This window comes from Lathyrus oleraceus, chromosome 3 (genome assembly GCF_024323335.1).
Source record: "Lathyrus oleraceus cultivar Zhongwan6 chromosome 3, CAAS_Psat_ZW6_1.0, whole genome shotgun sequence".
NCBI lineage: Eukaryota > Viridiplantae > Streptophyta > Magnoliopsida > Fabales > Fabaceae > Lathyrus > Lathyrus oleraceus.
The window spans coordinates 47,632,706-47,704,794 of NC_066581.1; the positions used below are offsets into that span (position 1 = coordinate 47,632,706).

A 72,089-nucleotide genomic window follows, 5' to 3' on the forward strand; every position below is an offset into this window, starting at 1 on the left:
ATATTTTGCATTGGAACCCGCAATCAGTTAACAATATACAATTTATCTAGTTGGTTTGAAACAATATATTCATAACAGCATAATATATGTGTACAATTTCAAACTAATTGCTAATAATTATGTTATTATATCATTAGAAAAGGTTATTTGGTTAGATAAAGCATTATTTAAATATGAAATGCCCCTAATTCGATGCAGTGGCATTTTTGTAGGTAAGGGCGTAAATATTGAGTAATAAAATATATATTGTTATTTTATCCAGTTTTTTTAAACGATAGTTTTAAGTGGTCATCACTCAGCAGTTCTCCTCCTTTCTACCAAGCCAGAGGATAATTATACTCATAATGTTTCAAGATAAGAATTATAGTAATCCATACATAAACAACATAAATCATAAAACCTACACCTCCAATCATTATTATAAATAAATTTATTTTTAAAAAAATATATTTAATAATTAATGTATCTAGTCCTTATAACGATTAGATACATTAATGGTTAAATATACTAAAAAAGACAAATTTATATATAATAATGATCAAAAGGTGTATGTCACTAACATAAACAATCAGATGGCTGAGACGTACCACAACAACCAAGGCTCTATCATACTCTTAAAAGCTTTTGCCCTCATAAAGCTCATGTCGAGACTGAGGATAAGTTCAGTGATACTCTTTTGAACAAAATGTGAAATTATGTTTCCTCAAGGGACAGATGTTGAACATGATGCTCCGACAACAGGTCCGACAAGATACACCAGAATCACTACAATAACAATTTCTAAATGATGGAGCAGAAAAGAAATAATCAACATAGTCAATTATTTACCTAGTTTGGTAAAACTACACATACGTCTGAGAGGCTGAGTCCACAATCCAAGATAGAAAATTCACTATTAGTAGCTTAGTACAATTAGGCTTACAAGCAACAACAAACCCTATGTTGCTCAATGGATCTTCCTAACACTATATGTCATACCCCAAAATTTACACTCTCTTTTCCTACCTTTTTTCTTAGTTTCCTTTGCATACATGGAATCATATCATGCATCATCATAACTTTAACATGACCATTGCATTTGATCATTGACTCACAAGCATGGCCACATTCTTTGGTTTGATCTTAACATTAGGGTTTTTTACTTTGATTTACTTATCAACTAACAAAAGCATCAATAAGAGATGGTACTTGTTTGTTTCCTTGCTCATATAGGTGATCATGCCTCAATTCAAGACAAAACCAAGGTCATTTTGGTCAAGAAGGATGCAAGTGTGGTTCATTGGTTCAAAGGTGGTTCATGTTTTTACTTTCACGCCACATCACTCAATATTCAAGCCATCCTTAAGATCATTCAAGCTTTAATCAAGTTTTCTTCAAGGGGTGCTCATTCCATCATCAATTTGGCTTGGGATGCAAGATAATTTCAAATTTGCACATGTTGGCACAAGTTTGGTTGACCTAATTTGCAAGTGTTGCTTACTTTTGGTCCAACCCCCATAACTTCTTCAATTTTCAACCGATTGACAAGCTTCTTTAAGCCAAATGTTTCTAATGATTTTCTACAACTTTTCTTCAAGACTCAAGCATCAATTCAATCCCTAAGGACCTCAACTTTGGAAAGGGTTAAGTTGCCAAAATAGGCCAAAACCTTGTCGTGACCCCCATTTGGCATCCATGCCATTTCTAGCTCAAGCATCCATTTGGCAAACTTCTTTGTGCATTTTTTAAAGCTCATAACAAAGATCATTTGGCCCAAGTTTGGCTCAAAATTCACGAGGGAATCAAAAGTTATGGTATCATGAACTTGGAGCCTCAAGATGCCTAAGAAACACACCAAGATTGTCTGACCAAATGCTTGTCCTAGAAGACATGTCATGACCTTAACTTTCAACACTTTCCATTTTCACCCCATGCCTCCTTTTGAGTTGGTTCTTTTTGCATTGGATTCATGGCATTAAAGTGAATAAAAGGCACAAAGAAAGTCACAAAATGCACGAGTGGATTCCATTTGGCCTAGCTTCAAACATGGCACTTTGAACTCTATTTTGCACGAAGCCCAGATCCTGCAATTATATGTCTTTTCATTTTGGGACCACTTTCACATGTGCAACTTACTCGTGACACCAAAATGCATGCAAACAAGCTAAAAACGACCACATTTCATCATTAATTCATGCTTTTCTCGCCTATTTTCACACGAGCACCATTTGAAAAAATTTCAACCCTAGCTCACACGATTTGAGATTTATTTGGCATGTGTGAGCTTCCCATTTCATTTCCTATAAATAGGGGAGTGATTTTCCTTCATTTACAAGCTTGAATAGGCAGAAAATTCATGCCTCATTCAAACTCGATATCACTCAAAAACAAGTTTGTGGCTTCTTCGATTCAAGCTCTTTTAACCTCAAATCTTCGCCCATAAAGCTTCATCGGCATCATCTGAAGCTAACTGCATCATCACTTTGCCTTGAAACCTCTTGCACCGTACTTCCCATTTCTGCCATTGTTGACCTTCGAAGCTTCAACTGAAAAGATAGTTATGAGTTAAATCCTTGAGCAAACAAGTTACCAGTCTTTTTGCATTGTTCCACTGATCAAAATCCATATACTACCATTCATTTATCTTTTGTATTAGTCGTTTAATTTTACTTTGAACTCTTAGGTTTCTTCGTGTTCTTGAGCAAAATTCTCCCTACTTAGAGCCAATCAATGGCTCTGATGCAAGGAGACATGAACGATGATGTGTTGCGAAGCTAACTCCATGTTTGGGTGTTGCTAAAAACACAAGTTCATGATTTGCATATATCGAGCTAAAGGTTGAAGACGAAGTTGAACTACGCGTGCTTTGGTGCCAAGATTCAAAATCAACCAATCACATTGTACTAGCGCATTTTTTTTAATTTCTTGATCGTTGGCGCCTTAATTCATTTATTTTATTTTTATTTTATTTCCTTTCTTTTCCAATTAATTTTTACTCAATTCTAATTCAATTTGATCCAAATTATTTACACAAGGTCTCTAAAAATATTTTGCATCACATATATTTTTCTCACACTTTTTTAATCATTTTTGCATTTTTGGTTATTTTTATTTCTTTTTTCTTTTTAATTTCCTTTTGCAAATTTTTAATCATTTTCAAACCTTTTTGCATCCAAATTTTGTAATCCATTCATGGGTAATATTTGGGACCTTGTGTATTTTCTTGGCCATTTATTCATTGTTTTGCTTATGGTTTAGAATTTTCTCTTTAATCTCCCATTTTTAATCCTTTTTATTTCATTTTTAGTTCAAATTTTGTCATTCTTTTGACTTTGCTTGAGTGTTTACTTGGTTGATGAGATCTTTAACATTTCAAACCATTGATAAATGGTCCCTTGGTTGATTCAATCTTCTACAATTCAATATGTTGATAGATGATCATTTGATCATATTTCTTACACTTTGAGTTAGTGATAGTTTATCCCTTGGTGTAGCATATGTTTGAGTCCTTTGACTTGTTGATAGATGATCCCAAGGTGATGACTTGAATTTGCCTTCTAACATCTAAAATCTAACTTCAAACCTCTAACACTTTACATTCTTGTACCTTAGATTCTTGCAGATTACTTTTATGTCTCATTATTCATCACCTCACTTCATACACTATTCATCTTGTCTTGTTCATCTTATGCTTCTTATCTTGTGCTTGGTTTGCTTGATAATCTCAATGAATCAAAACATGATAAAATGGATAGACTTGATCCTTAAGACCCATGCTTGACTTGGAGTGATGTTGAAGACTTCAGACTTTAGACTTAAGACTTAGACCTATGCTTGATCTGGAGTGACTTTGGACTCATGGACCTCTTGATCACTTACACCTTGTTCACCTGTTGAACTTTTGAATTTATGATCTTGTCATCTTGTTTATTGTCCATTGCCTTATGCCTTTGTTTATCACATTTATTTGTTTAGGTTAGCACACATTAACGCACGCATGACCTACTCTTAGGCTACCTAACAACGAGACCTAGACTTAGTACACTTTTTCACACACATGGCTTACTCTTGGGTTACCTAAAAATGAGACCATTTTCTAGTTTTTTTATGATCATGCATTGTGTGTTTTATCCATCTCATTCCCTTTGATTTAGCTTAATCAAATCCCATTTGATCAACTATATCCTTTGACTTTGCACACATTCCATTTGTCTTTGTCAAGTGACCATAAGTCTCTTGGTCACTTGATGAGACTGGTCTCTATTACCTTGGATCTCAATATTCCCAACAAGTATAAGACCTCAAGTTCAAGTCAAGGCATCAACCATCTGCCTCATCCCCACAGAGAATCCATGAGAACCTATTTCAATAACTTGTCAGACATTGACAAAGATTACATGTCACGAGCCTTAAGCAATAGAGAAGGGGTGAGAGGGAGAATTCATATCCTCGTTCTGAATATTTTAGGTGTGGGACAAATGACCAAGTTGCTCGGAGTACTCATCTCTATTAATAGACTTTAGTGCAATTCAAGTCAATTTACTATCAAGTCTGCAACTAGACCTATGGCTCTCCTTTCAACTACCTCTTGGTTTAAACACCATCTCAAACTCCTTTTGGTTTAAACACCATCTCAATTTCCTCTTGGTTTAAACACCATAATTTGTTTTCCACATTTTGGGTTGACACATTCATGGTTATACACCCCTTTCTTGGTTTTGACACCACTTTCACCTTTCCGTTCTTGGTTATGACACCACAATTTGGGTTAATCACCTTCATGGTTAACACCCATTTTCTTGGTTTTGACACCACTTTTATCTTTTTGTTCTTGGTTATGACACCACAATTTGGGTTAATCACCTCCATGGTTAACACCTTTTTTCTTGGTTTTGACACCACTTTTATCTTTCTGTTGTTGGTTATGACACCACAATTTTGGGTTGATCGCCTTCATGCTTAACACCCATTTTCTTGGTTTTGACACCACTTTTATCTTTCTGTTCTTGGTTATGACACCACAATTTGGGTTAATCACCTTCATGGTTAACACCCATTTTCTTGGTTTTAACACCACTTTTATCTTTCTGTTCTTGGTTATGACACCACAATTTAGGTTAATCACCTTCATGGTTAACACCTTTTTCTTGGTTTTAACACCATTTTTATCTTTTTGTTCTTGGTTATAACACCACAATTTGGGTTAATCATCTTCATGGTTAACACCCTTTTTCTTGGTTTTGACACCACTTTTATCTTATTTTCTTGGTTATGACACCATAATTTGGGTTAATCACCTTCATGGTTAACACCCTTTTCTTGGTTTTAATACCACTTTTATCTTTCTATTCTTGGTTATGACACCATAATTTAGGTTAATCACCTTCATGGTTAACACCCTTTTCTTGGTTTTAACACCACTTTTATCTTTCTGTTCTTGGTTATGACACCACAATTTGGGTTAATCACCTTCATGGTTAACACCCTTTTCTTGGTTTTGACACCACTTTTATCTTTCTGCTCTTGGTTATGACACTACAATTTGGGGTTAATCACCTTCATGTTTAACACCCATTTCCTTAATTTTGACACCACTTTTACCTTTCCTTTCTTGGTTATGACACCACAATTTTGGGTTAATCACCTTCATGGTTAACACCCTTTCTTGGTTTTGACACCACCTTTTATATTTCCTTTCTTAGTTAATTCTTCTTTTTCCTTGGTTTAAATACCGCTTCAGTCAGTTTCTAGTCTTTTCCGGTTTAAACACCACCCCAATCTATCTTTCTTTCAGTCTTAGTTCTCCAAAATATGGAGCTCTGACTTTCTTATTGCACAATGAGGATACGTAGGGACGAGGATGTGAATCCTTGGCGAGCACTTTTCTTTCTTTCCCCCCTTTCTTTCTCTGGTTCCACGAACTACGACGCTCTGACTTTCTCATTACAATATGAGAATACATAGGCATGAGGGCCCCAATCCTCCTCGAGCACTCTCTCTAACCCATTTTCTATTTTGCAGCTACACGAAGATAGCAACACCCATCCAAGCAAGAGCAATGAAAATAGTTCCCATGGATTACTATGGATGTGAGGGGTGTTAATACCTTCCCCTTGCATAACCGACTTCCTTACCCATTTCTCTTTCCCCTTGGGTTTTATCTATATTTCCCCTTCCCTCTTTTAGGGATAAATAAAGTTTGGTGGCGACTCTGTTGTATGTTCGATTGTGTGACGTGTTCGGGTATATTTCTGTCTAGCTTCAGCTGCCGACTCTACTAGGGACTGCAACCTAGTTCGAAGAAGGAGTCGACCCTAGTTTTGTTTGTTTTCTTGTTTTCTTGGATGTTTATTTTCATGGTTTTCCTGCTTTTATCATCATTTTTGTTTATTGCATTTATTTTATTGCTTTAGATATTCATTTGCTAACCCATTCTGGATATCTGTATTTTGTTGTTGTTGGGTTGGGCTGATGTTACTTGAGATAAGCTCTACACCCAAGCTTGAGTATACACACGGGATAGACTCATGGATAGTCGTGTTGACCTGGGTTTCACGCATTGGGTTGGCACGAGACCCACACCTAGACTAGATTCACTCGGGAGTACTTTTGTCATGTGAGAATTCACTATGACAGAGTATTTTCATTTGAATCCATGACTTTGGGAAGCCTTTTAGGGATTACCTTGAAGACTAGTATGAACCTGTGAGTGGGATATTGGTTTTTTGCTGGAAACTAAGCTCCTACATACTCTAGTTCTCATGTAACTTCGAACCTTTGAACCAACATCAAGTAGAATGTTCAGATTATCCAAAATGTGCCATGTTGTTGCATAACCTTTGCATATGATAAATCATCATTGCATCATATAAATATTTTTGCATATGCATTTCTAGGGAATCCGAGAGCCTAGTTTGTTGTCAAGTACTCAGAGATAGCATGAATCCTGTATAATGGGTGTTTTCAGTTACAAGTTTATGGAACCTCGATTGAAGACTTTGAAGGGATTGGGAACTCATCTGGTTTTGGATCACATAGAAGATTTCAAGAAGGCCCGTGGGAATCTCGCAGGTATTCTCAACACTGAAATGAACATTACATCAGTTCATACCCTGATGCAGTTCTATGACCCTCCCATGAGGTGTTTCACTTTTCAAGATTATCAATTGGCTCTTACGTTGGAGGACAAAGCTAACCATAAATCTCGAATGCGTATATGGTGTACAAAGCTAACCTTCCACTAATATCTAGACACTCCAGTGTAAGAGAGTTGACATCATTCAATTCGACCTCAAACCAAGAATTTACTTAGGGGAAGGGAAGGAAAGTCCAAAGGCCAATAAAATGTTTTTTAAAAAGGACAGATCAACATGGTTGCCTCATATAAATCAAAGACATAAAAAATAATCTACTAAGTTGAATCATCATTAGAGGAAAAAATATTTCCATCTATTACTTTTTGATTGGAATGGAAACCATTCCCTCAAAATCTTCACACTAGGGTTGCGAATATCTACCTTCAAATCCTTCAAGGTAGCTTCCATGTCCTTTAAGATCTAGTGAGTGGAGGTAATATACCCATTGACACTGGCAAAAGAAGCCTTAATATCAGTCCAATATGTTTGCACTTTTCCCGGATCCTTCTCATTCTCATAGATCAGCTTCTCAAGTTCCTTTACCCTCATATATAGGGTAGAGGGAAAGTCATACTTCTTTTTCTATTCATCAACATTCTTAAAAAGCTTTTGCATTTCTACAAGATTGGTGTGAAGATTATCTATATACAGAAGGGTAGATTTCAAATGCTAGCAACAAAAGCCATAACAACACTTTGGAAGAACATATTTCTCCCTCCTCAGATTGTGTGGGGCCAGGACATCACTTTTGCCAACAACACCAAAAGACATTATAGGGGTTACCTTATGCAAGTAGTAGAATATCTCTACCATTGACTATCTCCGAGTTAGTTTAGCCAAACGTGCAAAATAGATGTAGTTGTTGTCCATAAAGGCATTCTGAACATCGTTACCCGACCTCAGCCTAGGGGTGAAGAGAAAGGATTGCGAAGAATAAGAGGGTAAATCATTTTGAGTTCCCTAAAGGAGCAAGTTCCCAGTGTCAAGACCATATGTCCTGGATTTTTTATGAAGCATGAGCATCCACTGCATGACCCTTATCTAGCATCCTTATATAAGAGTCTTTTCTCACCGTCCTCAAAGAATATCTCTTAGAAGCTTGGTTTATTGGCCGATCATAAACTATCTTCATGGCTCTAGGGTTTCATTGAATTTTCCATGTTTTGTTTCTCTCGTCCTTCCATACCTAGGTTGATCCTAAGAGTTTGTTGCCAATGGTTCCAACACTCAATTTGCATATCCAAAGCCAGTCACTATTTTTCCTCTACCATAACCTCTACGAGTTGAACTTGAGGGGTACAGAAGGAGAATGTGTGTTCTTTAACCCCTTATTCATTTTAATAATTGCTTGAAGGAAGCTTATGGTGTATGCAAAATAGAAAACATTAGATAAGCATTCAAAGGAAATTGAATGAAAAAACACCAAGTATTCAAAAACAAGAAAAATTTCCCTCCTCACCAAATATTCTCGGGCTCTCCTTTTTGTTGGCCCATTCTATGTTTAGGATAATTGTTACCATAAGGGTATACATCGTCCACATGACCTAGATCATCCTAAAACTTGACCAAGTTGTTTTTTAAGTATTCCTCTTCTTGTGAGACAAGTATTATGAGTAAGGGAAGTTAAGTGCCCCGAGGTGAGGCCCGTACCATCCACATAACCCATCTGGATCTCTCTGAAGCTTTCATGAGCATCGCAAATAAGATAGGAAACCAGGTAGTACATGTCTTAAATTTTTCTAAAGATATCCATGTAAACTTCAAAATTGTATTCCCTTGTCTAAAAGCAAGCAATCCTTGAGGCAGATTCTTATTGGTCGAAGTAAGTTGTATATGGAAGATGTGGAAGAAAAATGTCAAAGTAGGGACATGATTTTTTTACTTGCACCAACATTGAAAGACCTTAATGTAAGTCCATCTCACATGGTGCAACCGCGAAAGAGGAATCCCTAGATGATTCATAACCATGATTTCAAAATCGTTGAAGGGGAGTCAAAACCTCATTCTGGAGAATAAAAACTCACCCACTAACATTTCACATCCATTGAATCGACTACATACTATCTTATTATCATCGACGTGTAATACCGTCTAGTTAGAGGACAAGCTTACGTCATATTAGGCATTCTCTAATATGAGTTTATTACTGAAGACAAATCTAATCCCTAAGATATCTTGCTCCAACCATGAATATTGATCAATATCAACATGAGGTTTAAGATCTTGTTGTCCCTATCGTACCATGTTTGCCTCAGTGTCAAAAAGTTAAAAGTTATGAGTGTGAGTAAGAGGACGCGATTGAAACTATATGCACCACTTAACTTTATTGTTGATGGGATCATGATCATTAAGGCGTTTAAAAGCTCTAATGTAGATCTAGGCCTTATTTTCATGTATAGGATCACTTACACACTCTAGGTATGGCGTGGGGAGGCTAGGAAAATTGAATCCAATGGTTACTACTCTAAGGTAAATCCTAAATGAAGTAAGTTATATCTCTTGAGAATAATTGGATTCAACGTTTATCAGCTCCGGGGGACCTATCACTTCCACAACGTCCATGTTTGGATCCCCCATACTTACATTCTCCCTAGCCTCTACGAAAATCACCACAAGGCGCATCTCTCTAACGACAATGAATATAAAAAATTTAGGCTTATCACTTTGGCCTGAGATGAAGCATCGTTAACCTCTCCATCACTACTCAAATCTATGATTAGATGTTTGAGTTTCCTATATTGGCCATGACAAGAAATCAAATACAAACAATTGAAAAAGAGAGGTGAAAGATAAGTACCTTGAATATTTAGTAGGTCTTGAAGAGTGGAGAGAGAAAAATAATCATAAACACAAGAATCAATTTTCAACTAGGACGAAGAGCATATAACACAAAAAGATTACAAAAAGTATTCGTAAAATCGCAAAGGAAATGAAGAAAACTATATCATTTTGAAACAATAAAGGTGAAAAAAGTAAATGACTTTGCTCACAAAATTTATAGGCCACCAAGGGCAACAAGGTCAATAAAGCATAATCAAATGAGCATCGAAGGTCACGATCAATAACGCAAATGAGACTTCACATCTATAATTGCACTCGAGTCCACACAAATACCCTAAGGGATACATCTTTGTACTCTAAGTGCATGGTTCCACATGCAAGGCCTCCCTTAAAATAACATTTCAATGATGTGATGGGCATTTAATGCCCATGTTCCCAAGGTCACCAACCTTACTCGACTTCTCATACAAACTCCTCATCTTCCTAAAGCTTCCTTTGACAAGTTCCCACTTACACGACGTAACTCACTAAAGACCAACTTCTAAGTTTTTGCATCAATAATCCTAACTTATATCTAAAAGAAAGGACTTAGTGGGGAAATTGTTTTGTACTGGCCAAGCGGTCCACTAAGACCGGCCTAACACAAATGCCTAATCCAATAAGAGTTGTCAGGTGTCTATTCAACTAATGCACCACACTAAAGCATAACATCAGCTTTATCTCAATTATTAGTGTACACTCCGGGACATCCTGCATCTTATGTTGTATCTACCGATGATTGTTCTAACCACCATTCGTATACAAAGGTGACCCTTTGTCTCCCCATAGTACGATTCCTTACCTACTTGTTAAGTTTCACATCTTTTATTTATCGACTTGAGCGTTAGAGTGTTAACCTTCCACGTACCCTCTCTTCGATCACTAGAAAGACATACCATCGCGTTAGAAAACCTTTGTACAATGGTCATCATCCATACACTACTATTTCATGTTCCACACCTAAATAATGTCTTTAATTGTGTGTATCTTTAGGATTATAGAGGTAACTAGTGAGAGGATGTGTGAGATAACAATTACTTTTGTTATCATCTAGGTTTTCATTGACAAAGTTAATTGTCTAATAAAACAACAATTAAATAGTTAAAAATCGAGGATATCTCTCATTAGACCTAACAGCAAGATGGATCAACTTATAATAATCTACTTCAAACATAACCTAATCAAACAATTAATTAATAATTAGCATTCGATAACAATACTTCAAAATATTTTAGTAATATCTTATAATAACTGATTATATTAATCATAAGTGATTAGTTAAATACTTAACCTATTATTCTCTAACTTGAATGACACTAATCGAGTTTATATAGAAAATTATGAACTAATCAAAATAGAAGTAAAGTTGGATATTAAAAAAAATTATAAAACTAAATTATTCAATTGAAATCTCTTTTAACATGTTTTTCTTTTATCTTAAACATCACTTCTATAAAATAATTTTTATATATAGTAAAACTATTGTGCAAATATTTAATGTCTACGTTATATAAGTTAAATTAAAAGATGTTACATATAAGTGTAAATAACAAAAGTACTTATGTAAAAAAATTACCTTTAATTTATTTAAAAAACAATATTCAAATTCATGTTTTTTTAACTTAAATAAATTTTGTATTTTAAATATTCAATCTCAATATATTTTTACCATTTTCCATGATTTAAAGCATATATTACAAAAAAAAAATGAATAAAATATTTAATTATCATACCGAAGACAAAACACATAAACAAGCAACACCCTCGTAACCGCAAGGTAACGTCCTCAGAGGGGTATTATAGTAATTTAGACCCTACCCTACACACAGGTCTCATCGCAAAATTGCGAACTCCATTTGAACTTTCTCTCTGGAATGAAAAATCTGAATCTCTCTCTCTCTCTCTAAAATTTTGAAAGAAAAAGAAAATGCATAATTAAATATTAATTTATTATTAAACCCAAACCGTTAAAGAAACTGCCCCAAAGAAACTTTTTCTTGAATTTCGATCCTTTGTGCTTCGCTTTGTTCTTCCTCTCTCTCTCTCAGGTATAAGATTCTCATCTTAACTATGTGAAATCTCATCTTTATCTTTTTCCTTTTTTTGATCTGTGACAATTTATGACCATACTAATTACTGAATCTTTGTTTTTATTTTGTTGATTTTGTTGATTGTGGTTATGATATGCAAATTGATGAATCGGATCTTTGTTACCTCATTAGAGATGAATATAAGATAGAAGGAATTAGGATAATGAAGTGAGATGAATTTGATTTGATTCTTTGTTATTTTGATAAATTGGTGATTTAGGTTTTGTTTTGTGTGTTGGAACAGATGGTAAAGGGAGGGAAGGTTAGTAGCAAAGGTAGTTTCAGGAAAAGGGCTAGGTCAAAGGGGGGTGGTTCTGATGATTCCGATGAGGATTATGTGGTTTCGGATGATGCGGGGAATGTGTCTGATTGTCCTGAGGATGATTGTTTTTCTTTAGATGGATGTGCGCCCGAGGATAGTTTTGATGGTTTTATAGAAGACGAGGATGCGGAAGTGGAGATTCGACCGGTGACGAAATTCAATAGATCGAGGGCTAAAACGGGTGTACGGCGTCAGGGGAAGAATGTGAGTAAAACTGCGCGGAAGAGACAGAGGATTACATATGCAGAAGAAATAGATGAGGAAGAAGAGGAAGAAGAAGATGAAGAAGTAGAAGAAGAAGATGATGATTATAATGGAGAAGAAGAGGAGGAAGAAGAAGAAGAAGAAAAAGAAGTGGACGAGGTAGAAGAAGAAGAAGAAAAAGAAGAAGAAGTGGAAGAGGTAGAAGAAGAGGTGGAAGAGGTAGAGGTAGATGGAAATGACGAGGATGAGGATTTCAATTATGATGATGACGAATTTATACCTGAGGAAGAAGATTACACGGACGAAGAGGAAGAAGAAAGAAGTGGGCGGAAGAAGAAAAAGGAGGATTTTAGTTATGAAGATGAAGAATTTATACCGATGGAAGAAGAAAGAAGGGGCAGGAAGAAGAAAAAGGAGGATTTCAATTATGAAGACGAGGAATTTATACCGACTGAAGAAGATTACACAGATGAGGAGGAAGAAGAAACGAGGGGTATAACGAAGAAAAACAATGGCATTCAAATGGGAAAGAAGAAGACTTTGAAGAAAAGGGTTTCTGCAACTTCTAGCAGAGGTCGAAAAAGGAGTCGCTCTAGAGTTTCAAAGAAGACCAAGAGAAAGAGAAGAGGAAAGAGTGGAGGATCGAGGAGGAAAGTAAAGTGTGATGATGATGCAGACGATTTATTTGACAATGGCCCCGTCATCAGAACAAATAGCAGAAAGAAACCAGGCCATAAAAGGAGAAGGGTTCTCCTTGAAGATGCCAATTCCGGTTCCGATTGTGAGACTAGACCATCTGATTACGAGTTTACTATCTCTGAGGAAGAAAAAGAACAGGTGAGAGAAGCCATGGAGTTGTGCGGAAATATAAGAAGGAACTTGAGGAGAGCTTCTCTTCGAATGAAAAATGAAGTGGTTGAAGTACATGAAGATCTACATCAGCAACGGAAGCCTCCAGCACAGAAGGGTAAGGAAAAGGTAGAGGAATCTCAAGGAAGAAAGGGTAAGGAAAAAGTCGAGGAGTTAAAAATTGAGGCGACAAAGCAGGTCTGTGGAATTTGTCTGTCTGAGGAAAATAAAAGAAGAGTAAGGGGAATACTAAACAGCTGCACTCACTATTTTTGCTTTGCTTGCATTATGGAGTGGTCAAAGGTTGAATCTCGCTGCCCTCTGTGTAAGCAGAGATTCAAAACAATCAGTAAGCCCACACGATCAGCAACAGCGCAAGAAGCAGTGATACAAGTGCCCGAGCGTGATCAGGTATTTGGATTTCACTTGGAAGATCTTGACTTTTTTCTTATGGTTTTGAAATTCAATTGGTTGATTTTTATGAAAATGTTTTGATTTTACATTCAGGTTTATCAGCCAACTGAAGAAGAACTCAGGAGTTACATTGATCCATACGAGTCCGTTATTTGTTCAGAGTGCAATCTAGGTGGAGATGACGGCCTCATGCTACTCTGTGATATATGTGATTCTCCGGCACACACTTATTGTGTTGGTTTGGGGAGAGAAGTACCTGAAGGTAATTGGTACTGTGATGGTTGTAGACCGGTCGCTTTGGCATCTTTAAACTCCCAAGCTCAAGAACGCGCTGCTGATTTAAGAGATACTACCCAAAGCCAGCCTTCCAGACCGTCGCCTGTTCATATACGAGAAAGTATAGACCTGAACTTGATGTCATCATCACCATATACATCTTTTGGTCAAGGGTTTGGACATCTTTCATCCTCTAGATTTTCGGGCAGAAGTGCAGAAGGAGCTTCTCCGATGTCTGGTGGCGGGGCACCAACTGTATCAGAGAGACGACGGATACACCGTCAAATTCAGCAGCTACGATCAATGGATAGAATGACTTCTACGACTGGCAGAATTAACGGTATTTCAGCAACCAGTACAATAAGTAACTTGCATAGCTCGGAAATCGATCAAAGGAGGGAACTGACATCTCAATATACAAGGACACATGATGTAGGAACATCCTATCACACATTTTTTGAGGAGAGATTAGGCAACAACATCTCTCCATTAATGCAGAACGGAGATCACTTCTCCACAAGAATAAGCAATTCAAGAAGGTCATTGGTTCAGGATTCAACCATGCTTTCCAACGCGACTATGAATGCGGTTATATGGCCTGGATTTTCGGGGACACGCACGTTATCAGATATTGAACCAATCCACCCGTTCAGCAGCAGATCAAACATTGTCACCGAGCGTAGTATTATTCCTCCGACTATCATAGAAGAAGATAACTTGCACATTGTAAAGGAACAGTTGCAGTCGATGGTTAAAATCCATCTCAAGAGATTGTCCCAAGATACCGATTTGGGTAATTCTTCTATCCATTGTTTTGCTTTTTTTCATGCTATTTGAATTTGAATTCTTGTAACATGTCTTTTATGTATTGATTCAGATTATAGTACATTCAAAGACATTGCAAGGAGTTCTACACATACCATACTTGCAGCTTGTGGACTCGAGCACAAGACAAGCGAGGTTTGTTCGGCGCCTCCACCGTCCGTATGTCCCCACGTTGAATTAATTGCTGGCGGACACACGAGTATGATGAAAGGTTGCTGCTCCTCTTGTTTTGATTCTTTTGTAGGCGATGTGGTTAAAAGGATTTTGGACACAAGAATGTCTTCACAGTGGTTAAGATTAGGAATTTAGACAAAACATTCTTAAATGTGTCGAAAGAGACACACCTTTTTTTTCTTCTTAGGAATTAAGTTAGGACAAGAATTTATTATTTACTTGTTTATGCATACATTGACATGGTTTACTAACATTTCACAGAAAGACTTCATTATGTTCATTCTAAACTTTACTTTGTTGCATATACAGAAGATATCAATAACTGGAGGAATGATTCATAATGTTAAAAATCTCAGTTACAATTTCTTACATCTTAGGATTTTCTCTAAAATTATACCTTACATTAGTGTTGATTTAAATCTCATTGATCTTCTTGAGATTGAGAAAATCTATAAATATATTTATTTTATAAAATATTTTCCACTGACAATGCAATCTTTATAAAATAATATTCATTTTATTTAAAAAAATTAACTCGTCAATTTTTAATATAATATTAATTTACAATATTTTTTAATAAGCGTGGATTCGATTAGTTAACTTTAAAAAGAGAGTAATGATGAGTATATTTCTAAAATAATTATTTGCTCTATCTTAAAATAGCCTATTACATTTTTTTAAATGATTGATTCATTTCAATATTTAATATAACATTAACTATTATTATTTTTAATTGTATAGTTAGTTAAAATTACTTGTATTCCTCCCAATTCAATATATTTTAAATTGGACTTTCTAATGAAAAAAAAAATATTCCACTGCATTAATGGCTAAAGTAAATATATGATAAATGTATTTTATTAAAAATAGTTTTCATCTTTTTCCTTATACATCTTTTAATCAGTTTGCCTCATTTGTTTTGAAATAGGAGGAATACAATTTAAACAATACTTATTTCTCTAAATAAAAGGTTATTGATAATTTTTTTATTTATAGAATCTTATTAAAATTTTCAAACTTATTAATTATTTATTTATAAACATATGAACTTATTTATTTTATATATTTTTAAATTTTATAGGTGTTGGTTATTAATGATGTTAATTTATTGGTGCTTGAGATCAGAATGTGACTTGTGAGATGTTAAAGCCGGTTATTAATGATGTATAGGTGTTGGTTAGTGATCAAGATCAAAGAAAGGAAATTTATTATGTACCTCTTCATCAAAATTCTTCTTCACTTTAGAGTTGAATCAAGGAAAGGAAATTTATTATGGTAGCCAAGAACTTACTAATAGTAGTAATATCAAGGAAAGGAAATTTATTATGGTAGCCAAGAAATTTATTAAGTGGTGTTTTGCAATTACTAATGTTTACTTGTGATGCGATATTGTGTGAAAGGAATCTTAGGATTACTATGATAGAAATTTAAGAATTCATGTTCAACAATAAATTTGACATGTTTGAGAGAACACTATAGTTAGAACCATTGAAAAGTTTAGTTTTTCATGTCACAATTAAGTTTGACATGCACTTGAGTTCAGAAAAGAGTTTCAATAGCATGAAACAACCATTAGCTTTGACATCTAAAAGGTTAGTCTCACATAGATTTAATGATATTCTATAACGGTTGAAGTTTTTACATTTGTATCTCTTCTCCGTGTTTCTGAAGATCTATTGGTTTGTTCATCAGATGTTCTAGTGATTAATTGTGAATACGTAATTCATTAGACAAGAAAGCCACATTAGAATAAATGATATAATGTATAAATTCTCGCAATAATCTCTTGACATTGTTAAATTTATAGTTCAAAATGAAGTTCAATAAATAAGAGTTATAGACTAAACGAGTCAATTTCGATGATAGTTAAGTCGCCTCTACATTTCAATAAGTTTAGTGGAACCAAATTCAAACATGAATCTTAACTCAAAGCCATTCAATCATTGCAATGACAAAACCTTCATATGATTATTTGACTCTTATACCATAGATATTTTGTACTTATAACTTCCAGCCTAATACTTTTTCTAATGTTAGCTCTATTGAAACCTAATGCATAATGATATGTATAGTTAGGATAAACTTTCATATGGACAAGAACATATGATATGAAGGCCACCTAGAGTAATATGACTTATTGATATGCAACGTCTTTTGGCAATGCTTTGCACATGAACAATTTGTCATATGTTAAGGGATAATCATTTAGGATAGAGGTATAAACACAAAAGATTTGTAGATTATTCAAATTAGTAGACACGTGGTTATTTTCCGTATGTGTAGGCTAATTCCAAAACATACATGTTGTTAAAAAGTACAATAAGGGGTGGTCTTTTTTGTGTAGGATTGTCTGAGTATTTAAGGTATTCGAGTGTACTGAAGACCTAATCACGTAGGGTTGTGAGAGACTTTGATTTCCTGAAAATTAGAGATCCATTTCCCTATGTGGAAGAGGGTTATATATACGATATTCCTTGGTCTTGGGTCAGAGATAAAGAGGAGTGGTTTCACCTTCTTTTGGTTAAAGATGCGGGAGTCGGACTAGATTCTACCTGCAATCTTGGAGAAGTTGGTTATGCGCCTTCACTTGACTTATTTAGCGTATGTCGCATACCCCATTCATTGAATCAAGAGGAAAATGTGGTTCGATTAAGGCGACTAGGCCCAGGCCCAGCAGAGCGACTTGTTATGCATTTTGGGCGACTTATGGCCCAATGCTCGGCATTTGCCCAATATTGATGTAACTAACTTAGTTTGTATCCTTTTGGGTTATTCCTTACAAGGCTCAATAAAATTATCATGGTCTAGAATCCCTCAAACACGAGATCTTGAAAAATGCAAAGTCATTAACTCGAGCTTGTGTGGCTCTAGCATTAAGAAGGGGGTTCCAATTGAGCAAGATAACACCCACATTGAGATGAATGAGATTCTCACTAAGGAAGTTGTTTGCGAGGAGGTCGTGCAAGAAGAAAGGAACCTCAGGAAGATGGCCAATCAGCCCGCAGTCCCCCTTCCTTTTGAAATTTGTCATCATGTCCTTAGTGGACTTTTATGTAATCTAGTCCTTCGGAGTTTCATTAATGTGATATTTTATGCATTCAGATGATTTTCTTATATTATGTCTGCTTACTTATTTTCTTTAAGGCGATTGGGTCCTTTCAAAAAGAGCTTACTAAGAATTCTTTGCTTAAGTCTCACTGCACAACAGCCTTTAAGGACAGCCAAAATTCCTATTTGCGGACCCGATGTTCAAATGTCTCTGGTGCTGCAAGGATTCCTCATTGAGGATCCAACACAATTAATTGTATTTTGGGCGACAAGTATTCATTATTGAATATCCATCATTCAATCGCCTCTTGGGTAAAAAGGATTCCTCTATGAGGAACTAACATTCAATTGTCTCTTGGGCGACAAGGATTCCACGTTAAGGATCCAACGTTCAATTGCCTCTTGGGCGAAAAGGATTCCAGTATTAGGATCTAGCATTCAATTGCCTCTTAGGTGATAAGAATTCCTCTGTGAGGATCCAACATTCAATTATCTCTTCGACGACAGGGGTACCTCTGTGAGGATCCAACACAATCAATTTTCTTTTGGGCGGCAAAGATTCCTCATCGAGGATCTAGCACAATCAACTGCCTCTTTAGCACAATCTACCTCTTGGGTGACAAGGATTTTTCTGTGAAGATCCAACATTCAATTGCCTTTTGGGCGACAAGAATTCCTCCACGAGGATTCAATACAATCAATTGGCTCTTAGGAAACAAGAATTCCTCAAATGATGACAATGTTCATGCACATTAATTATTGTTTCCAACACATCATCTCACTATTCAAGATCCACCAATAATATAACACACGACATTTGTTTGCACCTAAGAATAAATACTTAGCTAAAACCATCAAGCAAACGAATTCAAGGCCAAACGAATGGATAAGAAGGCAATTGAATATGAGGGACTCGAATCTTTCTCAAATCTACTTAGGCTTATAAAGGCCATAGAGCATTAGACTCGGTCAAGACTCAATAGAACAAGATAGTTTGATATTTTACTTGTGTTCCTTACTTAGTCGTTATTGATTTATATCCATGCTTTGAGAAAATAGTAGTAGATGTGTGGATCAAAGAAATAAAAAATGTCATGGAAGAGGAAAGAAAAGATTGAACATGGGTCACTATGTATCCCCAAGCAGCCGGAAAATCACACATTAAAGTAGTTATTAGTCGAGCAATGCTAAATTATATAGGTCAAATCGTTTTAGCCAATAAAAATAGTTTTTAAGTATAAAATTATGAAGTTGTAGAACTTTTTACACAATTAATAAAACAAGTTTTTACACCATTTTATCTTTTTATCATTCTATTTTTACTGTATATTTATGATTTTTCAGTCTAGTGGTTCAACCATCTAAAAATCTGTAATTAATACTTTTGGAGGAGATAAAGAGTATGATGCATGGAAAATTGGAGGGGAATTGCAGCCATTTTTGGCATTAGTGTGACAGCCAACAATGATATCACAAAGAATCCTAAGACAAATGTGAATATCATGTACAGTAGGAAAGTAACTTTCTCTATTTTCATTCAATATTGATGGTCTGAACTTAAAGGACATGTGAAACATTTGAACTCCAAACTTCAGTTCACATACAACATAAATTACATACAATTCTCCACATCTTATTTCACTAAGATCAAATACATTCACAACTTCACTAGGCATTACCATAGGATGTAGGGATCGCATGTCTGATGAAGAAGCCCGACACCACTGTAACAACAAGCAATCATCACCGACGAATTTCCCTCATGAAATGTCATCAAGGAAGGTGGACAGCAATAGCCCTTGAACAAACTCGCATCTTTTTTCTTTTTCTTCCTTATCCTTGACTGACAAGGTAGGTGTCTCCACTTTTCTGAACAGAAACAATAGACACGTTTAGAAAACTATAAGGTACATGGAGACGGTTGAGAATGCATTCGTGTATGCTGTCTGAAAACATGTCATTGGCAAGGAAGAACAACTCATTCTTTTGCAACAAGGCACTGAGACGCGTTGAACATCACAGAGATGACATACTTTTAATGGCATAAAAAGTTCATATTTTAAAGCAAGTAGATAAAATGGAATGGCGGGATAACCAATATTTAACTATTTTTTAGACTAATTATATGAAAAATCTATAAAACATATATTGAATATAAAACCACACAAATAAAAGAGGAAGAAGAGGAATTGAATCATTAAATGACTATTAAAAAAATAGAGCTAATGAAAAACAGATGTAAAATCAAACCAGATTTATTTATTTTAAGGGTAAATCTGGGTTTTCACGTTCAAAACAGTTCAAACCCACTCGAACCGGAAAGCACCTAGCACCTAGCTCCCGCTACCCACTAAACATCAAATAGCGGAGGGCCGCTATCCCGGGATAGCGCCGCTATCGGCTGCTATCAATAACTCTGCCTGAATTTAACCTCTCAGAGGCTGTACAGTATGCAGGGCCAAGCAGGGTTCCGGATCCATAAAATCACGCAATTTATTAGGGATGTGTGAGGGAGACAGTTCAAGTACACAAAAATGGTCAACTAAACATATTTGTCTACAATGCACAGCAACTGTCCAACATGCTTTATCTGCTAAAATGAAACATTCATGAGTTTTTCATTTAGCTTTTCAAAAACATTTTTATCAGACAACCTACCTCAGCATATCAAAAATCTATTAGCCTCCGGGAAAGCGGGAGAAGTATTTATGTACTACAAGTTCAAATTTTCATATGTTCAGGGTTAGTGGTCAAGTAATATTCGAGACTGTCTTCATCTTTGGAGGTACAAGAACTGTTGCAAGACACAGGATTTACAGAAAAATCTCCCAATAAAATTACGAGTAATCATAATGATCATGCCATTAGTTGTAAGGCGAATTCTACGGTGCAATAGGTAAATATGTTGTGTATGTTGCACAACATTTACTTGCTGTTGGATCAGTCAATCTCACTAAATTTATTGTAAACCTTACATCCTGAATTCCCCCCTCTCCCTCCCATGACCCACCACCGCGAGACGTCGCTAACACCGGGAATCTAAAACTCCTACCTCTGTTGCTGCAACATGGACACAATGAAGCAAACAAAATTGTGAAGTAAAGAGCAATGGAACTCTAGGTTAGGAACCCCAGTCTCACTAAATTTACCAACACCTTTAGGTTGTCAATCCCAACTCTGCACCTCAAGTTGCCGCTCATGTACATACATTTGCGACTCCCTTCTTTGTTCGTGTTTCTAGTTGCGCCTCCATTCTTGTTTCCGCCCGCAACCTCCATTTATGTAACCTAGCGCGGGGTCACCTCCATCTGCCCACCATTTGTATCTGTTTTGTTTTTGTTTATAATCATCCTCCATGTTCACCTCCATTTGATGATAATCCTGTTTGTTGATTTTGATTTCAATTTCGTTCTGTAAGACTTCTTATTATGGCAATTATGTTTCTATCATTTGTCAGTTATGTTATTTATATTTAGGAATAAATAGGGAAAGGAAGGGGGAAGTGCTTACTGGATAGTTATTGAGTGGCTATGGGAGGGGACCAAGACTCTAGAATTTATTTTAGGGAATTTTCTGGTAACCGCATGCCAATTTGTTCTTAGTGTCTTTATGTTAGTATTTTGTTTCAGTTTCTGGTGTGATACTCTATAATTCCACTGTTCCTCTGTTTTAATACAGATTTCCAGGATTCAATTATAATAAAATTGCTCTTTGCTTCTACAACAACGACCAAGCCTTATCCCACTAAGTGAGGTTGACTACATGGACCAAATTTCGCCATAATGCTCTTTTCTTCTAAATTTATTAATATTGATACCAGTTTCTATCATGTTCCTATTCTTGAGTTGTTTCTGAGTTGAAAAGAAGTTAATTCATATATTGTTTCTTTCCTGTTTCGGTGGTGTTGTTGATTGGCGAAAAACAAGGGGCAGCATCACCAGAATAGGAGCACCCTCTTTGCAAATTCGTTGAAACTGAAATATAAGGAAGAAACCACTATATTTATGTTACATTTCAGTCAATATTAGAATAAAATTAGTGTTTGCTTCTCGCCGGTTCCGATATGCGTCTTGTGGTCGCCAACATGAGGAGGACATGTGACTGAGAGAAAGGGTGGGAAAGATTTGATGTTGAGAGTGTATCATCAAATGTGGGGGGATTTATTGGTTCAGTAGTGGGAAGAAGGTGTGCCTGGTTAGGATAAGCCTAGTTGTAAGGGTAGAAATCATTAAGCACCTAAGCTAGTTTTATAATCTCGACAAAACACAAGCCATGCTACCTAAAACTGGCATTATTTGATTTTAAACAAGAACAATACCATTTCTTCAATGTCAAACATGAGTCCAAATTATCAAAAGCAATATTGCATGAAAAGCAGCAGAAGCGGACAATGTGACATCACCACCACATTCAGGAATACGAGCAAAAGTAAGCATATTTTCATGAAAAGGTAGTGACCATTTTTTTAATAAAGAAAAGGAAATTGACAACTGAAATAGACATACTTTTTTGATAGAGTCTCATCCGAGCTTTTTCTAGATTGCCTTGTCCCGGTAGGAAAGTTGGGTTGACTTTGAGAACTGGAAAATTCATCAGCTACGGGCAATATAAACGATGACAACAATGGATCAGGGGCTGCATTAGACGATGACAATGTACATGAAGACCCACCCAAAAGGGATTGCAAATTTCCTTCTCGCAGCTCCTTCCTCAATAAAGACAGTGTTGAATAAGATCCACCTTTCCGTGATTTCCTTTTTCGCTGCATGTATTCACTAGTTAAAGAATTCAATTTACGATATAATGTTAATATCAACACAACACAATAATGTAATAACAATAGAGTTCTAAGATATAATTAAACTGGAAACATCTTCTAGTGCCAGTGTTATGGTGTAATTGATTACAGAACTTTAATCTTCCTTTAGAAACATAATCATGTATATTCAACAAAGGCAACAGCAAAGGGTAGAATATATAAGATTATAAACACACATAAGTAGGGCATGACTAGACTACACAGATATCTTAAACCAGTAATCCATTTAGAAAACGATACAATTGGCAAGTATGTAAGAGGGTTGGGTTAAAGACTTTTGATTAACCTTAACAAAAGTATACTGTTGGAAAAATGTTATAGAAGAAAAATAGTTCAATTTCATTTTATGCTACATATCTCAAAATGCTTAAATAATGAACCAGAATTAACTTTGAAACTTGAAAGACATGATAGTATACAAGATCATGCAAGAGTTGGCAGAAACGAATATTAACAAAAAGAGAAAAGGATATCTTAAGTATGCTTCCATGTTGTAGAGCAATGTGTGCAACCATATCAACCCCCACCCTCAATGCGCAAACAGGACAAACCTGAACAAAAGGATATAAAAAATTATATAGAATAAATAATGCAGGGTAAGAGTAAAAAATACATATATAATTTTTCTGATGTAGAACAGTAATCACGAGTACTCCTTTAGTCCTTTTAGGTAGAGTACTCTTAAGAGTTATCAAATATCGCCATGGCAGATATCAGTGGCAGTTTTTGGGCTTGGTGCAATGGCAAATATCAGCCAATCTTGTGGGGGTTTTGCCATAATCCGTTATGAAGGTGCCACAAAGCGGACGGTATGGCGGAATTTTAACTCTCCACCATGGACCGCCATCTGCCATCAACAACACAGGATACTCTAACTCTACAAACAAATAAACCTAGAAAACTTCTGTGACTTGGTTTTAGACCCTCTTTAAAGGAAATGAAATATGCAAAAGTCTGTCAAATGTTAACATAACTCAAAATAGCCAAATATCCTAATGAGACAGCGTATTATAATCTAGCATAACATAACATAATCCAAAGCAGAACGAGTTCCCTAAATATCGAACAGTCCCAAATGAAAAAACAAAAACAATTAGCTTTAAAATTAATAAAATGTTAAACAAACTTCATTACCTAGCAGTACTCTTGAAGATATAACCCATCAATTTAATCCCTAAACTATCACTCTCTCCAATTTAGTCCCTAAACCATGTAAATACAACAAGTCGTCCCTAGTCACTACATCAAGAACAACAACCAAGTCATATCTCACTAAGTGGAATAATAAGTACTCCCTTCATTTTTTATTATAAACAAAAACTCTACTTCTTAAATTCATTGAATAACTGATGTATCTGATCTATATATAGTCCAGATACATCGGTTATTGAATGAATTTAAAAAGTCTTCTTTCTTTTTTTGCTTATAAGAAGAAATGGAGGGAGTGGTCCCTAAAGTATATAAAATCATGTTATTAAGATGTCAGGGGACTAAATTGGAGAGAGAGTGATAATTTAAGGAGTAAAACCTCAGTCCAAACCTAAACTCTCAACTCAAGGGTCTAAACTTGGTGCCGAGAACAAAGGGATAAACTAACAAGCAGTTTAAATTTTGAAGACAGCCAAGCTCTAATTGAACAATATTTATCTAGATAATGTGAAAAATTGCTGAATAGAAATAGATTGGAACGATTTGATACCCCATTTTTGGCTTCAACAGGATGCTCTTCATCAATGTGGCAGCACAATCCAACAATATCAAAATACTCAGAACAAAAGGGACATAAAAACTCCTCCTTGACATCATCATCATCATCGTCAATATCATTTTCATCAAAAGCATCCATAAACATATCTACATTAACACACACAAAATAGAAAAAAATTGAGTGAGTGCATGACAAAGAAAGTAAGAGTGGGGGAAGGGAAAAAGGGAAACCTGATCGAGATTGAAGAGCGGAGAGATAGGATTTGGAGGAAGTGAGGGTGGAAAAGGAAAGAAGAGCGTTCCAAGGAGAAGAAGAATCAGAGTCCATGAATGAAATTGGATCTCAATCTGAAATGAAAGTGAAGATTGAAGATTGAAGATTGAGATTGAGGTGGTGCTGGTTGGTTCTGTTCTTCTTCGTAACTAATTTCTGAGACAGACACAGCGACCCAAAAACACGTTCCTTTCTCCTCTCCTTTCTTATAGCCCACCACTTTCTTTCATTTTTTTATTAAATTTTCTTTATGTTTATTTAGAGATAATCAAATATACTCATATGTGAGTCTTATTTAATTTATAAACTCTTGTTTATTTTGGGTAAGTGTGAAAAATTTTATTGCATTAAGATAAATTATATTATACTTTTGTTGTTTTAAAATTTGTTTTTGTCTAAATCATTGTGTTAAGATAACATAGTACTCTCCCTTTTGTCTTATTTATAACAAAAGTTTATTTTTTTAAATTTCTTAAATACTTAATACTTAATGTATTTAGTATATTATAATAATTGTTTGATAAATATAAAAACAATAATAAATCAATAACAACAATCAAATCTAATTTCACTAATCTTAATAATTTTTTTTATAGTTTTTCTAAGTCTTTCTCTTCATCTGATTATTTGACTTATGTCCATCTTATATACTCTCATTACCACAAAATCTACATACCTCCTTACTACATGTTGAAACCGCATAAATCTATTTTTCACCATATTCTCTCTACTATATGTGCTACCCCGACATTCTCTGTAATATTTTATTCGAATCATATCATTTCTAGTCTTATCACGCATCCAACGCAACATCTTCATTTCCGTTACACTTACTTTATTCTCGTGTTAATTCTTAAGCGTTCAACATTATGTCTCGTACAACATCGCAGGTCTTACTGCAGTCCGATAAAATTTTTTCTTCAGCTTGAGTGATACCTTTGTGTCACATAAAATACTTAAATTTGACGATTTACAACCCCTTCTATTTCTTCATCATTTTGTATTACAAACCCAAAATATTTAAACCGTGTGACTTGAGGGATGACGTGGTCTTCAACTTTCACCTCTAGAATAGAAACACTTAGGGTCTGTTTGAAACACTTTTCAATTTTAGTTCTTAAAATTTGTTTTTCAAATCTATTTTAAAAAACTATTTTAAAAAAGAAAATTAAAAAAAAAATTGTTTGATAAACTAGTTTTTAGAAACTGTTTTAAAAATATGAAAATGAAAAAACTTGTTTGATAGTCTAATTTTTTAATAGTATTTTAAGAAGAAAATAAAAATATATATTTTATCATCTACTTTTAAAATCTATTCTTTTTATATAAAATATTATAAATTTAAGAAAATTAATTGATATTTGTTCGAATACAAATAATTGGGTAAAAGCAATTTTTTAATTTTACAAATCACATAACATTTGTTTGATGAATATTTTTCTTTATTTTTTTATTACTATTTTTAGTAACGTTTCTCTTAAAAAAATATGAATTAATTATTTTTAATAACTTTGATAATTTTTAATAGTTTAAAATTTTTGAAAATATATAAAGTTGTAATGACTATGAAGAATCTGATATAAAGTATGAAGGAGAAACCATTGTGTTAAAAAAATAATAAAACCAAAAAAAAAAATTTAATTAAATTTAAATAAATTATAAGAACATTAAAAAAAGAAAAAAATAGTATTAATAAGATTTAGCTATATAATATTTCAAAGTCAAAAAGCTAAATTCAATGTTTTAGAAATCGCATTGGACCTGTCAATTGAACCCGTCGAATAAAAAATCAAAGGGGTCATTGGTATGGTTCGATTGGTGGATCAAATAACCTATTAATCAGTGAGAATTGGCCAAACCAATCAAATCGGTAAAAGTTGAAGAATCGACGATTTTTATAAATCGACAGATTAACTACTTTCTTTTTTTTCACAAAACACGACGCCGTTTTGATAAAAAAAAATTAAAATATAAAAAGATTTTGCTTAAAACTTAATTGGAACACCTTTCACCCCTTAAATCTAATTTGTCTAGACAATGCATTATATTATTATTCGAGATTATTTTATTTATATTTTTATTATGTACTATTTTGTTGTGTGCAATGATTATGTTTAGAATTTGAGTTTAAAGAATGAATTTGTTAAATTATGATATTTTAAAATCTTGAAAATTTATAGGTGTCCTAATTTTTTTAGAGACTGAATCATTTGGTTCGACCAATTTAATAACTATACATTTTCTTCATGGAGACTAGTTTATTCAACCGAATTACCTAGATTAATCTGGTTTAATCATTCGGTTCGACCAATGACATAGTGGTTCGACCAATAAATTAGTGATTCGGTACTCTTATTGATTTGATGACCAATCTAATTTTCAAAATAGTGAATAAATTTATTTAAAAGTGAATTTTTATTATTTTAAGAATTTAAAATAAAATTAAGAAATATAATAATAATAATAATAATAATAATAATAATAATAATAATAATAATAATAATAATAATAATAATAATAATAATAATAAAGTAAAAAATGGGGTTGCACGTTTAATAGAAAAAAAAGGTTATATAGTGAAAATAATTAAGAAACACAAAAAAAAAAACTAAAATAAATAAATATATTTAAAAATGTTACTTATGCATAAAAAAACATACATAAATAAAATAAATATCATATTCTTTCAAATACGTTTTTCTATCTTATTTTAAAAATACTAAAAATTGAAAAGTAAAAAGCAAAATACAACTAAGGTGTTTTACTTTTTTACTTTTAAAAACTGAAAAATAGAAAAGAGTTTTTAAAAACACTTTTATAAAACATTATATTCAAACAAGTTTTTAAATTTTAAATTTTCAAAAACTAAAAAAGAGTTTTTGAGATGTATTTCAAACAGGCCCTTATTCTTTTGTTGAACTTGCATTCCATATACTTCATCTCACTTCTACTTGGGCGAAAATCATGTGTTTTTAAAGCTTATCTTCAACCTCTCATTTACCTCCCCCTTTGACTCTTCAAGTAGGACTATATCATCTGCAAAAAAACATACATCTCGGTGCTAGTCTTGGATGTGTTATGTGAGTACATCCAAAATTAAGATAAAAAGGTAGGGCCTTAGGGTTGAACCTTGATGTAAATCTAGTGCAATTGGGAAAACGTCTGTCTCCCCATCTTGTGTCTGCACACTAGTCCATACTCGTTCATACTTATTTTGAATGGCTCGAATATATGCAATCATAACCCATTTCTTCTCTAGGAATTTCCACAAAAATCTCTCTAGGCACTCTATCATAGGTCTTCTCCAAGTCAATAAAAATTAAGTGCAAGTCTTGTTGGTCCATCCGATGCTACTCCATCACACATCTTAGTAGATACATCGCTTTCATAGTCGAAATTCCCGACATAAAACCAAATTGATTTTCCGTGACTTGAGTCGCTTTTCTTAGTATTTATTTAAGCATTCTTTCCCATAACTTCATGGCATGACTCATAAGCTTAATCTCTCTATAATTTGCACAATTTTGTATATACCCATCCTTCTTATATATTGAAACTAAATTATTTTTTCTTCATTCATCCACCATTTCCTTTAACCTCATAATTTCATTAAAGAGTTTGGTGAGTCACTCAATATATATCTCTCTCCAAGAATTTTCCATACTTCAATAGGTATATTGTCTGGCTCAATCGTCTTACTATTACTCATCATTTTCAACGCCTTTTTACCTCTTGTTTTTTATATGACGATAATAATCATAGTTTTGGTCTTTTTGTCTAATAACAAGTATACTAGAGTCCAATGAGATATCGTATCATTTTCTCTTGTTTCTCTTTAGCCACTTTTCTAATATCTTGAGTCATCTTATTCCACATATCATTTACATTTCCTTGTGGTTGTCCAAACTCTCCCTCCAAGATCTTGTGTTGGAAACTTTCTTATTTTTCACCCTTCAAATGCCACCACTTAATTTGTGGAACTCCCATTTGACTTCTTCTTTTTTTCTCCATTTTATTCTTACATCCATAACCAATACTCTATGTTGGACAGTCAAGCTCTCTCCCGGAATAACTTTATAGTCCAAACAAATCTTCCTATATAACTTCCTAATAAGGAAGAATATTTTCTAAGAACATGTCATCCCATTTTATATATGATAAGATGATCATATATTTTCTTAAATCAGGTATTTGCTATAGTAAGTACAAAAACTCTAAGATGGATTTACCTTCTGCATTCACCTCCCCTAGACCATACCTCTCATGCACGCTCCTAAAACCTCTTGTTACGCTCCCTACACGAACATTTAGATCTCCTCCTAGAAAAATATTTTCTCCTTGTGATATATCCTGAAGTAAGCCTTCTAAGTCCTCCAAAAACTTTACCTTAAGGTGCAGGGAATGACAACCTAAGGTAACCTTCATTAAGGAATCACATGGTATAAAACTTTGGATGTTTCAATTTCATTTGGAAAACTTAATAAGAATGAGAATGAATCGAAAAGAGTTGTCGCAGGTGAAGTCAATACAAAAAAGAAAGTGAAATTAAAATAAGAAAAATAGGACATCTCCTTGAAAGCCTCATCTTCCAAGGCAAGAAAAATGGAGAAATATGATGACGGTTCTGACAAAGATTATTCTAAGGAGGAAGAAATGGGTTTATTCATCAAAATTTATAGTAGATATATAAAGAAACGATGTCTCAAGCATTCAAACAAAAATTTGATTAACTTTAATAAATCTCATCCACATAAGAAAGAAGAAAAAAAAGGAAAATAGTCAAGTTACTTATTATAAATGTGCAAAATTTGGTCATTATTGTACTATGTGTCTAAGCCAAAGCAAGCGCAATAACAAGAAAGAGTACTATAATCTGAAGAAAGTATACATGTTGGAAAAATATCACACTGCAATATATAGGATGGGATATGGCAATGCTAGACACTAGTTTCTCATTACAAAATGAATCCATTCGAAGTACTTTAAGTTCATATCTGATTTTTTCTTTTTCTTTTCTCTTATAATCTTGTGTCATAGTATTTTCATATGTAGTTAGACATTTATTTTATATAGCGTGGGTGTATTGGGGATTGTGTGGTGTTTGAGAGTATTCTATAAGTTGTAACATTTTTAGGTAGTGTTAATCTCTAGTTGTCATTTGATAACGACTATGGGTTTTATCCTATTTTGAAGTTTTAACATAACATTATTATGTTGTAAATGTGTTTTTTTATAATATTTACATGTAGTTTTATAGAACTATGTACTTAGATGTATAATCAAGTAGTGATCAAAACTCATATATAAGCTAGATATGTCTAACCTTGATGATGTCATGGTTTTGATGATCACACATGTTATTAGCAATGCATGAAGTCAAGCAATGACTGAAGTTAGTTCGAGCAGTCAAAGATGCACAAGATGGTTGATCAATTTCTTCATTCGAGTCATGTTAAAGTATTAGGGCTTATGATCATCAATGATATCCTTACATCTCTCTGATGATGGTGACTGACTAGAATATACCTCAAGCCTCGTCCACAAGAAGATTTTAGTGAAGTGATTATATGATTGGTATATTCGACAAAAGGACTAGAAGCATTAAAGTGTGAAAGTTCTTTTGATCGTGTCTGTCTAACTTATTAGTGTATTGTAAAGACACAATGGCACTTTGGAAGCCTTTTTTTCAAATTAAATCGCTAAAAAATGTTTTTGGAGCCTAGACAGTTGATTTGGAAACGGTAAAATTGATTACGATAAGTTTTTGAATTGTCTAATCAATTATAACAAGTAACTAATCGATTAGATGAGGGAAAAACAAGTACATAATCGATTATGACATCGTTTTAATGAATGATAACGACTCTCTATCAAAACCTTCCAACTTGGGCAACAATAATTGATTATGGCATCGTCTTAATGAATGGTAACGATTCTTTATCAAAACCTTTCAATTTATGCAGAAATAATCGATTATTGAATGTACCTAATCAATTATCTAATTGATTAGGTCATTTTTCCCATGGATTATTTCCTAAAATGAATCATATCTTGGCCTATAAATAGAGGGTTTCCCCTTCATTCCAAAACATCCAGATAAACATGAATATCTCGCTTTTCCTATTTGTCTCAATCTCTCTACAAATATTTAATTTTCTCTCACATGTTTAGCCATAGTGCTTTGACAGCGTTATTGAGTTTAGTGGGAAAATTGTTTTGATAGAAGGGCATTATTATAAATTTATCAAGAATTCTTTTTTTCTCTTGAGTAAATTATTTTTCCTCAGGAAGTAACCTTTTTGGTTTGGAGTTAGTCTTGTGTAAGATCTCATTTAGAGATTGGTATAAGTCTCTATTTAGTTCTTGAGCCCCGTCATTGAAGAAAAACTCTCATTTTGGGTTCGTGAAGAATAACCAGAGAAAAATCTTCACAACAGTTCTTGAGCTCAACTCAATTAAAATATCTACAGATTCGAGATTAATTAGGTATAAAATCCTTCCTTGGTTTTTTATTTCATTTGGTGTAAGAGCTTAGTAGGTTCGAGCTCAACCCGACAAAAACCTTGATTCAGTTTATGGTCAGTTTGTGTAAAACCTCGGTTCAGTTTGGAGAATAGCCAACTCAAAAGTCCAACTTGGTTCGAGATCAACTTGTGCAAAATCTCGGTTTGACTTAGAGACTAACCGCTCGAAGCTTTGCTCGTTGTTTGGAGTAAAGAATAACTTTTTCATTCCTTTGTTTGTTGTTTGATTAGAGGTTAGCCTGAAACTTCATTTTAGTTGTATAAGGGGATTCATAGGCTTAACCTACTAAAATTTATCAAGCATTATTGGATACTCTTAAGATCAGTTCTTAGGAGAGGAGTAAGTCACTTGCTTAAGATCAAACCTCTATAAATCTCTAGTGTTATCTCTCTTCCCTTAACTCTTTTACTTTCTGCTTATTTTCTTTATTTGTATTTTTTGTTGTATATATAAATGGTCTTTAGAAAATGTTTTCAAACTCTAATTTGGAAAATGATTTTGCTTTAAACTATCATTTTTCAAACCTTCACAATTCGCTACTTCTTGTATATGGAGTTACATGCTCAACAAGTGGCACCAAAATCTAACTCATGTTTAAGGACTAATCATCTCAAGAGGAAAATGACTTTTAACACTATTTTTAACAAGAAGAATTTCTTAAACACACCTTCACCATTTAATGGTATTAGGATTGGATTATGGATTACGGGATTAAAAATATTCATTCAAAGTTTTGATCCTAAATTATGAGAAACCATAATTAATAGTCTGATTATCCCTACTCAGAACATAAATGGTAAAGTAGTAAATAAACAAGATTTTCTTTGGACCATAGAGGAAAAGAGAAAGTTTGAAATTGATTTTAAAACTAAAAATCTTTTAGTTATGTCCTTAGATGAAATTCAATTCTTTTATGTTAGTAATTGTAAACCCTCCCAGGAAATGTGGTACACTCTTGAAATCATATATGGAGTTTCTACAAGTGTCAAGCAAGAGCGAATGAACACACAAGGCGAAGAAGATGATTGCTCCATTCATAAGTGTTTTTCAATTCTTAGAAATTTCAGAAATCATACTAGAAACTTCGTGACTAACATATATCTAAGAATTAAGAATTGGAATAAAAAATCCAATCCAATCCATAAATCGAGAGATGAGAATGTTTATGATTTTCAAGGAAAATCCAAGAAGGAAGAAATCATCAAGAAATTAAATGAATTGATTCACCATTTAAGGATGATTGCGTGAGCTCAAACCTATAAGCGTCTCTAGCAACTTCATCAACAAACTCCTTTAAAGATAAATCAATGCCAATAATTTCCCTCAAAAGAATAATCTCAGTAGTTGAACGATCCTCAGAGGATTCAACATCAAATTAAGCAACTTCATCAAGAAGAGAATATGAAAAAGAAGTTTTATCTAGTGGAATATTCGAGAAAGAAAGGATAAATAAGACTCATTGAGCAACATATCAAGATACTAAAGAAGAAACTTCGAAGAATCAACCTCTGATAGAACCTTCAAAGAATCTTCGTCCAACGAAGAAGATGAAGTTTGTTTGAAAGCATCTTACCGTGAAAATGACCATGAGGTAACAAAGTTATCATACAAGCATTTGCTCAAATTAAATCTAAGTTAATCGAAGAAAATGATAATATTCAGAAGCATAACTTAGATCTTATATATTATATCGAGTTTCTAGAAAATAGAAATGAAACACTTAAGTGTGACTAATATTAGAAATCTAGCTAGAACATGTGAGACTTGTACCTCGACGAAAAAGGAAGTAAAAGATTTGCATGAAACCCTGAATAAATTTACTAAGGGGAAATAAAACCTTAAATTAATACTATCACGTCAAAGACTTTCCTTGAATAAAATTGGATTAGAATTTAAATATGGCAGAACACATTGTAAAAGGTCAAATAGGAAGAAAGTAAATTGACCTGTCTATAAATGTTCTTATTGTAATAGACTTGGCCACTTAGAACTGTTTTATTTTTATAAATTGAGAATGTCTAAAGATAATAACCATATACATCTTAGAATTACTAACGCACTAGGACGCAAGAAATTTAGGTACCAAAGGTAAAAGTCTAGTGTGTTTATTCAGGAATGCTTTACAACTTTAATGAAGTTGTAGTGCCATATTAAATGAACCAGTGCAAAGAAGATAGTATACTATTGAGTATACATCATTACCTATTTGAATTGAAGTTTGTGGTTAAAGGATGCTTACTGATGGTGTATATCAACGATTATGATCAAAGAAAATGTCCTTTGAGGATGATCTCAACATCTCTGATCTATGATGATCAACTGACATCTTAGTAAGTTAAGAAGATAATATAAGTCTGTAGTGAATATATCTATCTTGTGTTTAACCAACTATCATTTTCAATGATTCGTAGAGAAGATACGACATTTTATTCTCGTTTCCTCAAAAATAAGAGTCTTTGTCAAAGTTACTTGATAATTAAGGCAGTACATTGTTTAAAGGTTAAATAATAATAAAATAATTAAACCTTTAAATAAGTGATTTTATTTATTTGCTCATCAACATAAAATTTGTTTTACTAATAAAATAAATGAGTATAGCATTTGTTAAGAAATGAGTGCATACAGAATGAGCAAGAGTGTAAAAATCATAAGTGTCAAGGCAAGATACAACCCAAGGCTAAAAAATAACTAAGGAAGCCAAAAATCAAAAGGTTAGTAGTTAAGTGACCTACATGCTTCAAATTTTAGACAAATTTAATTTAATTTTTGCCTCTAAGCTAATCAATTATGTGCATTAATGGAAAATATACAAAAATTTGAAAAATATTAGGATCTAATCGATTAGATGTCCTATTTTGGAAAAAAATATTCTCTCATATTTTCTAGGTTAGATCTTCAATGATTTTGTGATATTCTTATATGCCCAAAACCATCTGAATGTTTGCTATAAATAGGTAAATCTATTCTCTTCTTTTTGTATCTCATTCTTTTTCTCTCTTCTTATTTGTGTGTATGAGAATATTACTTTAGTATTCTGTAATCATCATCATGCCACCTAGGAGGCTAAGATTTGCCTCTAACCCTTTCACCATGATTTCTCATCTCAACAACAAGAAGGAAGATTCTTTCTAGACTTTGTAAGCAAAACTATCTTAGGAATTCACATTTTGGATTCTGGAATAATTCAAGAGTGTGAACTCTTCTAGATCTTTGAAGATTTAAACTTAACAACATTCATCTACAACCCTCCAAAAAAGTGTACCCACCTTTAGCCAAGATGCTCTTCTCAAATCTCTACTTCACCAATAGAATAATTTATTCCAATGTAAGAAAACATAAAATATATATCCCTTTGGAAGTTTTTGCGAATATCTTTGATCTTTCCCATGATTGACCTATTTTCATGCCATATGAACAAGACGACAACTTCAACTACAAAACTAATGCCTCATCGTATCTAAAAAATCTAAAATCTCGGGTACTCTCTCCACTCACTCTAGGTTCTATGCACCCTGACATTCATTTGATCTATTATGTCACATACTCTTTTCCAGAAAAAGCGACCTCAGTCACCTGACTAGGTCTGATGTTGCAACTGTATGGATGATTACAAAGAAAATTGAAACTGATGTTAACAGAAGTTACCGACATCAATAACAATTGTTAACTGAAAAAATTAAAATCTCCAAAATTAAAACATTGAAAAGAGAAATACAATCATCAATAACTCGTATCTATATTTTCTTCTCTTTCGTTTGAAATCAAAACCACAACCCACGTATAGATCTCCATCTTCTTCTTTGCTCAAAATTCAAATCACAATCCACACCCAGTTCTCCATCTTCTTCAGTTGAAATCGAAAACACAATCTAAGGGCAGATATTCATCTTTTTCTTTGCATAATATGATTTTAAGAAGAAACACTAAGGAAAAGAGTGTAAAGAAACAGTGGGAGTAAACCAACAAATCAGGAAAAAAGATTAGCTAAAATGGAAGAAGAATCCTAGAAAAGTAAAAGCAAGAGAGTTGAGTTTGGAAAGTGAAAGTGGAAAAATGAATAGAAGGAACCAATCAATTGAGAAATGAAATTGAGGGAAAGTAAAAATTTAAACTATCCAATGAAAGTGTGACACATGACAATGAAATGGATGAAGAATATTGGTTAATTAGTCAATTATAGATAAGGGTATGATTTAGTGTAAATTAATATTGTGAAAAAAGATATTTTAGGGAGAATAGTAGCATTTTTCAATTTTAGTTTGATAGTTGAAGAGAGAAGACTTTGATGATATCATGGATATGGTTACCAACAATTTACCTTCTTGAAAGGCTACGCTTTCCAACAAGTCAGACTAAGTTATCCTTGCTAAGTTAATTTTGATTGCAAGTGTCTCATATTCCATGCAAATCCAATAGCTACCAAATCTATTGGTCTTCTAACTTTTCTCAGAAACACCTACACAACTCCAATATTTTTCTTGCAAAAAGGAACTCCAACATGGGACTCTATTATAAAAGCTCTTGCCAATGGTTTTAAATCCAATATTTGCAGTGGTAACACAAACTTCTGGTATGAACCTTGGATAATTTGTTACTTTTTCTTTTTCTTTCCTCTTTATTTTCTTTTATGTAACAAAAAAAATGTACTCATAGTCAATAGTAAATAGAATAAATATTGTATTTAAAACAAATACATACTATATATTTAGTTTGTTTAAATTTATGGTAGGATAGGGAGAATCAAAATTTCTTTTTTGCATGCTCCCTCACATTTCCATAAATTAGGATAGTCTTTGTCAGCTTTAAATTATCAAAAGGACAATAATGACAAACATTTGTATCTAAATGTCGTGTGCAGTGTACTCGTAGTCCCTTTTAGTATTTAGTGCAATTGTGATTGTCTTATATGTAACTTCCGTATTGATTCAATATATTGTTCAGGAAAAGTTCATCAACAAGCTTTCATAGCTCAGTTGGTTAGAGCACCCGTTTAGTAAGCGGGAGGTCTTGAGTTCAACTCTCAATGAAAGCAAATTGTTTTAGTTTTTTCTTCATATTTCAGCCTTTAGCTTACCACTCTCAAATCCATTCATTTTCATTCCCCTGAATGCTATATTGACCAAGCAAATGAAATTCTGTGTTGAAAAGCTTTGAGCTAGGTGATCCATAAACTATAAACAGTTTATTTTAAAAGAAATCTTTTGGCTGAAAATTTATGGAAAGTTTCATGAAAGTTCAATTTTACTCCCTCTGTGTCTTGTTAAATCCTGTAACAAGTAGCAGTTAGTATTGAAGTGTAATCCATATTTGAACAATCTTATTTATCACTTTTATCCACTAAAACCAAATCAGTAATAATGTCAGTGCAAAGTAAAAGCTTAAGCAGTTGGTACAGTATAGGGCAATGATAGTTCTATTGAGAATAAAAGTGTTCCTTTTCTTCTTCAAATATTGAGTTCACAATTTGGTTACAAATAAATTTTTTGGTCACTTATCAATGTAAAATACTACCAGAAAACTATTTTGAATTCTTCTTCTTCATATCAGCTTCTCTGAATGATTTTTCGACAAGGCCGGACAGGGTCAATTTCAAATCATGGGTCATCTTGTGAAGAATCAACGATAATGTGTTCACATCTACCATGGCTCTGTGGGCTGAGCCATCCACTTTAATATCATAGAACTTGGTAAGGGCGTCAAGGGATACTGAAGGAAGTTTTGTTCCTGTAAACAGAAAACATTACGGCTTTCATACAGAAACAGCAAGGACTTGTGTTATGTGTGTGTGAGAGATTGTTTGATAAGCCTTTGAAACAAACAGAAATGAACCTTTAGGCTTTAGTTGACGTGCTAAAGAAAGACTGTCCAGAAACAGCCAATTCAGAGGAATCGGTGTCGAACATCGACGTAACTCGTTAATGATGAACGGTACATCAAAAGTACGAGCATTATGAGCAACCCATAACACGTATCCCCCAGGTTTCTCACGGCTTTTAACGTAGCTTAATAATATGGGAACCAGATCTTCCATCCTACAAAAAAATCATAAGAATTAAAAAACAATCAATGATTTCCTATGCAAAACTAATTAAATAGTTCAAATAGACTCAATCATCAATGTCCACAAACAATTCGGTTCAAGATCGAGCTTTTTGAAGCAAGATCGTAAAAAAAAACATGCTGGACACTCACTGTGCAACCATGACACAGAACTTGGTTACCTTCTTATAGCTACACACTCACTGTGCAACCATGCACAATGACTAAAAATGAACAACTTTGGAAGAAGAAAATTTCAACAACCACATCTGAATAAGTTTTGAAACTGATGAATATCTGATTCCAAACTTCAAATGCAGTCATTATATGACAAACATATGGCATCTGATTCCAACACATAGTATTAGTACATGGTTAATATAACTCTCTTCAACACCGTAAGTTAATGTCTTATCAGTTTAGACTGTGCCTAATCATGTTCTTTAGTCATATACATCAACAACGAAAAACTATTATGATTCTACCGACCCTCATATATTGATCTGACAATTATGTATTCTCACTACAGTAGCAGCTAATTAAATCAGAACAATGCTACACCCATTTCACAGTGAAAGACGATTAATGGAGCATAGGGAGGCTTCAACAATGTGCAATGATTAAATAACCATCCAAATACACTACAAAGTATGGCATTTTATATAACAGAATGTGAGATGATAACAAAAGCAAATTAAAAATTGACCGAGTTCAAATAAATTCCAACTATAAGAATCCAACTACTTTAGCATTGTCTATTCAAATAAATTCCAGATATAAGTGAAGGCTGTGTTGTAAGGACAAAATGGAATACTTTATTTTTTAAAGGTAATCATAATCTCTAAGTGCCACAGAGATATAGGTTACCTCGGAACACCAGGTCTGTTCACCATATCTGTAGTAATGCCATGGATTTTTGAGTTTTCAACACAGCATTGAGGATTTACAAGAGTTTCGAAAGTGCTGTTGGGACCACCCTGAAGATCTCGAAGCGCAATCTCAATGATCCTTTCTTTCTCTCGGTGAAGCCCGGTGGTCTCAATATCAAAAACAATAACAGTGACTAAGCTAGACAAGTCTTTATTCTGAGCTAACTCTTGTTGAATGTTACATTGCTGAATTTCCTGAAATTGACCGAGCTGTGTTTTATTTACATTTACATTAGAGCTAGTTGAAACTGTTTCACTCAAAATTTCTAGCTTGGTGCTTCTTGATCTGGTGTCCGCGCTGCTTTCTGTGGTTGTAGTTATCGGTCTTCGAGTCCACTTTTTTCTGTGGCCTCCCTGAAGTCCATAAATTCTAGAACCAAGCAACCTAACACTATGATTGTTTTGACAAATGTTACCGAAGCTCTGGAACGTTTCACCCCAATTATTAGATAAGCTGTGTATTCTACATCTAGGTACTTGCAAAAAGGAAAAAATCATGGAGCCAGTCTTCATCTGAAAATGAATCCAATAGTAACAACAACAACAACAACTAAGAATATTATTTGATCAACACTTCCTCATCAATTAAACAATCAGCTACAACCTGAAAAGTAGAAGAAAAAAAAAGTTTGTGTGAAGACAATATACAAACAGTTAGTGTGCATATTGTAAAAAGATAGAAATAAGATTTGAAAGAGAAGAGAAAGAATAAGAGTTAGTTACCATTGAGATGGAAGTTGAGAAGAAAACATTTGGAAGAAATGGTTGAGAATGATTGGTAGTTATAGTGAGAGAGAGAAGAGAGAGAGAGAGAGAGAACGTGCTGGGTTGAAGAACGTCGTAAGTTACGGATCGTCTCTGGTTTCTTTTACTTTAAAATTTCATTTCTGTCCTTTCATTTTTTTTCATCACATGGATACCCTAAAAAATAAGGGTGTGTAGTTTTCTGTACACCATTTTTCTATTATGGTTATGTTAGATGATTTTATTTTTTGGTATAGTTTTTTTTTGAAGTAAGAATATTCGTATAAAAGATCATGTGTGAAGAAACGTGAGATGATGGGTTATATAATTGTCTGTTGGTGCACACAAAATAGTTACATACGAACACGACTTTAACGATGTTTTGGTTTATTGAGAGGTAACGAATCATGTGCGACTATGCCTTGCTTGAGATGGTTGCGCACGTCTGGTTGAGTGGTTCATATTTATTCGTTTCACCACTTATATCATAAGGATATGCCAAATTTCTTTTTATAATTTAACTTCTACGGGTATGACCTTGTTATTTAGGGACACACTATATATGAGTTCACTAAAGAATGATTAAAAGGGTTTATTTAGAAGTTAACATCCCAATACTTACATGTCAAAATATGGATCCTCTACTGCCTTTTTGTCTTTTTTTTCCTAATCTAATGTTCAATTAATGCATAAAGGAAAAATGAGAGTATAAAAGAGACAATAAAAAAGATAAATGTATGGTTAATATTAGAGCTGAATAAAAACATTAAAGAAAGTGTCGAAGAGAATCCAAATAAATGGTAAATTTATAGTATTACTTTGAAATAACAATTTATAGGAGATTTCACAGGAGTTTTCACAAGAAATTATGCAAATAAGTAGTTAACTTTCAATAATATTAAGTGCAAAAAGAGTGCATGCATAGTTGTAGAAAATGTAAAATGTTAACGACATTTGTAGAATTTATTGCGAAAAATCTCAGGATGCAACCGAAAGTGGCGAAGGGGCATTTAAAAAAAAATATATTATATGGTTTTAGAGCAATATACGCCAAGGTCCATTAGAATCATTAAGGGGTTATCTTGCCTGCTTTAACGAAGTCACAATCAGGGTCGTCTCATCAAATTAAGAAATGTTTGTGGGGGCGTTCCAAAATGGACTTAAGGCGGGACACTTCAACGAGTCCCTCGCCCATAAGTCAGCATTGTCGTTCGCGAAAGTGGTCATCATAGTTGAGTGCTACATAAAGGGCGAGGAAATCAACGTCGAAAAGAAGACACGCGACATCAAGGAGCATGTTCCCAACGTCGAGAGCTCATACCACTAGAGGAAGAGCAATTATACCTCGCCCATAAAAGACATGACTGCGTTCAAACTGGTAGGTGAGACAATAAAGAACTTCACAACTCTGAACACTCTCCGTAATCAGATCTGGTGCGAGGTACTCCACCTGTATAACATCCCTACACCGCCTGCTCCTAAGACGGATGTGATGGGTTTTGAACCAGGAAGATGATGCAAGTTCCACGGGGTCAAAGGACATCACACTAAGGACTGCTACCATCTCAAAAAGGAAATCGAAAGACTAATACAAGAGGGACACCTCAAGAAATATGTGAATGGAGACTCCTCCCGTTCGTTAGACAAATCTTGCTCGCGTGGGCGAGACGACGCTAGAAGCCCCCGACCCAACAAATCCAAAGAGACACCTTATGGTGATGACAACAAAGTTATGCACCACACACTCAACCCCGTAGTAGGAGAGTTTGCTGGAGGCGGGGAAACTAGCTTCGCAAAAAAAAGGTACGTTTGCTATATCCTGAGTGGAGAAAACCTCAAAATCCACATTCGCCTTCTCGGAGAAAGATGCAGTTGGCATTCACCCTCATAATGATGACTCCATGGTCATTATCGTCAAATGCGAAGACTGAGAGATTAAAAGAGTTACCTTTGACCAAGGGAGTTATGTAGACATATTATACTGAGAGGCATTTGAAAGAATTCACCTCGGCCTAGAAGACCTAAAGCCCTTCAAAGGATTGCTGGTTGGATTCTCTGAAGAACGGGTATAGGTAAAGTGATATATCACCTTGAGAATCACCTTTGGGGAAAAAGATAAAGCCAAAAAGTTGAAGAGATCAAAAGTTGAAGGTCCGAGAGGGATCCCTTCCAGAGACATCGGTGCAATAGTCGTTTACTTTATAATTATCGTTGATTTACTTTATTCTTTTTCATATGCGAGTATTGTATCTTTAGCGATTGTAAGGAACAAATTATTTTGTAGGATGCACTCTTTTTCCTTGCGTTTTGCCATAAGAGGGAGGGGGTTTAATGAGGCACCTCGCTCTTACTATTTTAAAATCCACATGTTTTGATGTTCCTTTCATTGCAAGAAACTTGAAGATCTAAGATAAGATTCCCATAGGGGCGATCATATTTCATGGATCCTTAATTTGGGATCCTTTCTGCCCATAGAGACTTTCATATTTTCTCGATCCTTAATTGGGATCCTTATCACCCATAGAAAATATCATATTCGTTGGATCCTTAATTGGGATCCTTGTCGCCCATAGAGGCGATCATATTCGTTGGATCCTTAATTGGGATCCTTGTTGTCTGTCATACCCCAAAATGTACCCTCCTTTTTCCCCTTTGCATAGTTTATTTGCATACATCAAATTATTTCATGCATGACCATTGCATTTGGTCATGAGATCACAAACATGGCCACATATTGGTTTGTATCTTAACATTAGGTTTCATCTGGTTTTTTGCTTGTCAACTAACCCTAACTTCATTGAGAGGTGGTATCTGGTTGTTCTTGTTTGCTCATGCAGGTGATCATGGTCCAAATCATGGCAAGACAAAGGCCTTTTGATCAAAGGAAAGGCAAGTTTGCTTCATTGTGATTCAAAGGTGGTTCATGTGTTTATTTCCATGCCACATCACTCAATCTTCAAGCTATTCTCAATATAACTTAAGCCCTAATCAATTTTTCATCAAGGGATGCTCATTCCACCATCATTGTGGCTTGAAATACAAGAAAATATCATGTTGGCACAAAGGGGTACAAGTTGATTTGACCTAACTTGCAAGTATGTCATGCCTTTGGTCCAAACTCCATAATTCCTTCCATTTTTATCCAAATGCCAAGCTTCTTTGAGACAAATGTGCCTTTTGAGATCCTTTTAAACTTTGATTCAAGGGTCAAACACCAATTCATTCATTAAGGACCTCATTTGTGCAAAGAACCAAGTTGCCAAATGGGTCAAAACCTTGCCACGACCCATACTTTCCACCCTTTCCCTTTTCAGCTCAAGGATTCTTTTGATCCCATTCCTTGTTCATCTTGTTAAGCTTATGTAAAAGATCATTTGGACAAATTTTGGCTCAAAATGCACAAGGGAATCAAAAGTTATGGTGTCATCAACTTGGGACCCCAAAATGACCCAACATGCCTCAAGGTACTTGACCATTTGCCCAGCCTAAAACTCAGGTCACGACCTCAACCTCCCAAGCATGTAACTTTCACCTCAAATCTCCTTTGGACTTGGTTATTTTTGTATCATGTTCTACTCCATGAAGTGATCATTTGGCTCAAAGAAAATTAGAAAATTCATGAGTGGATTGGAATTGGCCTAAGCATGAACATGGTGACCTAAACTTTTTTTTTGTACCGTGACCTATAATGTGGAATCATGCCAAAATTAAATTGGAACCACTTCTCATGCGTGCAAACTTGTTTCCCATGACCAAACACATCTGACCATAACATAAAACGACTTGCAAAGCGCCAAAATCACGAGTTTGGTGCCAAAGTTTCACATGGTTTGGATTTGAAAATTCCTTAGTTGATTCACACGAATTCAGATCCAATTCACACTGTCATACCCCCAAATTTGCCCATTAATATTACAAGGCATTTCTCGAAGCACTCCGACTTATTCTGCAAGGCACTAACCTTAAAGGAACAAATGGCCAGCTCACAACGGACCCACTCCAGCAAAAGGGCCCAAACTAGCTCGCTCGCTAGGCGAGCAATTCCTTCGCCTAGCGAACCCCTCGTTATGACACTCGCCCCAGCGAAGCACCAGATCCAGTAAAAGCCCAAACTAGCTTGCTCGCTAGGCGAGCAACTCCTTCGCCTAGCGAAGCTTGCGAATATCAGAATTTCTGGGCTTCATTCAGAGCCCATTAGGTCACAACAAGAGCGTTATAAATAGCCAAGCTTCAGTCAGAAAAAGGAGAGGACGAAAAACGGGAGAAAAAGAGGAAAACGGACGGAAACCCTGGCATAGAAACCCTGGAGATCAACTCAGAGTATTCTGAGTAAAGAAACCTTGAAAGCCGCTCATCCGCGCCGAAGCTACCGCCGCCCAACTCCATTCGATACCAAGCTCAGTTACAAACAGGTTTGCGTATCACTAATGTTTTATGCTTTTAATCGATAATCTTTACATATATAAGGCATCATGATTAAATTTTCGGATATGCAACATGATTCCATGTATGAATTTAAGTATGCATGAATATCCTGAATGTTTGTCCATGCTATTCCCATAATTAAATGCCATGAAGGTCAGGGTTCTGGAGATCATGTTGCTGTCAAACTCAAAATCCGTCGCCGCTCGCTAGCACGTCGCTAAGCGAGCCTATAGCGAGCATTCGCTGAGCCTTCGCCAGGCGAAGCAGACGCGAACGGGACAGTGGCTGCTTTGTTTCTTTTCTATTATGCCTTATGTCTATCTAACCAAGACTTATTATAATTCTGCATCATTTGGCCTGAGATTATGACTGTTGTGTTGTAGTGCAATTTTCAATTGTACTTTACTTTGATGCTCTAACCCGTGTGTTGAATTGTGCAAAGGTTTACATATTCCCGAGGAAACGGCCGGCTAGGTATCCCACTTTATGTGTGGGAGATCCTTATGGAGATTCACCCTGAATTACTCAATTGATTTTAATGTATTCATTTTATAGCGAAGATCCACCCTAATGGCTTAATTGATCTTAATGTATTGATTTCAATATGGACCTAATTACCTAATTGATTACGGCTATCTAAGTAATTACAACACATTGCCTTTAAATAAGTGATCTTGAACCTCTCTTTGTTACCCCACGATTTCGGTATTACGGTCATGTCCCGCGAATATGGGGATACACTTAGCAAAGACCCTTCGGTTAAATCATCATAAAATAAATCATGGTCCCTCGGATGTTGCCTGCGAAATACGATTTTGTCCCTCGATGACCCTTCGGTGTAGCCTACGGTTAAATGATGATCGTCCCTTCGAATGCTAAGGTATCCTTACAACTGTTGCCTTCAATGACCTATCGATGACCCTACAATGACCCTTTTACATCCAAAGGATAAAACTACTTACTTCTCAATAGTAAGGACAGTTTTACCCTCATAAGGATAGGAAATGCCCGGAAAGACCTCAGATAGGTATAACTCTTAATTGCTTATTCACAATTTAAAACTACTTTTCACACCTCACACTTTTCAAAACCTCCATTAGAAAATCACCACTTGGCATACATTCGTACTAGAATCATTGTCAAGTTATATTTTTCTAAATAACTTTCAAAACTAAACGAGATAACCACTTTGTATACATTCATACGAGAATCATTACAAAGTTAAATTCTCTTTTTCAAAACATCTTCTAAACAATTCACCAACACTTTTCAGACAAAAATATAAGTGATCCAGCAATTAAGAGCCCATGGATAACCATGGATACAAAGGGTGCTAATACCTTCCCTTTGTATAATGTACCTCCCGAACCTAAGAATCTAAATTAAGGTCTTTCCTGTTCTTTTCCGCCTTTCCTTATGGGATAAAAGAAAAGTCGGTGGCGACTCTTGCTAACCGCGACATTGCGATTAAAAAACACATAAAGTCAGTTCACCGTGTGACAGAACTGGCGACTCTGCTGGGGAATCTTAAAAAGAGAGGTTACCTTAAAAACAAGATCATTTATTTTAAATTGTCTGCTTTACTTTTAAGGGATTGCTTGGGTATTTTATGCTTGAGTGAAAGATCCTACACCCGGATCTAGTGTACCTTAGGTAAGTAGCAATAGATCATCGCGACTATCCGGCGTATACTGGAATGGTCAAAATGATGGCTACGGTTAATGTGACACTTTGGATGTCCTGATGTTCCTCATGTTTACTTGAGGAAAAATTTGGCTTCCGCGTGGTGTCATCAAAGTATTAACCAGACCTTTAGAACCCTAATTGACTCATCCTAGCCATTAGAAAGTAGTGAGATAACTGACTTCGGTTCCGACTGAGGTTGGTTGAGACTCGATACTACACTCTTTGCGATTGGACTTTAGGGAAGCTTCGGTCAACCACTTGGTGTTGCACTGAAGTGGACTTAAAGAAAGGTCAATGATTTGAGATCCTTCTAGAACCCGGTTACTACTCTAGGACAGGTTGAACTAACCAAACTTCAGTGGGGAGGGTACTTACCTATGGAATTCATGCAAGCCTTAAAACTTAGGAATGATTGTTGTGTGACTTGTTTGCGCTTGTTATTTATTTAACATCATAACATCATAACATCATAACATCATAACATATGGCATTGTACTAACCATTTCAAGGACTTAGGGATTTAACTTTGCTCTGTTTTGTAAGGCTATGGCTTCCAGGAAGACCATCCGGATCAATTTTGTAGCGATCTCTCCTCAACTAAAGGATTTAGTGTCAGAACTTCCTGATCGGGCTCAGTTTATCCAGAAACATGGTTCTCTCCTCAACTTGGTTACCACTGGCTTCAAAGAGGATATGATGAGGGTCCTATTCCAGTTCTTCGATCCTAAACATCATTGCTTCACCTTCCCAGATTATCAGTTGGTACCCACATTAGAAGAATTCTCCAGGATGCTTGGGATACCTATCCTTGATCAAACACCGTTCAGTGGTTTAGAAAAGATTCCGAAGTCTGAAGAAGTTGCCGCGGCTTTACACATGACAAAGTCAGATATTGAAACCAACTGGGTAGCAAGAAGTGGAGTTAAGGGCTTACTTGCCAAATTTCTGATAAATAAGGCCCGAGGATTCTTAAAGGATATGAATGTCCATGCTTTCGAAGATGTTCTAGCATTACTAATCTATGGTTTGGTGTTATTTCCTAACCCAGACCAATTCGTAGATATGAATGCTATTAAGATATTTCTCACTTATAACCCTGTGCCTACCTTGCTCGGAGACATTCTGCATTCCCTTCACACTCGTACTATGAAAAGGCAAAGGACTCTCATGTGCTGCATACCTCTATTGTCTAGGTGGTTTATTTCACACCTTCCTCAATCAGTCTTGAAGAATGAGCAAAATCTGAAATGGTCTCAAAGGATAATGTCACTCTCCCATTCAGACATCCGTTGGTGTCCTCATCTCGAAGGAAATGTTACCCTCATTGACCGTTGTGGAGAATTCTCTAATGTACCACTCCTGGGAATAAGAGGAGGTATTACTTATAACCCAGCTTTAGCCCTACGCCAGTTTGGTTATGCTCGAAGAGATGGTCCACATGAAATAATTATCCAAGGCGCTGTGTTTGACTATGACACCGATTCTCAAGATCTCCGTCAAAAGTTTGTACGAGCTTGGGGCATGGTGAAAAGAAGTACTTTAGGGAAGAAAAACTCTATTCCTATGGAGCCTTATCTCAGATGGGTACGCGCCAGAGCTCGCGAACTTGGCATGCCATACCTTGCAGTGGGATCGCTGATTGTTGAACCAGAAGCTGAAGGAGGTACTTCTCAGATCATTCCTTATCCAGATATGCCCACCGATGTTGAGGAATTGAAGAGATCCTGGATCCAGTTGAGAGAGGAAAGGGATACTTTCGAGACTCAGTTTGTTGCAGAAAGGAAGAAAGTGTTAGAGCTCACCAGCCAGCTTAATGAGGAACGAAGACTCAATACATATCTTCGCCCAAAAAGAAGCCGTCCCTGGGAGACTTGAGCTTTCATTGTATTTTCTATTTTTCCATTTTGTAATGAACATTGATTAAAGAAATTATTAATAAAAAGTTCCTCTCTTTTTGGTGGTTTACGCAAAGTTAAATTCCAAAAGTCCTTGAAAACATTTCATACATTGCATAGCATAACATAACATTGCATAACAGGTATTCTAAAAGATCAATGTTCTTACGGTCTTCCCTCTGAACAGAAAAATGGATCTCGAACAAACTGTCAAAGATCTCCAGACTCAGAATGCTCAATTCCAGGAGATGATGCTGAGCTTATCCAAAGGGCAGGAGGAACTGAAGGCTCTTTTGCTCGAAAAGAAGAAAGATAAGAAAGTTGTGAGTTACATTAACACGGGAAGAAGGCTTAAAAGACAGGCCGCGGGAGTCAAGTTTGGAATTCCGAATGGTCCAGAAGAGGAGCCGGAGAATGATTCAGAGGAGGAGAATGTTGATTTCTCCAACCCTGAGGATGACGATGAAGATTATGAAAATGAACAGTACTCTCCGAGAGATGATAAATACAAGTTGCTGGAAGAACGTATGCTAGCCATGGAGGGTCAGAAGGCGCCCGGTCTGGATTTCGAAAGTTTGGGTCTGGTCTCCGATGTGACCATTCCTCGCAAATTCAAGATCCCCACTTTCACTAAGTACGATGGTGCGTCCTGTCCTCAGATGCATCTGAGAGCTTATGTGAGAAAGATTCAGCCGCATACCACTGATAGGAAGCTATGGATCCATTTCTTCCAAGAGAGTCTGTCTGGCACACAGTTGGAATGGTATTATCAGCTCGAGAGCTCTGACATCCGCACCTGGACTGATTTAGCAACAGCTTTCTATAAACAGTACCAGTATAACTCTGAACTAGCGCCTACTCGGCTACAGTTGCAGAATATGACTATGGGATCCAAAGAAAGCTTCAAGGAATACGCTCAGAAATGGAGAGATTTGGCTGGCAGAGTCAAACCCCCTATGACGGATCGAGAATTAGTGGACATGTTCATGGGCACACTGACTGGACCATTCTACAACCATCTACTGGGAAGTTCTTCATCAGGTTTTACTGAACTTATATTGACAGGTGAGCGTGTTGAAAACGGCATCCGAAGTGGAAAGATACAGGCGGCTACCTCTGCAAGCACCAAAAGGTCCTATCAGGGGAGGAATGAATCAAATGCTGTGTACTGTAACACCCTTCTAAAATACCCCAAATATTTAATAAAAAAAAATAATAAACATATAACAATTCAGAGTAATTATGCCATTCAAGAGTGTCACACATAATATTCACAACATTCAACCATATAACGGTCATGCTCTTTTATTAATTCAAAACATAAACATTTGCATAAAACGCAACGGATAGAGATCTCCTCAATCATGTAAAACATGTAACATTCACATGTAAATTATTCAACAAGGTAAATATCCCATCCCGATGTTACATCTATCAGAGCACGACCCACTAAGGAGACTACACTAGACTCCAAGCATTCGCTTCTACTCAACTCATTTCTCGTTACCTGAAAAATAGTTGTAAGGGTGAGTTCCTCAATCAATATAATAAGTATTATAGAACATAATGTCATGTTAAGCAATTTAACACATTAATCACCCTAATCGCAACATACAATCAGTAACAGCACATCAGCTCAACATCAACATAAAGCACAAGTATAATCTCAAATCATACTCCACAACAACTCAAACACACGTATAATATTGGAATACATCCATTCATATTATACGCCATACATACATTATGCAATGAGACTCCACACATGCGGTACCGACTATTCTTGAACATATAGTTCAAGCTCACCGATCCCTCCAGATACGGCTACTAAGCTCACTAGTCCCACTCATTTGAGACCTAGTGACTCACTCACTAATTCCTCACCATGGGAATTAGCTACAGCCCCGAAGGCTAGACTATGCACACTAATCATCTAGCATGCAAACATCAACAACAAATCCACAATGATTCACTCACTAATTCCTCACCATGGGAATTAGCTACAGCCCCGAAGGCTATGCTATGCACGCTAATCATCTAGCAATGCAGCATCAACAACAATTCACAATGGACATATGCTCACACTCTAAGCCATACAACAGTCCATTTACCAATACATGCATAATATATACATTCATAGCATTATGCATATCATCATACATCATCAACACATGTATCAACACATCATTATCATGTAAATCAATTAAACACAGCATTAGCACACTCCACTAATACCTATACTGCTCAAAACAGCGGGAATAATCCCTATTACATCATACGCCAACATAGGCCAACTCTCAATTATGTACACAACATTAAAAAGCCAATTTTTCCACTCTGCAACAGTGTTAACCGGTTAACGCCCTGGGTTAACCGGTTAACGCAGGCAAAACATGCTCACTGCCCAAAACTTAACAGTGTTAACCGGTTAACGCCCTGGGTTAACCGGTTAACGCAGGCAAAACAGCACCAATTTCACAATTCATAACAGTGTTAACCGGTTAACACCCTGGGTTAACCGGTTAACGCAGACAAAACAGCAGTTCCTGCGCTAACACAAGGCAGAATGCAGAATTCTCCGCATTTTCCGCCGTTGGAGGACTTCCGGACCTCCGATTCCGATTCCGTAAAAAGCTATACGTTCGGAATTTCACAACTAACCCAAACACAGAATCAATTACAGTCTAAATACAATTTATCCAACATAATTCTTCAGCATCAATAATCCCAATTAGGGTCAAATTAACGGCTTATCACTACCCATCACATATTATCCCATAATACCCATTAATCGACGATAAACCCCCTTACCTGAGTTAATTCGGCGAATCTTTGAGCTCCAAGCTTTTCTCTCTTCAACCTTCAGTCCTTGCTCTGTCTCTTTGCCCTTTTCCTCTTTCACGATCGCTTCTCTGTTTTTCACGTAAAAACCTTTTTACTCCAAATGGGCTCTTTTCCTTATTTCCAACATATATATATTTTCCAATAATAATAATAATAATAATAAAATTTCCAATTATTTAATTAAATTAATAAATAAATTATTAACTCAATTTAAATAATTATTTTATTATTATCGGGGTGTTACAACTCTCCCCCACTAAAAGAGTTTTCGTCCTCGAAAACATACCTCAAGCGAATAACTCTGGGTAAGACTCCTTCATCTTACTCTCCAGTTCCCAAGTCACATTGCCACCTGCTGGTCCTCCCCAAGCTACCTTCACCAAGGCAATCTCTTTACCCCGCAACTGCTTCAACTCTCGATCCTCAATCCTCATAGGTGATGTTTCAACAGTCAGGTTATCTCTCACCTGTACATCATCTACTTGGACTACATGCGACGGATCATGAATGTACCTCCTCAACTGAGACACATGAAAAACCTCATGCAAATTCGCAAGTGACGGCGGTAAAGCGACACGATAGGCTACCTCCCCTATCCTCTCCAAAATCTGATAAGGACCAATAAATCGAGGTGTCAACTTCTTCGACTTCAAAGCTCGACCAACACCAGTTATCGGAGTAACACGAAGAAACACATGATCTCCCTCTTGGAACTCAAGTGACTTCCTCCTCTTGTCATGATAACTCTTCTGACGACTCTGAGCAATTCTCATCTTCTCCTGAATCATCTTAATCTTGTCTGTAGTCTGTTGAACAATCTCCGGTCCAACCACAGCACTCTCACCGGACTCATACCAACATAAAGGCGTCCGACATCTCCTACCATACAAAGCTTCAAACGGTGCCATACCAATGCTCGAATGAAAACTATTGTTGTAGGTAAACTCAATCAAAGGCAAATAACAATCCCAAAGCCTCCCTTTTCCAAAACACAAGCTCTCAAAAGATCCTCTAATGACTGAATGGTCCTCTCAGTCTGACCATCAGTCTGCGGATGATATGCAGAACTCAATCTCAGCTTAGTTCCCAAAGCTCTCTGCAAACCTTCCCAGAACTTCGATGTAAATCTAGGATCTCTGTCCGAAACAATACTAGACGGAATACCATGCAAACTTACAATCTTCTCAATATACAACTCGGCTAATCTCTCTAACGGATAATCCATTCTGATCGGAATGAAATGAGCCGATTTCGTCAATCTATCAACAATCACCCAAATAGCTTCAAAATTCTTACTTGTCCTCGGCAACCCAGAAACAAAATCCATACTGATACTATCCCACTTCCACTCTGGAATAGCCAACGGTTGCATTAGCCCAGACGGCTTCTGATGCTCAATCTTCGACTTCTGACAAGTCAAACAGGAATAAACAAAACTCGCAATTTCTCTTTTCATTCCCGGCCACCAAAATAACTTCTTCAAATCATGATACATCTTTGTAGCTCCAGGATGAATACTCAAGCCACTACGATGTCCTTCCTCAAGGATACTCTTCTTAAGTTCGGTAACATCCGGAATACACACCCGATTACCAAATTTCAAAACACCATTCTCATCAACTCTGAATTCACCACCTTGACCTTGATTCACTAAAGTCAACTTATCAACCAAAAGCATATCGAATTTCTGACCCTCTCTAATCTCATCCAGAATACCACTCGTTAATTTCAACATTCCCAATTTAACACTATTGTGAGTACTCTCACACACCAAACTCAAATCTCTAAACTGCTCAATTAAATCCAATTCTTTAACCATTAACATAGACATATGCAATGATTTCCGACTCAATGCATCAGCTACTACGTTTGCTTTACCCGGATGGTAATTCAAACCAAAATCATAATCCTTCAGAAATTCTAACCATCTCCTCTGTCTCATATTCAGCTCTTTCTGATCAAACAAATACTTTAAACTTTTATGGTCACTGAAAACCTCAAATCTTGACCCGTACAAATAATGTCTCCATAACTTCAGAACAAATACCACAGCTGCCAACTCTAAATCGTGTGTCGGATAGTTCCTCTCATGAACCCTCAGTTGTCTCGAAGCATAAGCTATAACCTGCTTATTCTGCATCAACACACCACCCAAACCCAACAATGAAGCATCACAGTAAACCTCAAATGGTTCCGACGAACTCGGTAATATCAGAATAGGAGCAGTAGTCAACCTTCTCTTTAACTCTTGGAAACCTTCTTCACATTTTGAGTCCCAAACAAATGCTTGCCCCTTTCTAGTCAACATCGTCAACGGTAATGCCAACTTAGAAAATCCCTCAATGAACTTCCTATAATAACCAGCCAAGCCAAGAAAACTTCGAATCTCAGCAACAGACTTCGGAGCTTCCCACTTAGACACCGCTTCTATCTTAGAAGGATCAACAGCAACACCGCCTCTTGAAATCACATGACCAAGAAAACTAACCTCTTCTAACCAAAATTCACATTTGGACAATTTAGCAAATAACTTCTTTTCTCGTAGAACTTCTAAAACCACTCTCAAATGCTCAGCATGCTCTTCTTCAGATTTCGAATACACCAAAATGTCATCAATAAACACCACAACAAACTTATCTAGGTACGGATGGAAAATCCTATTCATATACTCCATAAATACTCCAGGCGCATTAGTCACACCAAAAGGCATTACAGAATACTCATAATGTCCATACCTTGTTCTGAAAGCAGTCTTCTGAATATCCTCAGTTTTCACACGTATCTGATGATACCCAGATCTCAAATCTATCTTGCTGAACACCCTCGCACCAACCAATTGGTCCATCAAATCATCAATCCTCGGCAAAGGATACCGATTCTTGATCGTCACTTTATTCAGTTGCCTGTAGTCCACACACAACCTCATAGTACCTTCTTTCTTCTTAACCAATAACACTGGTGCACCCCACGGTGACACGCTCGGACGAATAAATTTCTTATCCAACAGATCTTCCAACTGACTCTTCAATTCAGTTAACTCAACAGCAGACATACGGTACGGAGCCATCGATATCGGTCTAGTACCAGGTACCAAATCAATCGAGAACTCAACTTCACGCTCTGGCGGCAATTCATTCACTTCTTCAGGAAACACATCAGGAAAATCACACACCACGGCTAGATCGCCAATTACCAGTTTATCTTTAGCCTCCAAAGTCGCTAACAGCATAAACAACTCTACCCCATCTGCGACTTCCTCATTCACCTGTCTGGCTGATAGAAACAAACTCTTTCCTTCTTCAATCTCAGGAAATATCACAGTCTTATCAAAACAGTTAATATAAACTCGGTTAACCACCAACCAGTTCATACCCAAGATAACATCAATCTGCACTAGTGGAAGACACACAAGGTCTATCCCAAAGTCTCTACCAAAAATACTCAAGGGACAATTCAAACAAACTGAAGTAGTAGTCACTGAACCCTTCGCAGGAGTATCAATCACCATACTTCCAAGCATCTCAGATATCTCTAACTTAAGTTTCACAGCACAATCCAAAGATATAAAGGAATGAGTAGCACCGGTGTCAATAATAGCTACAAGAGGAAAGCCATTAATATAACACGTACCTCGGATCAAACGATCATCTGCAGAAGTCTCAGAACCTGATAAAGCAAAGACCTTGCCTCCCGACTGATTCTCTCTCTTTGGCTTAGGACACTGTGGGCTAATATGACCCACCTCTCCACAGTTGAAACAAGTTACAGTCTTCAACCGACACTCTGCAGCCAAATGACCACCTTTGCCACACTTGAAACACTTCATCTCAGCACTGGTACACTCATGGACACGATGTCCAGCCCGACCACATCTATAACACTTAGCAGGGGCACTAGAGTCTCCCCCACTAGGCCTCTTCATCCCACTCTGCTTCTGGAAACCTTTGCCAGCTGCATACGGTTTTCCATGATCATTCTGATTCTTGCCTTTCCTATCAACTCTCTGTTGATAGCTCTCTGCTCTGGCTTTGGAATCCTGTTCAAAAATCCTGCAACAGTCAACCAAGTCAGAAAACACTCTGATCCGCTGATATCCAATAACCTGTTTGATCTCGGGACGCAACCCGTTCTCAAACTTCACACATTTCGAAAATTCTCCAGCAGCCTCATTATAGGGAGTATAATACTTTGACAGTTCTGTGAACTTAGCAGCATACTCCGTAACAGACTTGTTACCCTGCTTCAATTCCAAGAACTCTATCTCTTTCTTTCCTCTGACATCCTCTGGAAAATATTTCCTCAGAAATCTCTCTCTGAACACAGCCCAAGTGATCTCAGCATTCCCAGCATTTTCCAACTCAGTGCGGGTAGCAACCCACCAATCATCAGCTTCTTCTGACAGCATATGCGTACCGAACCTGACCTTCTGGTTATCGGCACACTCAGTTACTCGGAAGATCCTCTCGATCTCCTTCAACCACTTCTGAGCGCCATCTGGATCGTATGCTCCCTTGAACATTGGAGGATTGTTCTTCTGGAACTCACTCAATTGACGAGCAGCTCCCATTCCCACAACATTCGGATTCCCTCCAAGTACTCCAGCTAGCATACCTAGAGCCTCAGCAATCGCAGCATCGTCTCTACCTCTTCCAGCCATCTCTATTCTGAAAACCCAACAAGCCAAACAATAAGTACTGATAGGGTTACACAACACCTATCCCGTACAGGGAAACAGAATAATTACGACTCGACTCGACCGACTATGCTCTGATACCACTAATGTAACACCCTTCTAAAATACCCCAAATATTTAATAAAAAAATAATAATAAACATATAACAATTCAGAGTAATTATGCCATTCAAGAGTGTCACACATAATATTCACAACATTCAACCATATAACGGTCATGCTCTTTTATTAATTCAAAACATAAACATTTGCATAAAACGCAACGGATAGAGATCTCCTCAATCATGTAAAACATGTAACATTCACATGTAAATTATTCAACAAGGTAAATATCCCATCCCGATGTTACATCTATCAGAGCACGACCCACTAAGGAGACTACACTAGACTCCAAGCATTCGCTTCTACTCAACTCATTTCTCGTTACCTGAAAAATAGTTGTAAGGGTGAGTTCCTCAATCAATATAATAAGTATTATAGAACATAATGTCATGTTAAGCAATTTAACACATTAATCACCCTAATCGCAACATACAATCAGTAACAGCACATCAACTCAACATCAACATAAAGCACAAGTATAATCTCAAATCATACTCCACAACAACTCAAACACACGTATAATATTGGAATACATCCATTCATATTATACGCCATACATACATTATGCAATGAGACTCCACACATGCGGTACCGACTATTCTTGAACATATAGTTCAAGCTCACCGATCCCTCCAGATACGGCTACTAAGCTCACTAGTCCCACTCATTTGAGACCTAGTGACTCACTCACTAATTCCTCACCATGGGAATTAGCTACAGCCCCGAAGGCTAGACTATGCACACTAATCATCTAGCATGCAAACATCAACAACAAATCCACAATGATTCACTCACTAATTCCTCACCATGGGAATTAGCTACAGCCCCGAAGGCTATGCTATGCACGCTAATCATCTAGCAATGCAGCATCAACAACAATTCACAATGGACATATGCTCACACTCTAAGCCATACAACAGTCCATTTACCAATACATGCATAATATATACATTCATAGCATTATGCATATCATCATACATCATCAACACATGTATCAACACATCATTATCATGTAAATCAATTAAACACAGCATTAACACACTCCACTAATACCTATACTGCTCAAAACAGCGGGAATAATCCCTATTACATCATACGCCAACATAGGCCAACTCTCAATTATGTACACAACATTAAAAAGCCAATTTTTCCACTCTGCAACAGTGTTAACCGGTTAACGCCCTGGGTTAACCGGTTAACGCAGGCAAAACACGCTCACTGCCCAAAACTTAACAGTGTTAACCGGTTAACGCCCTGGGTTAACCGGTTAACGCAGGCAAAACAACACCAATTTCACAATTCATAACAGTGTTAACCGGTTAACACCCTGGGTTAACCGGTTAACGCAGACAAAACAGCAGTTCCTGCGCTAACACAAGGCAGAATGCAGAATTCTCCGCATTTTCCGCCGTTGGAGGACTTCCGGACCTCCGATTCCGATTCCGTAAAAAGCTATACGTTCGGAATTTCACAACTAACCCAAACACAGAATCAATTACAGTCTAAATACAATTTATCCAACATAATTCTTCAGCATCAATAATCCCAATTAGGGTCAAATTAACGGCTTATCACTACCCATCACATATTATCCCATAATACCCATTAATCGACGATAAACCCCTTACCTGAGTTAATTCGGCGAATCTTTGAGCTCCAAGCTTTTCTCTCTTCAACCTTCAGTCCTTGCTCTGTCTCTTTGCCCTTTTCCTCTTTCACGATCGCTTCTCTGTTTTTCACGTAAAAACCTTTTTACTCCAAATGGGCTCTTTTCCTTATTTCCAACATATATATATTTTCCAATAATAATAATAATAATAAAATTTCCAATTATTTAATTAAATTAATAAATAAATTATTAACTCAATTTAAATAATTATTTTATTATTATCGGGGTGTTACATGTACGGCCAAAAGGGTCGTAACAAGAAAAATCGTGACCATACCATTGGAGCGGTTACGATTGCAGCACCGCCATCTCAAAACTTCCAGCCCAAACAAGACAAGCCAAGAAGGCAGTTTACCAGGATCAATATGACCTTAGCACAAGCACTGCAGGGAATGCTAAAGGCAAATCTGATCACCCTCAGAGATCCTCCTGCGAAACCCAACACTACTTCTTCTCGTTATAATCCCAATGCCAGGTGTGCATATCACTCCGATAGCCCCGGGCATGATACAAACGATTGCTGGTCATTGAAGAATAAGGTTCAGGATATGATCGAAGCTGGAGAAATTGAATTTGAGCCTCCGGAGACTCCTAACGTCATCACTGCACCTATGCCTAATCACGACAAAACTGTTAATGCTGTGGATGACTATTCTCACATTTCTAATGTAGCTGACTTAGCATCTCCTCTCCTGATCATCAAGAAGAATTTAGTACAGGCTGGTTTATTTCCAGGCTGTGCTGAAAATTGCGATCTCTGCATACTCCGACCCAATGAGTGCTTGAAGTTGAGGAAGGGTATTCAACGGCTGATAGATGATCGTACAATTCTCTTCGAAAAGATTCCCAAGGCGGAGAACCCTATTGAAGAAGTATCTGTGATTGCTAGGTCCAAAGTTCCAGTGAAGATTACCGTTACTAGAGCACCCGTGAAGATTACCGCTGAGCCCAAGGTAGCTCCCCTAATCATTACTGCACCTGGCCCAGTACCGTATTCCTCAAGCAAAGCTATTCCATGGAATTACGGAGGTGATGTTTACATCCATGGCGTAAAGCAAATCGATGATTCTGCTAATCCTAATGGCATTGTTGGGACTAGTAAAATTACTCGGAGTGGAAGGATCTTCTCTCCAGAAATCTCACCTCCCACTCCTGAAACTCGAGGCAAGGAATCAGTCAACCCTCCTCAGTCAAGGACACCGGTCGAAGTTACTGCTGAAGATGTTGCCAAGCAGGAAATGGAAGAAATGCTGAAAATCATCCGCAAGAGTGATTTTGATGTGGTAGAACAGCTGGGGCATACTCCGTCTAAGATCTCGATGTTATCCTTGTTATTATCTTCTGAATCTCATGCCAAAGCGTTGATAAAACTCTTGAAGACTACCCATGTACCTCAGGAGACATCTGTCGATCAATTCGAAAACTATGTTGCCAACCTGACTGTTGACAATGGCTTAGGCTTTTCCGATGCTGATCTGACACCAGCAGGAAAGAATCACAATAAAGCTCTGCACGTCTCCATTGAGTGTAAGGGGATCACCTTGGCTCATGTGTTGATCGATAATGGCTCTTCTTTGAATGTGCTACCGAAAGCTGTACTCGATAAGCTTAACTGTAAGAGCATCGAATTGAAACCTAGTGATACTGTGGTGCGTGCGTACGACGGTGCGAAAAGTGTTGTCCATGGTGAAGTGGTTCTCCCTATCAAGATAGGGCCTCAAGTCTTCAATACTACCTTTCACGTGATGAACATCCGTCCTGCCTATTCATGCTTGCTGGGACGACCTTGGATCCATGGGGCAAGTGCTGTAGCTTCATCTCTCCATCAAAAGCTGAAGTATCCAATAGAGGGTAAAATCGTCACTGTGTGTGGAGAAGAAGAGTATATTGTCAGTAGTGTGTAGGCCTTCAGATACGTCGAGATGGATGGCGAGTTCGTCGAGACTCCTTCTCAGTCATTTGAAGTGGTCCCTCCGCCCAGTCCTGTCCTTAAGCCGACTCCCCTTGTGCCCAAGGTTATTCATGCTCCTCCTGCCATGATTTCTCTGAAGGACGCTCAAGCCGTGGTTGAAAATGGTGGTTGTGCTAGTTGGGGTCAACTGATCAACGTACCATACAAGTCTGATAAATTTGGCCTGGGGTTCAACTCTGAGAAGATAGTCCAAGATCAGGTTAATGCCATGGAAGATGCTGACAGCGACTGTGACCTGGATAGCTGGATTTTCCCAACAATTGGTGACGGACTCAATAATTGGAAGGCTGAAGACACTATCCCGATTTCCTTTAGTCAGGAATAATTGTTATTGCCTGTTTTAGTATTGCATTTCTTTAATTTTTACAATTGAACTTAAAGCCTTGTGTCTATGCCCGGGGCACAATAGCTAATTTGTTAAGGGTTTTGTCATTTTCATAAGCATATTCACATTCAATAAATCAATGGACTTTTTGCATTCAAATGTTGCGCTCTTTATCTTTCCTGTCATCTTCCAAACAAGCTATGTTTTCTTACACACACTCACGTAACGAATTGCAGATCCATACCCACTCTGGATCCTGTTGATAATAGTTCTACTACTGTTCATTATGATTTTGAAGATCCGATCTACCAAGCTGAGGATGGGAGTGAGGAAGATTGTGAAGTACCCAGAGAACTTGCCAGACTGTTACTGCAAGAAGAAAGGACTATACAGCCGCATGAGGAATCCATTGAGACTGTAAATCTGGGTACAGAAATAGATAAGAAAGAAGTCAAAATAGGAGCAGGCTTGGAAAACAGTGTCAAGGGAAAATTGATTCAGATGTTACATGACTACATAGAGATTTTTGCTTGGTCCTACGAAGACATGCCAGGACTGGATACTGACATAGTAGTGCATCGTTTGCCGACAAAGGAAGATTGTCGTCCCGTCAAGCAAAAGGTTCGGCGCATGCGTCCTGAAATGTCTGAGAAAATCAAAGCCGAGGTTATGAAACAATTTGACACAGGTTTTCTGGCTGTTACTTCTTATCCTCAATGGGTTGCTAATGTGGTACCAGTGCCAAAGAAGGATGGCAAGGTGCGAATGTGTGTAGATTACAGAGATTTGAATAAAGCGAGTCCCAAAGATGACTTTCCACTCCCGCACATTGATGTTCTGGTAGACAATACCGCTCAACACAAAGTATTCTCCTTCATGGATGGATTCTCGGGTTATAACCAGATTAAGATGGCACTTGAAGACATGGAGAAAACTACGTTTGTGACGCAATGGGGCACTTTCTATTACAAAGTAATGCCATTCGGTTTGAAGAATGCAGGAGCAACATACCAGCGTGCTATGGTAGTTTTGTTCCATGATATGATTCATCACGAAATAGAAGTATATGTGGATGACATGATAGCCAGATCTCATACTGAAGAAGAACATCTCGATCATTTGTACAAATTGTTTGAGAGGTTGAAGAAATACAAGTTGAGACTGAACCCGAACAAATGCACCTTTGGAGTAAGATCTGGTAAACTCTTGGGATTTATTGTCAGTGGTAAAGGAATTGAGGTTGACCCGGCTAAGGCGAGAGCTATCCAAGAAATGCCAGTGCCCCGTACAGATAAGGAAGTCAGAGGTTTCTTGGGACGTTTGAATTACATTGCCCGATTTATCTCCCATTTGACCGCTACCTGCAAACCCATCTTCAAACTACTGAGGAAGAATCAAGAGATGATATGGAATGACGAATGTCAAGAAGCTTTTGACAAAATCAAGAAGTATCTCCAGGAGCCTCCGATCCTGATACCACCAGTTGAAGGAAGACCTCTAATTATGTATTTAACCGTGTTAGGAAATTCAATGGGGTGTGTGTTGGGGCAACATGACGAGTCTGGTCGAAAAGAGCATGCCATATACTACCTTAGCAAAAAGTTTACCGACTGTGAAACAAGATACTCACTGCTCGAGAGAACTTGCTGTGCTTTGGCCTGGGCTGCTCGCCGACTAAGACAGTATATGTTGAATCATACCACTTTGTTGATTTCTAAGATGGATCCCATCAAATACATATTTGAGAAACCTGCCCTCTCCGGAAGAATAGCAAGATGGCAGATGATTTTAACAGAGTATGATATCCAGTATACTACCCAGAAAGCAATCAAAGGAAGCGCGCTAGCTGATCATTTGGCTCATCAAGCAGTGGATGATTACCAATCTATGAATTTTGAGTTCCCAGATGAGGATGTCATGCTTGTTACTGATTGTGAAGAACCTGGACCGGATGAAGGACCCGAACCGGGATCCCGATGGACTATGGTTTTTGATGGATCTTCTAATGCATTGGGTAATGGTGTTGGTGTTGTAATTATTTCTCCCAAGGGTTGCCATACGCCTTTCACTGCTAGGCTATGTTTCGATTGTACCAACAATATGGCCGAGTATGAGGCATGCATTTTGGGACTCAGAGCTGCTATAGACCTGCGAATCAAGTTTTTGAGTGTGTACGGAGATTCAGCCTTGGTAATCAGTCAGATCAAAGGAGAATGGGATACTAAACATCCAAATCTCATCCCTTATCGAGAGCGGGTGATGACGTTAATCCCACACTTTGAAGAGATTACATTTGAACATATTCCACGGGAAGAGAATCAGTTGGCGGACGCACTAGCTACCATGTCATCTATGTTCAGAGTCAGATGGGACAATGAAGCTCCCAGGATCACCATTGAACGACTAGATGAACCAGCATATTGTTATGAACTTAACGCTGCTGAAGCAGAAGAGAAACCTTGGTTCCACGAAGTAAAAAGATATTTAGAAGCTCGGGAATACCCTGAAGGGGCGTCCATCAATGACAGAAAATTCCTGAGGAAGTTCTCCGCTAAATTCCTTTTGAGTAATGGAATATTATACAAGCGTAATCATGATTCGACTTTGCTTCGTTGTGTGGATAAAAAGGAAGCAGAAAAGATTATGGAAGACATGCATGACGGTATTTTTGGGACTCACTCTAGTGGACATACAATGGCCAAGAAGATTCTGAGATCAGGGTATTATTGGTCTACCATGGAAGCTGATTGCCACCACCACTCCAGAACTTGTCACAAGTGCCAGATCTATGCGGATAAAGTACATATGCCTCCTGCTCCTTTAAACGTGTTGACAGCCCCTTGGCCCTTTGCAATGTGGGGCATTGATATGATCGGAGAGATTAAACCTACTGCTTCTAATGGACATCGTTTCATCCTCGTGGCTATTGACTACTTTACAAAGTGGGTAGAGGCAGCCTCATTTGCTTCTGTCACTAAGAATGTGGTGGCACGATTCATCAAGAATAATCTCATTTGTCGATATGGCATCCCCGAAAGAGTTATCACTGATAATGGCACTAATTTGAACAATAAGATGATTACTGAACTCTGCACGCAGTTCAAAATAAAACACCATAATTCTTCTCCGTACCGGCCAAAGATGAACGGCGCCGTGGAGGCTGCTAATAAGAATATCAAAAAGATCATACAAAAGATGACAGTAACGTACAAAGACTGGCATGAGATGTTACCATTTGCTCTTCATGGTTATCGCACTTCAGTACGCACTTCGACAGGGGCAACTCCTTTCTCTTTAGTCTACGGAGTGGAAGCCGTCTTACCGGTGGAAGTTCAGATTCCCTCGCTAAGAATCATGAAAGAGGCAGGTTTAGACGAAGATGAATGGATTCAGACTCGACTCGATCAGATAAATTTGATTGATGAGAAGAGACTTGCGGCTGTTTGTCATGGGCAGATATATCAGAAGCGCATGACCCAGGCATTTAACAAAAAGGTCAAGAGACAGGTGTATCAAATTGGCGACTTGGTGATCAAGCGTATCATTCTACCACAAGGTGATCCCAGGGGCAAATGGACTCCCACATACGAAGGGCCATTTGTAGTTAAGAAAGTATTCTCTGGTGGAGCCATGATGCTTGCTGCAATGGATGGCGAAGACTTCCCGCATCCTGTGAATGCAGACATAGTTAAGAAATACTACGCATAAAAGAGACCCGCTAGGTCGACGTACCTAGGCAAAAGTAAGGGCATCCCGGCGAACCAAAAGGGTTCGGGCAAAAATTAGGGATAAACATATAAAAATGTACACCCGGCAAGTCGAAAACCTGAAAAGGCGGCTTGGGCAAAAAAGGGTATCCTGGTGGACTGAAAACCTGAAAAGGCGGTCCAGGCAAAAATTAGGGATTAAAGCATATGACTTTGTCCCGTTCTCAGTCAGCTTCACCCAAGTTCAAGGGACTGAACAAGCCAATCACTTCCCTCCGACAGCAGGAGATGAGAGGCTTGAAGACATAATGGCAGTAGGGGAATTAAAGTCAATAGGACGTTTTCGGCATAGCTTTCTCTTTGTTTTCTTGACAATTTCCTCTTACTAGGATTTCTGTCTCCTTGTACACAAATTGCCTGTTTATAGGCCCTCTTTCGAAATCAATATAATTTTAGTTTAAAAAAAATGCTTTTGTTTTACTTTCTCTGTTTTGTTTGCATAAGCGTCCATTGATTTAATTCGAATTAATATATGCATTTGGATATGATCGATGTTTACCAAAAATGCGTGCATAAAATAGAAATAGCGATTACTACTAGACTTCAGGATCGAGGAGAAGGTCTAATCATGCTTTCCAATGAATCCTTTGCTAATCCTATCCCCCAGCAAAGCCAGTCATTCCCAGAAGAGAGTGGCATTACTAGACAAATGGGTCATCTCTTCCACCCCCAGCCAGGCTTCTGTTGAACATTTCTACCATCAGACAGAAATCAAGCATCCCCGACTAAGAAAGGGTCATCGATACCAGTATCTCCCAACCAGAAGATTGAGATTTGTTTTCCCCAGTAGAGTCCTCTGGAAGAACTTTTCAGATGCATAATTCATTCATTACATCATTTCACAGCATACGCATGCATACATTGCTCGCATTTATTGTCGAAAGCATAAAACATCTCATGCATCATGACATGGCATGAAGCTAACTTTATTTTTCAGCTCAACATATGACTCCTTCCACTCAGATATGAGCTAACGGACGATCCATTCTGACCTTCAACTACTCCAATACGGTCTAACTTACGACCCAGTAGGACCTGTCATTTCTCAGAGGCTACCTAGCGTGTAGTCTAGCATACGCCTACCCCTCCCGGATACTGCCTAATGGACGGATACAGTCTAGCGTACGATTCTGGTATTTCATCCCCAGCGGAGTCACCGGTCTGATGGACGGCTCATTCTGTAACTCGGATACGATCTAGCTTACGATCCATTCCGATGTTTCATCCTCAATAGAGTCACCCGCCTAAAGGACAACTCATTCTGCGATTCAGATACGATCTAGCGTATGATCCATTCTGATCCTTTATCCCCAGCAGTGTATGACTCATTCGGATCTTTATCTCATCCTGATTCGGCACAGCATATGACTCCTCCAACAAGCCCGATACGGTCTAGCGTACGACTCATTTGGATGATTTTTCCTCAGATACTACCTAGCGTACAGTACATTCCGAGGTGCAGTCTAGCGTACGACTACTTTTCATCAGATGCAGCCTAACGGACGGCTCATCCTGCAATTCAGATACGATCTAGCATATGGTCCATTCTGATCTTTTACCCCAGCGGCGCATGACACACTCTGACTCCCCAGTAAAGTCGACAGCCTAATGGATGACCCACTATACGGTCTAGCGTATGACCTAGTATGACACACATGGTTTCAGATATCGTCTAACGTACGACGCACTCTGAAGCTCTCATCATCAAACTACCTGGATGGCATCTTTAAGCCCATCTCCATCAAGACTAATTAACAAGTGCAAATTCTTGGGGCGTTCTAGTGTTCAATAATCTTCCACCTCCAGACCACGAATGGCGCACTTACCATCCTAACTCTCTCGGTTCAAGAATCTTGAACAGGGGCAGCTGTCATACCCCAAAATTTGCCCATTAATATTACAAGGCATTTCTCGAAGCACTCCGACTTATTCTGCAAGGCACTAACCTTAAAGGAACAAAAGGCCAACTCACAACGGACCCACTCCAGCAAAAGGGCCCAAACTAGCTCGCTCGCTAGGCGAGCAATTCCTTCGCCTAGCGAAACCCTCGTTATGACACTCGCCCCAGCGAAGCACCAGATCCAGTAAAAGCCCAAACTAGCTTGCTCGCTAGGCGAGCAACTCCTTCGCCTAGCGAAGCTTGCGAATATCAGAATTTCTGGGATTCATTCAGAGCCCATTAGGTCACAACAAGAGCGTTATAAATAGCCAAGCTTCAGTCAGAAAAAGGAGAGGACGAAAAACGGGAGAAAAAGAGGAAAACAGACGGAAACCCTGGCATAGAAACCCTGGAGATCAACTCAGAGTATTCCGAGTAAAGAAACCTTGAAAGCCGCTCATCCGCGCCGAAGCTACCGCCGCCCAACTCCATTCGATACCAAGCTCAGTTACAAACAGGTTTGCATATCACTAATGTTTTATGCTTTTAATCGATAATCTTTACATATATAAGGCATCATGATTAAATTTTCGGATATGCAACATGATTCCATGTATGAATTTAAGTATGCCTGAATATCCTGAATGTTTGTCCATGCTATTCCCATAATTAAATGCCATGAAGGTCAGGGTTCCGGAGATCATGCTGCTGTCAAACTCAAAATCCGTCGCCGCTCGCTAGCACGTCGCTAAGCGAGCCTATAGCGAGCATTCGCTGAGCCTTCGCCAGGCGAAGCAGACGCGAACGGGACAGTGGCTGCTTTGTTTCTTTTCTATTATGCCTTATGTCTATCTAACCAAGACTTATTATAATTCTGCATCATTTGGCCTGAGATTATGACTGTTGTGTTGTAGTGCAATTTTCAATTGTACTTTACTTTGATGCTCTAACCCGTGTGTTGAATTGTGCAAAGGTTTACATATTCCCGAGGAAACGGCCGGCTAGGTATCCCACTTTATGTGTGGGAGATCCTTATGGAGATTCACCCTGAATTACTCAATTGATTTTAATGTATTCATTTTATAGCGAAGATCCACCCTAATGGCTTAATTGATCTTAATGTATTGATTTCAATATGGACCTAATTACCTAATTGATTACGGCTATCTAAGTAATTACAACACATTGCCTTTAAATAAGTGATCTTGGACCTCTCTTTGTTACCCCACGATTTCGGTATTACGGTCATGTCCCGCGAATATGGGGATACACTTAGCAAAGACCCTTCGGTTAAATCATCATAAAATAAATCATGGTCCCTCGGATGTTGCCTGCGAAATACGATTTTGTCCCTCGATGACCCTTCGGTGTAGCCTACGGTTAAATGATGATCGTCCCTTCGAATGCTAAGGTATCCTTACAACTGTTGCCTTCAATGACCTATCGATGACCCTACAATGACCCTTTTACATCCAAAGGATAAAACTACTTACTTCTCAATAGTAAGGACAGTTTTACCCTCATAAGGATAGGAAATGCCCGGAAAGACCTCGGATAGGTATAACTCTTAATTGCTTATTCACAATTTAAAACTACTTTTCACACCTCACACTTTTCAAAACCTCCATTAGAAAATCACCACTTGGCATACATTCGTACTAGAATCATTGTCAAGTTATATTTTTCTAAATAACTTTCAAAACTAAACGAGATAACCACTTTGTATACATTCATACAAGAATCATTACAAAGTTAAATTCTCTTTTTCAAAACATCTTCTAAACAATTCACCAACACTTTTCAGACAAAAATATAAGTGATCCAGCAATTAAGAGCCCATGGATAACCATGGATACAAAGGGTGCTAATACCTTCCCTTTGTATAATGTACCTCCCGAACCTAAGAATCTAAATTAAGGTCTTTCCTGTTCTTTTCCGCCTTTCCTTATGGGATAAAAGAAAAGTCGGTGGCGACTCTTGCTAACCGCGGCATTGCGTTTATGTAATTTATTTTATGTAATTTGATTCAAGTCATTTAGTTTATGTAATTTATTTTTATGTAAATGACATTTGATTCTTGACCTTTAATTCAAGTCATTTAGTTTATGTAATTTATTTTTATGCCATTTACTTAATGCATTTTACTTTAATGTCTCGTTAATCATAATCTCACTTCATACTCTATTCACTTGCTTTATTCATCTGTTGCTTATTTTGTTTGATTAATCTGCTTGTTAATCTTAATGAATCAAAACATGATAAAGTGACTTTGACTTGATCTTAAACTTATGCTTGACTTGGAGTGTTGATGACCTTTTAGACTATGGACTTGGACTTAGGTTTTGTATCCTTTGCTTGACTTGGAGTGGCCTTGGACCCATGAGTCTTGTGGACACTTTGAATTGCCTTTGCTCATGTTGAACTTTTGAGCTTGTGTTTTTCATCTGCTTTTTGCCTTTTTCTTATTGCATTCATCTTCTTAGGCTTAGCACACATTTACACACACATGGCTTCCTCTTGGGCTACCTAACAATGAGACATAAGATAATACACTTTTCACTCACATGGATTTCTCTTAGGCTACCTAACAATGAGACCTTAAGCTAGTTTTGTATGATCGTGCATATTGTTTATTCATCAATCTCACTCCTTTGATTTAGATTGATCAAATTCTACTTTGATCAACTAGATCCTTTCATCTGTCGCACTTTCCCTCAGTCTTTGTCAAGTGACCATAAGTCCCTTGGTTACTTGATGGGACTTGTCTCTGTTACTTTGGAGCTTAAACATCTCAACAAGTATAAGACTCCTAGTAGATCACAAATCTCTTCAGCAGATCACAATCATCTGACTCATCCCCACAAGTATCCATTGATTAGGCTTGCATGCCATGAGCCTTAAGCAATGTAGAATGATGAAAGGGGATCTTCCCTATACTTATCTAGATTATCTCTTAATGCGGGACAAATGACCCAATTTCTCATAGTATTTGTCTTTGTTCATTGACTTTAGTGCAATTCCAGTCAATTCACTGATAAGTCTGCAACTAGCCCTCGTGGCTCCTTTTATCTTTGTTTCTTGGTTATAACACCATAATTTAGGGACACACCTTCATGTTTAACCCTGTATCTTTTACTTTTAGGATACACCTTCGTGGTCATTCCCCATTTCTTGGTTATGACACCATAACTCCTGGACACACCTTCATGGTTAACCCCTATCTTTTCCTTTTGGGATACACCTTCATGGCCATTCTCTGTTTCTTGGTTATGACACCACAATTCAGGGACACACCTTCATGGTTAACCCTATATCTTTTCCTTTTGGGATACACTTTCATGGTCATTCCCTGTTTCTTGGTTATGACACCATAATTAAGAGACACACCTTCATGGTTACCCCCTTATCTTTTCCTTTTGGGATACACCTTCTTGGTCATTCCCTGTTTCTTGGTATGACACCACAATTCAGGGATACACCTTCATGGTTAACCCCTTATCATTTCTTTTGGTTTAAACACCACCCCAAGTCATATCTTTTCTCAGTCCTTGCCCTCCAAACTACGGAGCTTGACTTCCTCATTGCACTATGAGGGTACATAGGCACGAGGACACGAACACTTTCTACACTTTCTTTTCTTTCTCTAGTTCTCTGAACTACGAGGCTCTGAATTTCTCATTGCACTATGAGAATACGTAGGCACGAGGGCCCCAATCCTCTTCGATCACTTTCTCTCTAACCCATTTTCTATTTTGCAGGTACATGAAGATAGCTACACCCATCCAAGAAAGAGCATTCAAAATGGTTCCCATGAAGTACCATGGATGTGAGGGATGCTAATACCTTCCCCTTTAATAACTGACTTTCTTACCCGTTTCTCTGTTTCCCCTTGGGTTTTATCGATATTTTCCCTTCCTTCTTTTGAGATAAATAAAGTTCGGTGGAGACTTTGTTATGTGTTCAATCATGCAATGCGTTCGAGTATATTTCGTGTAGCTTCAGCTGGAAACTCTGTTGGGGACTCTTGAAACCTATTTGCAAGAAGGAATCGAGCCTAGTTTTGTTTGTTTTCTTGTTTAATTGGGTGTTTATTTTCATGTTTCTTGTTTTAGCTTTATGTTTGTTTATTTCATTCATTTTATTGCTTTAGATTTTTCTTTTTTTCTAACCCATTATGGACATCTGTGTTTTGCTGTCGTTGGGATGGGTTGATGTTACTTAAAGCTTTATGCCCAAGCTTGAGCATAAACACAAGATAGACTCGTGGATAAGTGTGTTGACCAGCGTTTTACGCGTTGGGTTGGCACGAGACCCACACCCATACTAGTTTCACTTGGGGGTACTTTTGTCCCGTGAGAATTCACTACAGAACGTTGGTGGTTGTTATGGTTAGAGAAACCAATGAAGATGATGTTTGGAGGTAATGATAAAGGTGATGCTTTTCATTCAGTTTTTCTTTGTGGCAAGAGGAAAATCATAAAGAGTTGGTTAGTGGATGGAAGAGCTGTTGAACAAAAGGTTTTTGCAGCATGAGTTCGAAAATGAGGTGTGTCGGCGGAAACAAGGAAGCAAGTGAAGGTAATCGTGTTGTATGGTGTAAGGTTTGATTCACATGGTGGTGGGGATGTTGGAGTCAAAATGACGAAGAATAGTGAATGGGTGTTTGTGTGGTTTAATGTTGTTGATGAAGATGGGTGGTGTTGAAGTTGAGGGAAGAATAAGATGTTATGTGTATGTTCTCATGGTTTATGTTGTGGAAGATGATGGTGTTTATGGTGAGATGGTTGTAAGGTGTTAGATTTGTGGATGTTTTATATTTTGAAATCAAGAAGAAACACCGTTATTATGCATTTTCTAAAAAAAAGTGTTGGAATTTTGTAATGAAAATGGAGGAGGAAAGTCAAAAATCAACTTTATGAGATTTTGGAAAAAAAAAACAAGGAAACAATATTTGTCGTGCGTGTGCTCCCTCCTCTAATTGGTCATAACAATTAAGTCTTTATAGTATTTCCTTAGGATTTCAAATAATTCAAATCATGCCCAAAATGTCCTTGTGATCAAATTAACTTAAAAATAAAATTAAAATCAACATTATTATAATTTTGAAATGATAAAAAGTTTTAATAGTAAAAAAACAAAACTATTTTAAAACAAAAATAAAACAAACCAAATATTTAACAAATTCTATTTAATCATGTTGATTAATTTGACTAAAAAATAAAAACAAAAGAGTCAAGAATGAAAAGAAGTCGGGCGAGAAATGCTCAAAAAATAAAAATGAATGCACCAAAATGATCAACTTGAAATAAACTTCTCAGAAACATAAAGGTTTTGATTAAAATTTGAAATGAGAAAAGTAATCGGTTAAAAGGCTCAGACTTATTAAAATGCGACCGAAAAAATATTCGAAAAATAAAACGAGCATGTCAGGTTAAACTACGCGAATTGTAGATTAAGAATTCTGACGCCTACAAGCTTGATTTTGAAAATTTTTACCCATTGATTTGACATATATTTGTAAAATGATTCAACTGATATGTCTGTAGATCCGAAAAAATATTTTGGTTGATATTTTAAGCGTTATACATAACAAAATGCATGTTATGATGAGTAGAAAATGCAGATGTCTTGTGAATGCATTGAGTTACTAATTGAATAATCGTGAATAGATAATCAGATGCAAAAGAATTGCTCTTGGACCATCTACTTTTGATTCTTAAATACAATTAAAACCCTATAAAGACTCAGATGACGATAATACTCTTGATTGTCACCCTATGGACCTCTAAAATATGATGAAAATGGAATGAACGGTGCACTGAGATTGAGGAATCAAATTATTTTGACTTCTTAATCAACATATGACTGAATGAATGTCATAAATACTAGATAAAATGCAAAAACACCTGACTTTTCATCTAAACCTCGATGACTGCTTTTGAATGAAAGAATGTACGATCAAAATGAAAATGAACAGGTTATGATGATGCTGGTGAAAAACTCAGGGTAACATTTAGGGTATGACACCAAGTTCCCATTGAACAACCTCCACCGAGGATATGCAAAGGGAACCAAGCCCATAATAGCCCTGAAATAGTTATGGTTCCAAGAGACCAGGACATCAACCAAAAGTACTTAGGAATGTCCAACAAAACAACTTTAGGGGGGCACAGTAATATAAGTAATATGGGCGAACATATTTTGGCCCATAATGGCCTCAACTTTGGAATTCATATACCGAATTACGTGTCTCCTCTATTGGAATACGTTTGACATACCGAACTCCCCAGGGGGTGGAAAGTCTCCAAATTCACTAAGTTTTCTAGTGAAACCAATGAGTCCGCAGTCGAGCATGTTGCCAGATATCAAACTGAGGCCATGATATAGCCAATAATGAGAATCTAAAAAATGAAATATCTTCCAAATTCTTTGACAAAGGACGCTTTCACATGGTTCACCATACTACCTCAACATTCCATATTTAATTGGAATCAATTAGAAAGAACGCTCCATAAGCAGTTCTATATGGGCCAGACTAAGATTAGCCTTAAAGAATTAGCCAATGTGAGACGAAAAGTGGATGGAACCTTAGATGATTACCTAAATAGGTTTAGGATAATTAAATTAAGGTGCTTCACTCAGGTACTTGAACATGAACTAGTCGAGTTGGATGTATGTGTGTTGACCTGGGATTTTTTACCTAGTAGGAAAACCAAGTCAATGCTACATTTGGTGAAGTACTAAGTATAACAAGTGAGGACAAGAGTCCACAGTGATGGCACGTCAACTAGAGCTTCTCGACTGGCACATTGAGATAGAGTTTGGAAGAATCTCAAGGGGATATATTTTGAGGAACTAGTTGAAGGAGTCTCAGGAATAGGCTTAAGTGATTACTCGATACCATGTCGAGGGAGGACTCTCCAACAGACTCTGAATACTTAGAAGATTGAGGAAACAAAAGATATGTGCTTAGTTTCTGCCTTCGACGAGGAAGCAATTACTAACCTCTAAGTAGTTAGAGAATGTGGGGTAATGGTTTCAGCAGTTTTAAAGCCTTGACGATGTAGCAAGATGTGAAGACAAAGTTTCACGTATTCAAATGACGTGTCAATTTTTGAAGAATTAAACAGTCGAAGGCAGTTAATCCTAGTTATTATTTATAGCAAACTCATATTTTGTAATAATGGTTCAAAAAATTCCGCATACATTCTCTATAGAACTGAAGTACCCAAGCCAAAGAGCGAAACAATTTGTGAGTAATCATGTGAGTCTGTGTACCCCTTTTCTTGTACTTTTATGGTTGCTTAATTGAAACATTTTTTCTTTCTTGTCATTTACTACATTTCATTTAATGTTTTTTATTTCAAGTTCTTTTTACTTTAATTTAAGCTTTATTGTCTTTAAAGTTTATTTACACACTATCTACAATCATACATTCATAGTTACGTTTTGCACATACGTCGAAGTAAGATTTTTCTAGTTAATCTCAAAAACTTTCATACTCATGATTGTTTGCTAAAAACACCTGCAAACAAATTGACACGCCCAGTGGCATGCCAACTAGTTACTATGGGCTACCCCTATGGCATGCCAACTGCCATGAAGGTAAGCTTACACAACCATGCGTCGATGTTTGCAGATAATGCTACAACAATAGCG

The 72,089-nt window shown here is 36.8% G+C and overlaps 3 protein-coding genes and 1 non-coding gene across 5 annotated transcripts; 2 read left to right on the forward strand and 2 right to left on the reverse strand.

Annotated features, from left to right (window-relative positions):
• The first annotated feature begins 11,774 nt into the window (after window positions 1-11,774).
• On the forward strand, window positions 11,775-15,458 carry LOC127132436 (uncharacterized). Its single transcript, XM_051061384.1, has 4 exons — window positions 11,775-11,983; window positions 12,270-13,811; window positions 13,908-14,883; window positions 14,968-15,458. Exons 2-4 carry the CDS (start codon window positions 12,270-12,272, stop codon window positions 15,222-15,224), a joined length of 2,775 nt encoding a protein of 924 aa, XP_050917341.1. The 5' UTR covers window positions 11,775-11,983; the 3' UTR covers window positions 15,225-15,458.
• A 4,184-nt stretch (window positions 15,459-19,642) lies between these two features.
• LOC127132437 (protein DEHYDRATION-INDUCED 19 homolog 3) lies at window positions 19,643-25,207 on the reverse strand. The gene is made up of 5 exons (XM_051061386.1): window positions 24,895-25,207; window positions 24,656-24,810; window positions 23,430-23,507; window positions 22,643-22,905; window positions 19,643-20,006 (listed from the first exon to the last, which is right to left on the reverse strand). The coding sequence occupies exons 1-5, from the start codon at window positions 24,989-24,991 to the stop codon at window positions 19,898-19,900; spliced, it is 702 nt and encodes a 233-aa protein (XP_050917343.1). The 5' UTR covers window positions 24,992-25,207; the 3' UTR covers window positions 19,643-19,897.
• An 11,213-nt stretch (window positions 25,208-36,420) lies between these two features.
• Window positions 36,421-36,494, forward strand: TRNAT-AGU (transfer RNA threonine (anticodon AGU)). The gene has a single exon. It is a non-coding gene; the product is annotated as a tRNA-Thr (tRNA).
• Window positions 36,495-36,859: 365 nt separating this feature from the next.
• Window positions 36,860-39,440, reverse strand: LOC127132438 (exonuclease DPD1, chloroplastic/mitochondrial). Of its 2 annotated transcripts, XM_051061387.1 has the most exons (4): window positions 39,154-39,440; window positions 38,369-39,034; window positions 37,292-37,494; window positions 36,860-37,186 (listed from the first exon to the last, which is right to left on the reverse strand). In XM_051061387.1, the coding sequence occupies exons 2-4, from the start codon at window positions 38,941-38,943 to the stop codon at window positions 36,981-36,983; spliced, it is 984 nt and encodes a 327-aa protein (XP_050917344.1). In that variant the 5' UTR covers window positions 38,944-39,034; window positions 39,154-39,440; the 3' UTR covers window positions 36,860-36,980. The 2 variants fall into 2 exon arrangements, with proteins under 2 accessions (XP_050917344.1, XP_050917345.1); XM_051061388.1 differs by lacking the exon at window positions 39,154-39,440 and having other exon boundaries at window positions 38,369-39,135.
• Window positions 39,441-72,089: the final 32,649 nt, after the last annotated feature.

Bases quoted from the DNA above. Each gene is read 5' to 3' on its own strand.
- LOC127132436 (XM_051061384.1), top strand. From the start codon at position 12,270: ATGGTAAAGGGAGGGAAGGTTAGTAGCAAAGGTAGTTTCAGGAAAAGG. The intron at 13,812-13,907 runs GTATTTGGATTT...TTTTACATTCAG, and splicing joins AAGTGCCCGAGCGTGATCAG to GTTTATCAGCCAACTGAAGA. The intron at 14,884-14,967 runs GTAATTCTTCTA...GTATTGATTCAG, and splicing joins GTCCCAAGATACCGATTTGG to ATTATAGTACATTCAAAGAC.
- LOC127132437 (XM_051061386.1), bottom strand. From the start codon at position 24,991: ATGGACTCTGATTCTTCTTCTCCTTGGAACGCTCTTCTTTCCTTTTCC. The intron at 23,508-24,655 runs GTATCAAATCGT...CCTTTTGTTCAG, and splicing joins CTGTTGAAGCCAAAAATGGG to GTTTGTCCTGTTTGCGCATT. The intron at 20,007-22,642 runs GTATGTCTATTT...GTTTCTGTTCAG, and splicing joins GATGAGACTCTATCAAAAAA to AAAAGTGGAGACACCTACCT.
- LOC127132438 (XM_051061387.1), bottom strand. From the start codon at position 38,943: ATGAAGACTGGCTCCATGATTTTTTCCTTTTTGCAAGTACCTAGATGT. The intron at 37,495-38,368 runs GTAACCTATATC...ATTTTTTTGTAG, and splicing joins AACAGACCTGGTGTTCCGAG to GATGGAAGATCTGGTTCCCA. The intron at 37,187-37,291 runs GTTCATTTCTGT...TTCTGTTTACAG, and splicing joins ACGTCAACTAAAGCCTAAAG to GAACAAAACTTCCTTCAGTA.